Here is a 50,739-nt window from a genome sequence, read left to right on the forward strand (position 1 = left end):
TATTGTTTGCCCCTACCTTCTACATCAATGCTGAGGTTGTAGGAAAAATTATAGATTAACGGAATGAACTTCAGAATAGAAAAGTTACGAAATATAGTAAAGCATATCAAGGAATTTTGCTTGCCCCATCGTTTCATCTTTCTAGATTGATCTTCCAAAGTGGGGAACTGTTGATGCAAATTTTGGTACACTCGATGCCACCTCGTTATCCCTGCGCATAAAGAATGAACCTCAGACTCTTTGAATAGATATCTCTGATGCCTAAGTTAGATTTTTTGTGTGATGTATCTCAAAAAAATGAAAGAACAACACCCACTGCTTTAGGCATACCTTTCTTTTCCTATATATCGTGGGGGATGTGGCACGACTCCCTTTCTTCCTAGGCCTCTTAACTCTTGTGGCTTGATACGATCATGTCTCCTAAATGGCTACATCGAGACATTAAGGCCTCGTTGTTTTCGTAATTCCTCTCAACTGAACTTATTTCATCTTATCTTATCATTATAACTTGGAGAGGAAACCGACCATGAATATGATTATCGATAAGCTTTCTCTAGTCCATGCCGGCAAGTTTGCAGAAAATCAGTTTCCTTCAAGATCAAGGTGTCTCAATTTTGTGTATTTTCTAAAGAAAGAAGGAAGCTGATTCCCTTCAAGATGATTATGGTGTGATGATAATGTTGGAGGAAAAAAAACTGATATTCTATTCTAGGGGGAAGAGATGAGAGACTATTTCTGAAATTTCTTTAAGTGAATTACTTCTCAAGTGGCTTGCTTTGTGCCAATGCATACATGAGTATTTATAGGCTTATAGATTTACCTAGCATTTACTCTAATACATGAACTTCCCTAGTACACAAATACACAAGTACATGAATACCCCCAATACATGAATCTCCAAATACATTAATTACTTCTTTCAAGATGAACCTGGACTCTAGTTCATGAATCTACTAAAAAAATAACTTTATTTAAGTTTATTATTCAACAGATAACTCCTCTAGTGAACTCAAATACTGCATTGAGCTTGGAATATTGTCAGATATATTATTGTTTGATATGTCAAGTAAAGATAATGAGCGAAGTTCTTCCCACTGAGGAGGGAGTTAGTTCCATAGATAAATGATCGTTTCTCAAAACAAGTTTGTCCAATTCTGTAGTATTCCAGTACTACCGGCAAAAGATGAGAAGGAGAGATTATAAAGATACCTCAAACTTTCAAGGGAACCCAAAAACCTTGGAATATTAATTATTGTTTCCGCTAAAATTATTCAGACTTGGGTACTGCAGATAACTCAAAAGCTTTAAATTGAGCGATCGAGTAAAATTATTCACCCACCAAGTAGCATGCATGACTTCTGATCTTCCTTAATTCACTAACCAAAAATAGGCTTTTAAAGTCGAGCATGCAGCTTAATGAAGACACGCTTGTTGAGACAGCTTAATTGTTTCAAAATGGATGGTGCCTGCATGCATGTATCTTACTGTTTTTGAATGATCGATGCCATGTATATATATATATATATAGAGAGAGAGAGAGAGAGAGAGAGAGAGAGAGAGAGAGATCATAGTTATGAGGATTTGATTAATTTATCCTTTTATCCTTGTGATTTTAAGAATGGTTGATATTAAGTTTGCTTTAATTTTGCCAACAAATTGGACAGCAACTAGCAACAGTTCATGAGGATCAACAATCTAACTTAATCTCTTGACTGATACTGATTCACACATATTGTTAATTGAAGATGAACGGCATGCAGTGCTTCGAGATCATCTTATTAATTATCGTGGAGGGTTCTTATGATGCCTAATTCAGGCAAAAGATCATAATATATTGTTATAATTTTGTGTTTTTTCTTTGTTTACTTCTATGGTTGCACAAAAAATTTAATTTCAATCGGATGTGGTGCATAATTCACTTTTACACCTTCCTATAAACACATCACATGACCTTAACTTTTTAATGAATGATAAAATGCACACACCAACACAAAATTATACTTTCTAAAAACTAAAACAATTAAAATTTAAATTTGAAAAAAAAAAAAAAAAGGTGGCCTGGACGATGGCCAATAAATTTCCGATTGCCAAAATCTAGTGACTTGCAACGGTCGGCCGGTGGTTTTCTAGCCGCCACCCACATGCGGCGGCCTGATTGATGGTGATAGTTTTGAAAATAATTAGAGTTAAGGGATTTTAAGAATTATGCTTTATATTAGTTTCGGTCATGTGATGCATATTTTCTTAATAAAACTTGTGCATCTTCTATGTTGCATCTTGGAATTTGAGGGTGTAAAAGCCACTTTTACACCGCGTCCCAGAACAAAGATGCACTCTTCGACAAATGTGGGTCTTATTATTTAATATGTGGACGAGCATTAATTGTGGAAACCTTAGAATATATATATATATATATATATATATATGTTGGGTATAAAGAACCTGTGATGCCACTTATCATCTTTTGAATGGCACAATGCATGTGGTAAGGATAAAAGGTCTAATATAACACCAAAACCAAATATTTTAGAAAAGCTTTCAGCAAATAAAAGTTTAAGCATTCAGAGTACGAAGAAGAAGGGAAAAAAAAAAAAAAAAAAAACATACAAGCAAACTTAGGAGTTTTCCCTGTTGTGTATGACCACATGAGGGAACCACTCTGACCAATCTAATAATTTCCCATAGATTCATCTTCTCTCCAACTTGATCCTCCTTAGAAAGGGAACCAATTTGACCATAATGAAAACATAAATCTTGTCTTTCATATGATCAAAGCTTCTAAAGTAAGCTAGCCTCCATGAAGTTTTAACAATCAGAGTCCCACAAACTCCCCAAAATCCAACTATAAATCCAATTGCCAAACTAATGTAGAATGATATTGGTGAATCAAGTATTCCCTTTCGGTCCCTGTCATCTTCTCCATTTCCCTCACCTGGAGATCCTCTAGGATCAGTTTCAGAGCCTGGACACTTGTTCGGAAGAGGAGGGCCACAAAGTAGATAGTTACCTTCATATATAGATGGGTCATTCAGTGTTTGAAGCTGTTTTTCATATGGCACCTGTCCCGACAAGTTGTTGAATGACAAATTCAAGTGACTCAAAAAGTTCAAAGCAGACAAATTTTCTGGGAATGGACCAGAAAGCTCATTTCTTGAGAGATCAAGCGATTCTAAATCGTGCATATTCCCAATATTTTCAGGAATTTTTCCATTCAAATGGTTCACAGACAAATTCATGTTGATAAACTTGGATAGGCTTGTAATACTGTCAGGTATTTCTCCTGATAGATTATTGTTTGAAAGGTCTAAAGAATAAACAAGAAAGAGATTTAAATAATGTAGATATTCTTTACCTTTCATAACCACTAACATTTCCACCTCAGTCAAAAAAAATTCATCTCTAGTTTTAGTACTCAAGTTCCCCAGACATGGAGGGATTCCCCCTGACAGATAATTGTCTGCAAGGTCTAAAATCTGAAGACCTGAAAGTAAACATAATTGTGAAGGTATGCTCCCCTCAAAAGAGTTAGATCTCAGTCTCAACCTCACTAAAGATGATAAGCTCTCTCCTATCCATGCCGATAGGTTTCCAAACAATTTGTTTTCTCCAAGATCGAGGCTTCTCAAGCCTGTGCAATATCTAAAGAAGGAAGGAAGCTCCCCTTCAAGATGATTTTGGCTTAATGATAACCATCGTAGTGAACTCAAATATTGCATTGAGCTTGGAAACTTGCCGGATATGCTATTGTTTGAAATGTCCAATAGAGATAACGATGATAAATTCTTCCAATGAGGAGGGAGTTCCCCAGATAAATGATTGTTTTGTAAAAAAGAATTCCCAATTCTTTTAACATTCCAATAGAAGAGGGAATTCCACCAGTCAGAATTTGAAGAGAAGTCCAAATATGACAACTTGGGCAATAGTTCACCTATGTTTTTAGGGATCTGTACAAAAAAAAAAAAAGTATTCATGAGAAAAAGTGATATGTGCAAATATTGGAACAATTGAATTATAGTCAATGTAATCTGCCAAAGGTTGATCGAATTGGTAAGTGTGGTACCTGTCCGCATATTCCATTATTGGGAAAATATAATTCCCTAATATTTGAGCAGGAATTCCAAAAGTCGTTTGGAGTTGTGTCGGAAATGCCAACATTGTCAAGACTAAGAGTCATGAGCTCCGTTTGATTTTGAAGCCATGCTGGAAACTGTGGTCCAATCAACACATTATATAATCAGAGACGCTTAAGCTTAAAAGGAGGAAGCCAATCATGATTTACTTTTATGACAAATGTCCATTTGGTGGATTTTGGAACAGACAAAGCCATTACTTCTAATCGAGAGAGATTCTGAAAATGATCTTCAGTTAAGGCACCTTCCCAAAAATTGGAATCCAAGTACAAGAAAACCAGCATTGATAGCTTCCCAATTGTTTCTGAAATGCTTCCATTCATTTGATTTCCGAAAAGGTCAAGTCTCTGCAAGGATGACAATTTCCCAACAGAAGATGGAATTGAGCCTCTAAAAGAACAATAATCGAGGTCAATAGTCTTCAATTTCTCGAGCCCTCCCAGTGACTGTGGCAGGATACCCCCAAGCAATTTATTGCATCCCAAAGATAGTGATTCTAGGCTGGATGTAGAACATTAAGACAAACCATCCACAAGCCCAACTATCTCCCCACTTACGTTGTTGGAACTTTTAGATCAAACGTTTGCAATTGGCAAAGGTTGGCAAATGAGCTCGGTATCTCTCCTATAAAATTGTTATTAGATAAATCCAATATACGCAAGTTGGTCAGGTTTCCCAGACTAGATGGTAACTGACCTTCAAGTTGGAAATTATATGAAAGATGAAGCTCACGTAAAGAATGTAGATTAAAAATTGCAGTAGTACCAGAAAAGACACCGCAATGGGAGTTGTCGTCAAGATTGAGTACTGTAAGGTCACTCAGATTTGACAGCCAGTGAGGTATTGGGGAGTCAAAATTGTTGAAAGAGAGATCAAGGACAGAAAGCCCTGTGAAGTTAATAGAGTAAATGGTTTGAGGAAGACTAACAAGTCCACAGCCACCCAAGTGTAACTCCGATAAGGAAGGGAGCACATTAACCGCCTGTAGCCAATCTGATGCTTTATCGAGGCTTACCACACTCATGCTAAGGTACTTAAGGGAAGGAAAACCAGCAAGCCAATGTAGGCTTTCGACTTCCAGACTTGAAAGGGGGCCAAAGAATGAAAGTGAATTAAGGTCCAGATATTGGAGCCGTGATAGATTACCAAGATGGGGAGTAATAACTCCACCAAAAGATGAAAACGAGAGATTAAGATACCTCAAACTTTCAAGGGAACCCAAAAAAGTTGGAATATTGTTTCCATTAAAATTATTCAGGCTTAGGTCTAGGTAACTCAAAAGCTTTAAATCGAGTAAAGAAGGGCTTATCTTACCCCCCAAGCATGATTTCTGGAAAGCTTCGAGGTCAAAGACTGGATCAACTGGATTTTTGAGGTCAAGCTTGACGACATGTCTTGTTCTGTTGTCACAACCAACGCCTATCCATGTACAGCAATTTTCACCAACCCAAGAAGAGAGCCGACCTGATGGATCTGTAAGACTTTCTTTGAAGGCAAGAAGTGTTTTCCTCTCCTTCTCTAAGCATTTGACAGTCAGGCTTTCGGTGCATGAAGCGTGTTTAATAAAATTCCAAACAAGGAGATCCCAACAGAAAGAGGAAGAAGAAAAACAGAAAGAGATGAGCAATGGAGACGTGGGAACTAGCCATACTGCTCTTGAAATACTTGCATGAACAGCTAATGATATTCTTTTGGGAATTAAGGATACTTGTCCTGCCACACCAAATCAATATATAAAGTAGATGAAGCACGAAAGATTGGCGAAGAATGTAATATTGCCGTCACAACTACACTAGGTTGACTAGTCAATCCGATCATGTTTCTATGGGATGTTGATTGTGCGGTCTACCACTTCAATATTTACACCAATTAGATTTCAGTGTTACGTATATATTGGGGTAAAAAAAAAAAAGATTGGAACTGCTTTGATTGTTGTTTAAAAACAATATATAATTATTTTTTATTGACAACAAAAAATAAAAAGATATTTCAAAAATTAAGATGTTTATTGAAAACCTATTTTTCAATAATATAGAAAATTAATTATATGTGTTTAGAGTATATAATATCGTTGCTAGCTTGTATAGATATATTGTAGTGTTTATACTCAATTTATAAATGTGAGATCCACTTGTTAAATGATTAAAGAAAAAAGTTTCACGATCAAGAAGACCTCTGCCAATAATGTGGATTGTGATTATTTATCTAATTCAAAATGAAAGAAAGTCATGACGTATATTGATGGTCAAGTCATTAAATTTGAAAGGTCATGTACTGATTAATTAAGTATGCAATGGACGTGAAGAAAATATCCATTGACTTGAGAAATCAACACCAATAGCACTGAAGCATGTTTTCTATGACCCATCGATATCTAGAAAATTTCTTGAAAACTGTTGAAATTTATAAGGGTGTGTAAACAATTTGAATTCGTACATACGTGGTTAGACTTTAGCAGAGGAGTATGATATAATTTTATTCAAATTCGACTTGAGTTACTTGTTATACATCATTCATAAACTTATAAAAACATCACTCAAAAGTTTGAAATAAACAAAAATAGAAAAGAAAAAAAAAATGAAAAAAAAAAAGAACTTTACCTTTATACAATCTCCTCTCCGTAATAAGCCATTTTTGTGAAGGCTTCATGTCCTATCAATTGTCGAAATCTCTCTCAGCCACCACTGCAAATAAATGCTGTTTTTTATGATACTCATATAATTTCATTTTGCCATATTAATTATATTTCAACTTTTGACCGCGTGGCATATTATTCCGTTAAAACTTAACAGGACAGAAAAACTAAATTTCGAATTTTTAAAATGTATGAAAGTGACATTAATAAAAGTATATATCAAAAGCCAGTTTAGAGACTCCCTTGACCTGGTCACGTACAGAGGCAATCATCCATCATATACATAACTCATCCCCTAGGATATAACAGCAGCACCAATGCATCAAACACAATAGACCCAAATGTACACTTCGGGATTAGTCGGGATTTTGGTCCGGATACCCGGTGCCAAAGGAAAATTAATTGGCTACAGTACAGTAGTGTTCACACAAATTTGACAGATGTGAACCAAAAATACCCAATCATACGGAGAAGAAAGTATGTACAGATATATTTGCAATGTCTAATCCAACCAACAATAGGGTTGAGAATGAGAGGGTCAAGCAAAGGCGACACAGTCCATAATTGAGTACTCTGAACAATTTCACCCGGGGAAACCCTCATTTAGATGCAGCCACAACACCATCAGGTCCATCACCTGTAGAATTACAACCAATAGAATAAAAAGAAGTAAATGTTATTTGCTTGTGCGATTATGCCAAGGGAAAGCAAACACATAATTCTTGCTCATGTATAATACTAGAGAACATCCCCAAGATCTGCCATCCGCGGGGAGGGGAGGGGGGAGTTAATGTGATGTGTCTTCTACTTTTCTGGTTAAGAAAATCTCTCGTTTGTCAAATCTAAAAAGTAAGGGCCATTCACTGCAAGGTATCGGCTTAGAAAATATGAAAATGGGCCATTAATTAGCTAGGTTACATGTCAACTGACAGCTTCCATAAAGAAAAAAAAAAATGTCAGTTTGACATATCATAATTTTTTTTTTTTTATAAGTAAGAAGAATTTATTAAACCATGTAATTAGACAAGGCCCAAGTTTGACATATCATAAATGACCTCCAATAATTTAAAAATCTTGAGGCACGGATGCAAGAACTCCCAAGCATCAGAAACATTTTGCATACTTTAAGCTCCAGTAGAAAACTGATATATTTTTAGAAGAATCACGATCAATAGACCATTGGCAAATTGATTATAATTCAAAAGAAATATGAAAATAATCACCAATAATGAAAACTAACCTCCTTTCCTTTCCTCCGCTTCATCCCCAGTTTTCCAAACAATATCTTTCAGCCCAGTTGTGAGACTATTATAGAACTGCAACATTGGGATAATCGATTGTAAACTTGAGCTAATGAGGAAAAACAAATGATTTCATAAGATGGAAAAATAACAATATCTAAAGGTTCCAATTCTAAAGTTGGCCTGTCCTGTCCAAGCCACATGCGGGGAGGACGGAGTTTGGTTTTTGGCTGACATAAAAGCCCCAATGGCCTCAGAAATACAAACAGTAGTCCAGATCTGCAGCCACGTGCTAGGTCCCAACCAGGATTAAAAGTGGCCCGTATGTCCAGGCTTATTGCCACCCCAAGTAGTGGAGGCAATGAGTTGGGTCAAAAGGTCATCCTCCCTGCTTCAGACCACATGGGACAGCTATATAATTTTACAAAAATGAAAAGGGAAAAGGATGAATATGGGGTTTTGACAGTGACAGATTTAGGTTGCCTCGTCTCATGCCACATCACATCTATTTTTAGCTTTGCCCTTCAATTATTACATAATTACAAAAATTCCATGCACTTTATGTAACTGTAAACCCCAAGGTTCACTCTATTTGCCGTGCACAACCATCACATAAGTCACTAGACTCTCTCCCACACACACACATATGATCTATAATTACTGAAGAAATGTTGTGGGGATGGGGACTGATAAGTTGCCCATCCTTGGTATGGGAATGACATGGAGGGAGACTTTCAGTTGTGAATCACTTGTGATGCAGGTACGTGTAAATAGAGACCCAGAGCACTCCACTACCATCACTAACACCTCAGGCCTATGTTCCCTGAGTTTTGTCCTTCCAAAATCGCAAGCCATGAAAAGCAAGCAACAAGGACCTTGGTGTAGTCCATTGGCTGCACTACACATGCATTGACAGCTTGGTGGCAGAGAAATCACCACTACTAGGTGAGGAAGCCTAGGAACCATGGCCTAATGCCAATGGAGGCAGAATTTCAATAGATAAATATTTTTATAATAATAGATGCCACGAAGTGCAAATGACATTGTAGACCATACCTTGTGAAATTCTAGAGTATCTCCTCCAGACTTGCGAACCTCAACCATGTAGAGTGAAGGGGCCACCTCAAAAATCTGAAAAAGAGAATTGTAGACAGTTCTGGACAAATTACTTCAAGGGACAAATTACAGGAACAGAGAAAAAGGGGGAGGGGGGGGGGGGGGTGGATTTAAATAGATGTACCTCTGTTGCCACAGATAAATGACCTTTACGTCCAGTTTTTTCACCTTGAAGCTTCAACTGAGATAGGTAAAAAATGAGGGACAAATTGGGGGGTGGGGTGTCAGAAGTGAAAGATAATTGAATACTTGATTGATTAATACTAAAGTTGGACTTCTAGATTTCTCCAGTTGCCCTTCAAAATTTCCAACCATGAGAAAGTGAAGCAACGAGATTAAGGCTTCATTTGGATCCTTAACTCCTCTCAACCCATCTCAACTCATTATTACAACTTTTTCAAATTCCAACACAAAATATAATAAACAATTTAACTTTTTCAAATCCCAAAATAATAATAATAATATTAAAAAATAATATTCTAACAATATTTTATCTTCTCAACTCAACTCACTTCAACATCCAAACGCAACCTAAATGAATCTCATTTGGAACCAGAAGATTAATACCATACTTTGCAAGTGAATACAATTTATTGGGCCTTTTTTATGCAACCAATCATGCAATATAAATATTCGACATTGCGGAAATATTTACTGAATGATTAAATACAAATTTTCTCATCAACTAAATCTTTTAGAATAATTGGTAATTTAATGTAGTATCAGAACAACAATATGGGAGTTCTCTCACTCAACTCTTTAACCCTATTTCAATTTTTAAAAAAAATCCACATGTTGAGCCAACTTATTAAGAAGTTTGCCCAACATGAGGGGAAATGCTGAAATATTGATTGTGATTAATGTACCTCGTCCCATCAATTGCATGAGTAACTTAACCATGAAGTAATCAAGATTTTGACAAAAAGATTACAAAACCCAACCATTGACAGTCATCAAAAAGTTAACATAAGCAGACAATTGCAATAATTGCATGGAAAAGAGAGTATTGAACCTTGTAGTTATTTTTCTTTACACCAAAACCAAGAGGCATTGCAGCTTCCTCGATTTTTGAGATTATCTCTTTAGCAGGAGATTTGGATGTGAATCTGGTTTCCCTTTTAATAAGTCCCTGGTTACCATAGACTTGTCAGCAATTTCTTAAAATTGATGTCAAGGTGCAATCCAACAACAAATGATAAGCTAGTTAGCTATTTCAACTGTACGAAATTTTAAAGATAAAATTATGGAAAAATTACAGTTTAAACAACCACTCAGATTGTATTATGACCACTAAATTATCAAATTTTTCATTTACCTTCTATACTACCTCTATTTTTAAAACTTAAAATCCTTTAGTGACGATTTTGATAGTTTGGTGGTCATATTGCAAAATGAATATTAGTTTGGGGCTTGTGTGATTTTCTCTAAAATTATTCTTGATTATCTATATCAGCACTTATTTTGAAGTATCAACCAGCCTTTATTTTCACATATAGTTTGAAAATATCAAAACCTACACAGAATTTGAGCACAAAGTGTACAATTATCACAACCTCAAGCCTAGTAACATGTGGAGAAAAAAATCACATCCTTTTGAACTGCCTTAAGTTAGCATTTAGGTCAACAGATCATCATCCTTTCTCATGTGATATATATGAGGTGTTGCCTCGACAGTTGAAATATCAGGTTTCTCCAGTACAATTTTTTCCATGTCAGATATCACGAGCCAAAGTCAAGCATACCATTTGCTTTTCAAAGAGAGTGCTGAGGTTGAGGCCCTGAGATGTAGAGATGAGCTCAAATGCATTCATGGTGACAGGAGCCACAGGCTGCCCTTCTTCCCGCCTCTCCACAATAAGCTCTCCAGAATCCTGTCCATGGTAAACAGAAATTATAAAGTCATAATATAACCAAAAAACCAAAACAATAATAAGAACAATATAACTACAACATGAATCTTACCCCAATTTCGTTGAAAATACCATCCACATCGGCGAGACTAACATCAGCTTGCTCAAAACTAGGTGGCTTGTATCCTTTCTTAAACCACTCATTCTCAATGACCTCAGCAATTGTAATTCGCTGTTTCATTTGATTGGCTCAGATATTAAATACACAAGAAATACATTTTTTATTTACGTAATAAGCAATAAATACATTTTTATAAGTAATACAAAAGAAATACATGGTTGTAAACAATAATAATGAACAAGAGACAATGACGTACTGTTGAGGGATTAGGGTCCAGGACTCTTTTGATCAGTTTCTTTGCACTTGAGGAGAACCATGGAGGGCATGTGAAGTCGGCCTTGAATATCTGGATAGATCATAGAGCGAGCATAGAGCTTATAAACATCAATGGTCAGATTATGGAGCCTTACAAACGAAGAATATAAAGTTCACATTTTAAAAATAGCAAGCACTCATTTAAAAGATCAGATAAACTAGACCTGCCCAAGAGTCCAGCCCCAATAGGAACTTCTGTTGTCTACGTATATACCACAAATCTTACAACTGCATGGTTTGCAAGTGACATACACTTAAAACAAGAAACTAAATTATCATTTGTCTGGGACCTGTACTCTTTTCCTTGAGTATTGTATACATAGCATTATTGACAAGAAGATACACAACAATGCAATAAGATCTATGCATTCAAATCGCACTTGAACGGAGAATGCCCTATCAACACCATACAATGTAAATTGTGCATCATACAATCACCACAAGCAACCAGAAAGACACACATAGTAAAAGTTTTAAGCGGAAAAGACCACAGTGATGACACATTTGCAAAGATGTTCTATTTTTTGCGTAAATACAAAAAAAAAAAAGAAAAAAAGCGAAGGCCCCCAATTTTTCTTCTGCCCCCATTCTGTTGCCTTACAAGAAGCATGGCTTCCACGTACGTTCCACTTCATTGACCAACTATCGCTCAGTTTTGTTAAAATCATTTAGAGTGTAGAAAATTAACTACCTACGTCATCTTCATATGTAACAAGTTCACTGCCTTTCGCCACTTCATTGACCAGCTATCACTCAGTTTTGTTAAAATTGTTTACAGTGTAGAACATTATCTACCTACTTCATCTGCATCTGTAACAACAAGTTCACTGCCTTCACGTGTACATTAGGAAGTATGAGTTAACAGAGAACCAGAGAGCAATTAACCTTTTTATATAATGCCATGAGGTTGGATTCTTCAAAAGGTAAATATCCAGCCATTAAGACAAAAAGAATCACACCACATGACCACAGATCTGCCTTTGCTCCATCATATCCTTTATTGTTGATCACCTGGAAAAGTAGGGAGTGAATGAAAAAATAGGTTCATAAGATTAAGAAATAGTAGTTTGCACTTAGAAACAAGACCTAATATACCTCTGGAGCAACATAATTTGGCGTACCACATGTTGTATGAAGTAACCCATCTTCCTAAAGAGAGGGATAAGATTATCAGTCATAAACCTTCACAAATTGATTATGCCAAAGATGCCTCATACTTCGCCACAGTATCAAAAATCCAAAAGACTGTTAGGCACAGACAAATCAAACTGAAAGATGAGGCTTCTAGGGCCAGTAGCCACTAACACCTCTCATATTAAGTTCTGGATAACTTTTATTATGATATTCTTTTTGTGCAAGGCAAATTTTTTTATCGGTAAAAGTAAGGTTTTAATGAAACACAACGAAAGGCATTTCCCAAGTACACATGAAGTATACACAAGACAACACCTAATCACACTTTTTTGTGTAAGGCATTAAGTCTTCATACTCACTCGAACTTGTTGTGGTAGAGCACTCAATCCAAAATCTGAAACTTTGAGAACACCATTAGCATCAAGCAGTAAGTTCTCTGGCTGTGAAAAGACAAACGAAAATATCATCAGTTTTTTTCATTTTGAGATAGTTGAAAAAAATACATACAGATCAGTTCATCACCTCCAACTGAATTATTAACTTTGAAAACACGGGGGCTAACATTCCGAAAACATTAGCAGGCAAGGGGATAGCAGAAACAACAGTACGGAATCACACCTTTAGGTCTCTATGAAAGACACCTCTGCTATGACAGTAATCCACAGCATTAATAAGTTGCTGAAAATACTTTCTAGCTTCATCTTCCTTCAACCTCCCCTTACTTGCCTAGCTCAAGAGATACAATGCAAAAACCAGTTATTATATAGAGTCGTTAACATATCATGAACAAGTAATTTAGGCACTTTATTACAGATTGCGTATGTTAATCATCAGCAGCAGACAATCACTATCTTACAATTTTGTCGAACAGCTCCCCACCAGTCACAAATTCCAAAACAATGTATATCTTCATCTTGCTAGCCATCACCTACACCAGTAATACAGCCCAAAATCAATTTGGATGCAGAAGATAGTCAAGAAACATTATAATTAAGTACTGAACATGTGGAAAATCCAGAACATAGAAATTTATCGCTGTAAAAGGTTAATATCAACGACTAAAAATAAAGCATGAAGAATATACTGAATGACTAGTCATGCCATATTATTGCGATAAGGTAAAAATTAAATGAAAGGAAGTGGCTCTGCTCTCTAACCTCATACATACGGATAACATTTGGGTGTCTAATCAATTTCATTGTTGAAATTTCACGTTTAATCTGCAAAGGATAAACCAGTCAGAAAATAGTTAATGTAAGACATATTGATATTCAAACTGAAAGAAATAACTTTAAAACTTCAGCAATATTTTTGCATGGCCACATTCATACATATATCACATACTCCCAGTACGGGGTGTGAACTGTGAAGTGAAAAACTCATCTGGCAATCAAAATGTTGCTTCTTTTCTTTTTTTCCTTATATCTCCTCTTTTTTGCAATTAATATAGTAAGAAAATATTAGATTCAACCCACCCCCCCAAAAAAAAAAAAAAAAAAACCTAAACTAGAGTTGATTGCCACGTCTTCACTATAATACGCAAAATTTCCCAAATTTATGACTCCATTCATCTTACAAAAGATTATCTTTTAGCATCCACACACTTGATTCAAAATCAAGTCATATAAAACTTAATTATCTAAACTTAATAGAATTCGATTCAATCAATTTGCAATTTTATTCAGCTGTTCCGGATAAAACTGAAATAAACTGAGTTCCACGTCTCTTCAATTCTTTTTTTTTAACAAGATGTTATTTTCAAAGAGTTTACAATTTTTCCCAACTAAAATGCTAGGCAAGCCTACTTCTTTCCCTCGTAACAGGAACAAATAATAATAATAATAATAATAAATTCGATACGATGTTACGATCCCACATCGACTAAGTATGAGATTGGTTGATGGTTTATAAGCACCTAGGCACCCTTCCATTGTAAGCTAGTTTTCAAGGGTGAGTTCTACCTAGTGAGTTTTACCTAGTGGTTCATAACATACGACTTCCTGTACATTGTATTTGGTCACAGAATGACAAAATGATTTTGTCACCTCGCCAAAGTTGACTTTTGCTTTGTTTTCATCTAAAAGTAACAAAAATTTCTTCGCCAAGTTCCTAGTTATTTTCAAGGAAACCAAACAGTCAATCACCAAATATTACCCCTCCAAATTGAGAAACCAAGATTTAAAACAAAAACGAAAAGCTTAATTATTCAAAACATATAAATTTAACAAAATCCGTACAAATGCGAGGAATTAATCCAACCTAAAAAGAAATCATCTATCATTAGTAAAATCCTAACGAAAATGGGGAGTTAGACCTGGCCGATCATCTTGTGCTTGAGAACCTTTTCTTTATCGAGAATCTTGATGGCCACATTCTCGCCGGAAACGACATTCCGAGCGAACTTAACCTTGGCGAAATTGCCTTCACCCAACGTCCGACCCAGTTCGTACTTCCCCACGCGCGTCCTGTTGCTATTGCTCGACCGAGACGCCATATTCTCCCTCTGGGACCTCCCCCACAGCGCAATTCCTCCACTCCAGAATCGGACTCCTTCACAAACTTGTTTCTCTCTTTTTGTTTGTCTCTCTCCAAGATCCTTCCACTCTCAATATCTCTCCCTCTCTAGAGTCAGATTTCCGCTCTCTCTAGAGCTCAAGGATCAAGACCTCTTCTTCTTGCAGGGTTGCCATACCTGAGACTTCGAAACCCTCATTTTTCCTTTTTTGTTAAATAAAAACTAAAACGGAAACAAAAAGGCACTAAAATTCTCTAAATATCCTTATCGAAATCAAACCCGGGCTTCCAGCTTTTGTTGGAGATACGGGCCGTTAGAACAGATATAAACCTCATGAATCATTTTCAAACCGACCAATGAGGATACAGCAATTAAAAGGCTGTAAGAATCATAGCAAATTACGGGATCGTAAACAGATTAATAATGAGAAAGCGAAATCAATGAGAGGCAGAGATCTGGAGGGAGTCGTAAACTTCCTTCTCTGCTATTTTCGGAAAAAGGAATTGAGCGGTTGGCTGCTCTTGGTAGCTGAAGCTGGAGTTATCAGGCCGGTGTGAGCGAGTGATTGATTGGAATCGGGTATGTATAACATCGTATTGTGTCTATGGGTCTGGTGCATGCGCGTGCGTACGCGAGGAAGGCGGAAGGAACTAGGGCTGAGCCATGATGCGGTCGCTTGCTTCATGCGTCATGCAGTCGCGTCTTGGCAGGTGCAGTCGTGTCGTAGAGCGATTGGTTGTTTCAGTTGAGAGCTCAACGTCTCAGCCGTCCAGGTGGGTCGCATTCGTGATGCGTCAGTGTTACCAGTCAGAGTATAATAAGGATAGGTAGTTCGCCACTCTGCGCGTTGTGTTTGAATGCGATTCGTAATTCACAATGTTTTGTGAGAACGAGAACTGGATTGGAAAGTCTTCTTTGTATTAGAAACTATAACTTATCTCGTTCCATCAAATTTAATTATTATAATTTTTTCAAAATTTTTTAAATAAAATATAATAAATAATTTAATTTTTTAAAATTTTAAAATAAAAATAATATTAAAAAAATATTATAACAATATTATATTTAAGTCTCATTTGAATTCAAAAAATATTTCATTTTATATTATCTAATTATTACAATTTTTTCAAATTTTTATATAAAATATAATAAACAATTCAACTTTTTCAAATCTCAAATCAATAATAATATTTAAAAATAATATTTTAATAATATTTTTTTTAACTTTTATCTTTAATATAAAATCATATCATCTCATCTTTAAATCCAATACAACCCTTACCTTTTATCTCATCTAAACTTATAATCCAAACCGAGTGACTACCTACCGAGAATCTCAACAATTCATGTAAAAATTCTTTTTTTATTTCTATGTTTTTTAAACACCTTAAATATTTTTAAAAAATTAAAAAAAAAAATCACAAAGTTATTAAAAATCACTTCCTTAACCTTAAAAAAAACAAAAACAAAAAAAAATACAATCGGTACTCACTCGGTGGATATTCTCGGTTTGATTAGGATTGTTCTTTTTATACCTACACGTGCACGCTATTATATAGTTAAGAAATGAGAAGCGGTAGGTAGGTTTATAAAAAAAAAAAAATTCTATAAATAAAACTTATAATCTTATTACTTGAAAAAAATGATAGAATTACAATTATTTCTTATAATTTTATACAATCATATATTAAATAAGGGATATTTTTATAAAATTTATAAAAATAATATCACTTTATATAAATACCATCAATTTAACATATAGTTATATAAAAATTTTAAATATCTACTTTATAATAAGATAAAGTTTTACACTATAAAACATGTTAAAAGTCGTATTAGTTTATAAAATTTTTCTATAAATCAAGTATTTCTCTAAAAGAAATAATCAGAATAATGTCAAATACAAATTTAAACAGTATAAGCACTCTACAATTTTTTTGAAAAGAACGATACCTATTATAAAAATATATAATTTTTTATATGAATTTCTTTTTTTCTATTTTGTTGTCGAAAGGCATACACGGGAGTTGTACGCTTCAATTTCGCACAAATAATTTTCCATAATTAACTAAATAGGAAAATGTATTTTCATTTAGGTGGGATATTTTTAATTAGTTTTTCATTTAAAAGGTTAAAAAGAAAAAGAAAAACTTGCTTTCACCAAGATTTGATTCAAGAATCCGAGAGAACTATTGTACTTGAGAAAATTCTGGAGAATGGAACAAAGTCACAAACACATGTTGGACATGAAACTTCCGGATAATCATGATGTATAATATTCAGAAGATTAGGTCATTATGGACATACATTGTATGACATATAAAACTCTCCTAGTCTTTCAATAATTCAGAAGATTAGTGTGTGCGCTATATATTATTTGGAACAACAACAATACTGTAGATCCGTAGATCTGTCAATGAATAAATAAACATTCAATTATTCATCAAACAACACTGTAGATCTGCTTTATTATTCAAACGTCTTCATCAATTACGCAAAGGAATGAACAAGTGGTACGAAATGGTCTTGTTTGCATTGGATACTTTTTCTTTTTTTTTTTTTTTTTTTTTTTTTTTTTAAGAATTCTATGCATCTACTATTTACTTTCGAGTTAGTCTATATACAGTTCTCAAATAGGGATAGATTATGCAAGCCCATAGTTATGTTTAAAAAAAAAATTAAAAATTACAATAATATCTTTTTTAAAATTATACTTTTTTTCCTTTTACTCACATTTATTAATAGGATTGCACACACATTCTTTCACTCAGGACTGTAAATAAAATTTATTTAATTAATATAATTTTTCTAAACTTCTAAATAAAATATAATAAACAATTCAACTTTTTTAAATCTTAAAAAAGAAATAATATTAAAAATTTATATTTTACTAACATTTTATTTAATTTTTTAATTTTTATCTCATATCATTTCATCTCAACTCAATTTACTATCTAAATCAAGACTTAAACATCTTACTCAATGGTTCTTGAAGTTTGATCTTCCTTGGCGAGGTCAAACAAGCAATCGTGATTGATCAATCCTTGAAAACGACCTTTTAACTTACAAAGAGTTTCGTATTAACAGTATTCAAAGCATTTGCTAAAGCCAACTTTTCTCTGCCTTTATCCCCCTTACTTTTTGGAAAGTTTCAAGTCGAAGATAAGCTGTAGCCTGAAAACCTGGCAAGAGACAATTCTCGGGTAGAAGGGCATGTTTGCATAATGGAAATATTTTAGAATTTTATAAATAGTAATTAGATTATTTGAGTGAAAATGTTTGAATGAATTTCAGAAAATAAGATAAAAAAAAAAAAAACTGAATAAAAATATTATAAAATTAAAAATTTATTTAAATATAATTTTTAATGTAATTTATATTTTATTTTAAAGTTTGTAAAAATTATATTAATTTTTGTGTTTGAATAATAATTATGTAATAATTAGATAAAAAAATCAAAAGTTTGAAATTGAAAACCATTTTGTGTTTGAATAATATTTACAAATGATTATAAATGAAATTATAAAAAATTATGATAATTATGATAATTCTCATAGTGTCCAAACATGAAAAAATGAGTTAACTTGGCTATAACTTGAAGAAGCATACTAAACACATGAAAAACAAGAAAGTAATTTTTACGCTATCAGGAAGAAAATTCAATAGTCATAGGCCTTATTTGTGTATATATGTATTATCAGATATTTTTAAATATTTTATAATCAAATATCACTCAAATATAAAATACTTTTCAATTCTAAATATTCAATTTTTTTCATTTAATCATTATTATTTTCTCAAATTTCAAAACAAAACACAAAAAATAATACAATTTTTTTTTAAATTTCAAAATAAAAATTATATTAAAAATTATATTCCAATAATATTTTAATTTAACTTCTTTTTTTTTCCTCTTATTTCTTAAAACTCAGTACAACTCAGATCAAACAATTTCATTACTATTCACAAATTATGTCACTATTATTCACACATATTCTTATATATTCTAAGTGTCCAAACAAACTATTAATTCTTAAAACTACATATTTTGAATGATAAGAAATCGACTCAACAAAGAGAGAGAACATGTTTAATTTTTTAGAGGGAATCGGAGAAGTTCAGAACCTCTAGCTTTAAGAAACTTATATATAGGTTAGAGTTGTTACGTCTAGCATTTGCTTAATTAAACCAATTATTAATACATGAACTTCGTCAGTTACAGAAACGAAAACATGAAGTACATGAACTCCATCTTGAGATCACACTTCTCAATTATACCAGACAAGTAACAACACGTGTGTGAAGGGGGGTGTGTGAGGAGGTGTTGAGAATTAAAAAAAATAGAAATTAAATTATGTATTTGCGATCATATTGTTCGGTCGCATCTCATCTTATCTCAAAACTTTTTATCTTATTTAATCATAATAGTTTTATCAAATTCTCACACAAAATAAAATAAACAATTCAACGTTTTTAAATCTCAAAACAAAAATAATATTAAAAAAATATATTCTGACAATATTTTATTCAATTTTCAATTTTTATCTCAACTCATTTTATCTCATCTCATCTGTGAAAATAAACAAAGCCTAATTAGTGGTACTTGGTGGTGGTGGTGGCGGTATTTGAAATAAGATATGTCCAACTCAAAGGGCTCCCACTAAAAAACAATAAAATGAGAGAATGAGAATAGACAATTAGGGGACAAAAAAAAAAGATGTCAAAGGAAAAATAAAGAATGGATGAAAAATGAGAGAAAAAATGAGAAATAAGAGACAGCAAATAGACATGCTAATGAAAAGTGATATAAAGCTGTCATTATTCATCACTCCTAAGATTAAGGATAAAAAGGAATCTGACTGGACAAGAAATGAGACTTCTTTAGATTCCTCAACCTTGCGATAAGGGCTCTAGAGAGAATATCTCCTCCAATAAATAGATATTCAACTTTCATTATACAATGAGAAATGAGGAATCATAAGATATTGTAAAATATTCATATTATAGTAGATTCGTCTTCCCAAACGACTTGTGGAAGTAGGCTAGTATCGAATCACGTAAATTTGTGTGTCTCCCTCTCCTATATTTTTTCTGCATTTATTTTTCATTCATCGTCATGTATGTACGCACTGACACAATATCGAACCATTGCCAAAAGCTCTAGACCACACCGATCGAGACCTAAAATGCTGTCGTGGGCCGGAACGCTTCTTTCTCCTATACTAACATGTGCGAATTTTTGGCATTGGGTGAGAGGATGTCCCCCTAGCTTGAAAAAATTTCCTTAAATTAAGAAGATATGAGAAGATAAATAAAATATTTTTATTTGTAGTCGTCATTAATATTCTCTACAAACTTTGTGAGGATTTAAATCATAATTTTAGTTTTTTGTTTGCTAAACTTTATGTATAAACTTTTTAATTAAGGTTTTGTTTGGAAACACAATTCATCATTACAACTTTTTCAAATCTCAATACAAAATATAATAAACAATTCAACTTTTTCAAATTTTAAAATAATAATAATAATAATAAATAATATTCTAATAATATTTTATCAACTCAACTCAACTCACTTCAATATCCAAATGCACCCTAAGTCATTATATAAACTTTTTTGTTATTATGATTTTTGTGAAATGCCTATTTTCTTTAGGTTTTGAATTTATTTTTCATTTCGTGCTCTTTAATTATTATTATCTTTATTAATTATCATTTTGTTAGCCGTGTTCCTAAAAAAATATAATTAAACTATTTTTTCCAACCTAAAATACTTGATCCCTCTAAAATTATAATTTTGACCTCGTCCCTGCTCTTCGTGCCGCCAAGAAAGATAAATTCAAATTTACAAAAAATTGTAACTTGATATTTAAGATTAATATAGAAAGTCATGAGAAATATTTTCATATTTCAAAAGTCGCATTTATAAACCAGGTTGCGTGTGAGACTTGTATACTAAAAAACTATTCATTACTCAGAACTTTATGCCCTCTTTAATGTGATGTCTGGATTATGTGCAATTGTGCGAGGCACATTGGGCTTTATGCCCTCTTGAGAGGGCATTCTATTTGCTTATTACTACTAATAATTGAAAAAGTTTATAGACAACTCGCCTGGGGCACCCTTGCGGCATCGCATTTGACGTGGCAAAAAATTTGATCGATGTCGTTCGTTACAGCTCGAAGATAGAAGGGGCTCTGGTGGCCTCCATCCCTATTTTGCCTGCATCGCTTTCATTTTCCCCTTCCTCTACCTCTCATTTTGTTTCCCCTCTTTCTCCCTCAAAATTTAATTTTCCCCTCCCTCTCCCTCCCTCCGTCCATCTCCATATCCAGGAAGCAGAGTGCTTTCCCTCACAAGTTGGGCTCTCGTCGAGATTCTTGGAGGGGTACTTGGCGGTGACAATACCGACCTCGAACACCAAGTCATCGATGCTGGATCGGATCCCAGTGATGGATCACCACTTGAAAAGTGCTCGGACCCGGATACCATCGATGTCGGCGATTGTACCAGCCACGATCTTGCCAATTATTTTCTTCGAATAGGTGGCTAGATAGTTGTTCAGCAGAAAAGTCTCTAGTGGTAGTAATTTCCCAAAGAGAAAAAAGAAGTCTATCCTAGAATAACCCACACCAATGTTATAGCATGCAAGCTCATTCATAGACGCTCCCAAAATGACCCAAAATAAAAAGTATACATCTAGTCTGAGCTCGCACGACTACCAAACCATCTAGAGCCAAGAACCACAAGAGCCATAAAGATGGAAATTAATGGGCCTGATTTGCTGAGGTTTCAGAGGTCTCCCTGTTCTCATTCTCATGTGGTACCTAGATATGATCACCAACACCATGCTCCTTTGTAGTCTCTGTCATTTCCACCGTCTTGTCGTTACCAAAACTGCTACAACTATCCTTGAAAGAATGGAGTAACTGAGAATAAAGGAATGTACGGTGGGAGGGAAAAGGGCGGACTTGCAGAGGTTAGAGTTCTGTAGAGTTCTTGTATTTGTAGTCTTAGAAACTTGCTGTTTGTTTGGTTGTATCAAGGAAAAAAAGGGTATAAATGCAGAAGAGCTGCTGCGATGGGGCTAAGAATGCATGCAAAGTGTTTGATAAATTGTTGAAGAGAAAATCATTAGTTGGTTTGGCCATGGGAGACTCACCGAGAACACTTTCTCCTTCAACCTCACAGTCTGCATTAATAGCCTGGGATACTTTCTCTTCTTCATGTCGTCTTTCGTCTGTTTTTTTTAATCATCCACGTCAGCTGATTACACTGCGGTTTCCCACCGCGATTGTACGTAGCAGTTTTGTTTGAGCACTTTGCTACCCTTTGTTCCCATGGTCGGGGCAAGCATGGGAGCACAAAGAGCACCACGAGACGGGACAAGCACTATGCTTGTGGCATCCATACTCAAGAGTTGAGCTCTCGAACGATTTGATCAATTCCATTTCCATCGGTGCTTGAAACCTGAGAGAGGTTGGGGCAGGGTGAGCACTTTAGCTTTTGGTGATTGTTCTTAGAAGCCAAAACTCTATGATTAATTCCATGAATGCTCGAATCCTCGCTGGGACATGTCAAGTTAAACCTACGATGGGGCTCGTTCTCTTGGTCAAGTTAAACAAATCGATCAGATCACATCGGAGCTCCCGATCATGAAAAGCCTACTCTTAGTCTCCAAAAGTATCAGACCCCAATATAATTGATTGGATTACATTGGATTTGGGCGCCCAAACACGTAAATCATAAAGGGACGGTTTGGATCATGTTGAAGCTCGATGCCCGAGCATGTAAAGCATAGAGAGACAAATTGGCCCAGTGCTCTAATCTCGAGGTAAACAAACAAAGACTACTTGACATCCAAGAGCTGGTAATAACTCAAAATGGAGCAATAATGTTTAGTTCTTGAGAAAATAAACAAAGAGTGTTCGAGGGAGCAACACGGATGCATTTTGCCTCTCCATGGTGCTCGTTCAGGATCGAACACTTTTTCATTTATTTGTTCAATTGTGTCCTACTAGATTGTGATTTTCACTTTTACATGAATTATTAGTGCATGGTAAACAAATCAACAAAAGCAACTCAAAACAATGAGAGATGATGGGTGAAGGACAAACTTGACAAAAACTTGAGGGATAAATTTTGTACGTTGCTCAAAAAATAAATACACAAATAGAGTTTCATCCCAATTTCAAAACAAAAGCGAGGGTAAAATATGAATTAAAATTCAAAATACATACGTACTTTTAGGTGCGTTTGGTTACCAAACTCACCTTAACTCATCTCAACTCATCATTACAATTTTTTCAAATCCCAATACAAAATATAATAAACAATTCAATTTTTTCAAATTTTAAAATAATAATAATATTAAAAAATAATATTCTAACAATATTTTATCATCACAACTCAACTCAACTCAACTCACTTCAACATCCAAACACACCTAAGTCTTTAATAGACTTGTTGTACGATATATTACATCTAAGAAAATATTAAAATATGTTAGCTTACCCATCAATAATATGTTAATGATATTGATAAAGGAAAACTCTAAATGCAAGCATCGTGTGTAGGGCCCCGTGGACGACCACCTACGTGGAGTCGAAACGCACCGTTTGGTATAAATAAAACTGTGCATTTTGAACTAAATAATCGGATTAACCCCTCCTCTTCTATCTAAACGGTGTGTACGTTTTGTCTTTCTTTCTTCTTCTCTCAGATTGTTTTTGGTTCCCCTACTCCCGTTCTACTTCTCATTCTCCTTCCCATTACAAAACGAAACCTTGCATTTCAAGTGTTGGAAACTCCCTCCTCAGGTTTTTCTTGGTGTGGTGGATTATGCAACTTCCACGGCGCAATGCTCTGGAGACTAATCAACCAGAGGTTATAGAGGAAAAATGTGAAGTGAAGGAAATCGTGTAACTTGAGTTTGGGAACAGATATTTTGATCTGAATGAGAAAGAAGCACTTCTCAAGGAAATTGAGTGGTTAAAATCTATAGTTGCCAAAAGACTTCAAATTAGAAATGAAATAGAAATCGAACAAATATCTAAATATGAGCTGTTGCAGAAGAACAAAAATATCAAAAATCACAAAAGGTGCGGGTTGAGTCTTTCACCTCTACCCCATGGTTCCCCACCCCTTCATTTGACGAATTTCACAACTCACACACTTCCAAAGTCCGAAAGTCAAGAGAAAAGAACCAATCTTACCTCGTTCGACGCCGAAATGTGAGACAGACGGTGTGGGTTGCTGCAACTTCAATGATGACGGAGACATACTGATTTGAGACACAGGTAATCGAGAGAGACGACCAACCAACGAAACCACTCTGAGAGAGACAAAAGAGCAGGAGAGATCTGAGAAACAAAACTACTGGGTGTTTTCCTTTCTTCTTCGGACGTCCATCCTCCTTTTTTTTTTTTTTTTTAAATGTAATAATCGAGGCTGACATGGCAAATCGTGCTCATACATGCCCCATTTCTGCCTGTATGTAGCATACTGATCGATAAAACAATTTTGAAAATAAAATAGATTTTTTCTTCTCATTGCCTTCAGGCCAGGCCTAATTTGAACCCAGAGAAAATGCTGCGTTGCAGGTCGCATCTTCCCTCTGCTTCTCTATTCATGTAATGACCCGGCCCGCGATCGGGCTCGGGCCCAAACAATATACCCAGCGCCTAGATATTTTTTTGTCAAAAAAAGGTTTTTATTTAAACCCTCTCTCTTCCTTTCCCCTCCCTGACGTCTCCTACTTACTCCCGACGCATCCTGCGCAACCCCTGACAGCTCTCTCTGTCTCTCCCCCCTCCTTTCTCCCCTTCGACTCTCCCTCTGCCTATCTGTTATTCTCTGCTCCACTGCGCCGCGCCACGACCGCCGTAGCCCTTCCATCGCCGATTAGTTCCTCTGCCTCCGTCTCGCTCTCGTTCTTGCGCTCTCCTCTCTCTCTCTCTCTCTCTCTCTCTCTCCAGATCGTCCCCAGGGTCCTGCGCCGCACGGACTCCCGTCGCACTCCTCCTGGCCGTCCCTCCCTTTGCCACCGGTACGCCTCTCAGTTTTTCTCTCTTCTCTCTGCACGAAGCCGCAACCCGTAGCGGCACCACGCCACCACTGTCCTCCTCTTCACGACCACCATTTCCTGCCACTAGGTCTCTACCCTGCAGTCGCCACCTTTCACGCCCCGCACTCTGTCCAGCCAGAGCACGTTTCCGCATTTAACACGTCGTTACTCAGGGCCAGTAAGTCTCCTTCCACTTCGCCGTTTGTCTCTCTGTTTACTCTCTCCGTCCGTATTTCTCTCTCCCAAACTCGTGTCTCTCTGTCTCGAACGCTCTGTTTGTCCCCTCTGCGGGTACCGCCGTCGTGACCAGTGAAGGCCGCTGCATCACACGTACAGCTGCGCCGCACCACTACATTTTTGTTGCACTTCCCCGTCACCAAATCCAGCCAGCCACCGCCGCAAGATCGGTAAGACGCTCTCTTTCTTTAACCATGCACATGTTAAAACAGTGGCTAACTTGTATTATGGAGTGACTAGACAGTTTTAGGAATCAATTTGATTGTGTTGCGGATTTGGTTAATGGTGTTGGTTGATTGGTAGTAAGTTGAAGTATTGGAGTTCGGTTTTAAGTGTTTCCTGACAGAGAGGGAAATGAATTTGTTGGGCTGCTGTTATGGTTGCGCTGAAAATGGAAATAGAGAATTTCGGCGTGAATGTCTCGGGTAGTCGGAAAGTTTGGGTTGATGCTTGTAGTACTGAGTAAATTGTAATCGGTTAAAGGAGTGGATTTGTGAGTTTTTAGAGAATATGTAGCAGTGTTGAGTTTTTAGAGACTATGTAGTAGTGTTGAGTTTACTTTCTTTGGAAGGAAAATCTTTTACCTATAAAAAAAAGTTACTTTCTTTGTATCTAAGTTTTATATTTTGTGAATTTCAGGTTAAAAGGGTTCTGCTTTTCTTTTGTATACTTCCTGTGTACATGAACTTCGTCTGTTACATTTGTTGAATAAAATTTCGTTTTACTTATAAAAAAAAAAGGTTAAAGAGGTTCTGCTGGATACGGGCGTGACAATTCAACAAAAACTTTCTAAAACCCTAGTGACAGGTTTGAAGAGGTTGAAGAGGTTTAGAATGGAGGAGCAAAAGCTGAGAAGTGTGCCTGTGCTGCCATGGATGCGTAGCCCTGTTGATTTTAGTCTCTTCGAGGAGTGCCCACTCGATCTCCTTCCTTTCCTCGATTCCAGGTACCTCTTTTTTATTCCATTTTCTTTTGCTACCCAATATTTATGTTATTTTTATTTGGCAAAAATGTATTTATTGTAAATTATAAATTCTCCTTTTTAAATTTTTGGTTCCCTTTTTTAGAGCAATAATTTCAAAGTTGCGTGATGATTGTTTATGTTTCTTATTCGAGACTACTAGGTTTGATGCAAATTGTTGTATGTGCTTGAATTTATTATTATGGCGTTGTTGTGGTGTGAGCCTCCAAAATATTGTAATGTTATATAAGGGCTCACTGTTAGTTGATTTCTATAATTTTTTTTGATTGGCACCGGGTGTCCAGGAACAGCGTCCTGACTAATCCCGGGGGTGCACAAGCTCTCAACAAGGAGTTTCCCGCAAGTATACCTTGGGTAATTCAAGGAAAAAATCCCTCAGTCTAATGGCCCCTAGAGATCGTTTGCACTCAAGGTGATTTGAACCTTAGACCTGGGGGGAGCATACACTCAAGCCCAATGCCTTTACCACTTGAGCCAACCCCTAGGGGTTTGATTTCTATAATTGGGGTCGTGAAAAATTTCTTTTATGGTGAAGGTGGACAAACCTAATCTTATAAGAAGATTAAATCAAGAAAAAATGGAATTGATGTGTAACTAAATTGCTACCAGCCTACCATTATTAACTTTGTGATGACTAACATACGCATTCCATTTCTTTAGGACTTCTATTTGTGGCCAGATGTTCTTGGTGAAATATAAGAACAAGAGGTTAATCTTATGGTCAAGGTAGTCGATTTCTTAACAAATCAGATACTGTCACTTGGTCAAGGGCAGAAATTTAATTATTGAAAACGAAATTGAATTTTAAAAAAGAGGATAGAAGTAATTAGTGGCTTAATTTTGACATTATGTGTTATAGTGATTTAAAGGTGGGAGTTTTGAAGCAAAGAGGTTATTGAGGAATGGAAAAGCGAAGGGGGAAGTTCTTTTAGTTTCTTTATTCTCTTTCCCTACTTCATGTGATTTCTCTTGAACTGTGCTCCTTCCACAGACAGTGCAACAAAAAGAATAATTTCAATGAGTGATAATTGGAGAAGCAAAAATACATTTATCATGTGAGTAAGCACTTGGTCTTTCCTTGTCTCACCCAAACTAAAACCTGTAGACATACTCATTAGTCCCTACCGAGGAGTATCGGCTAAATTCCACATTTCCAATTTTTCATCGTTAATTTGTTCGTTATTCCCTTTCTTTTGTTTCCTATCTTTTTGGTATTTAGTCTGTTGTTAATTTCTATCAAGTCAGGTTGAAGGTGCCTCTCCATAATATGGGCATATCTTCCCTCTTCCCAGTGCAAGTTGCAGTTTGGCAAGAGACAATTGGGCCAGGTGATTTTGAACGAGACCTCTGCATAAATTCTCCAACTGGAAGTGGGAAAACTTTAGCTTATGCTTTGCCAATAGTGCAAAAGCTATCGACTCGGGCTGTTAAATGTCTACGTGCTTTGGTGGTGTTGCCTACCCGTGACTTAGCAATTCAGGTTTAGTGCTTTCCTATGTTTGCATAATTTTTAAAATCCTTAATTCATCAGATTCTACGAATTACATATTGGATCATTTGGGTGTTTCAAAACTCAACCCATTTTGCTTACTTTGACCTACTGTTCAATCGATTCCTTCAAGCAGGCCTCTCCTTTTTCTCTTTGATTCAGGTTAAAGAGGTTTTTGCTGCAATTGCACCAGCAGTGGGCTTGTCTGTTGGTTTGGCAGTTGGTCAATCTTCTATAGCGGATGAGATTTCTGAGATTATCAAGAAGCCTAAGCTTGAGGCAGGCATCTGTTATGACCCCGAAGATTTTTCGCTTGAGCTACAAAGTTCCGTGGATATATTGGTGGCAACCCCTGGAAGGCTAATGGACCATATTAACTCCACTAAGGGCTTTACCCTTGAGCATCTGTGTTATCTTGTAAGTAGCATATTGTGCCACTTGCAATTTTACTGTTGTACTGCTAATCTATTTAATGTTTATATTATATTTCTGTTGACTGAAATTCTTTATGAGATTGTCATATTTACACAGTGGCCTCAGATTTTTATTTATTTATTTTTATTTTTATTTCTTTTATATGAGCTACCATATTTGCACACAGAAGTGTTGTTTTTTTTTTTTTCCCTTGAGAGAACCAAGAAGTATTCACGTGGTTGAAAAATTGGAGATATTCAGAACTGATGATTAGCTTTAGCTTATAATGGTAATAAATTGTTTTGAATTCTGTCTGGATAAAATGTTTTGATTTCTGAATGAAGTTTAATTCACCTGAAATTGTGATATGTGAAGTTATATTGTACTTGTGCCCATTATTCCAATTATTAAAGAGTACTGGTCATCTTGGTGGTTAGTGGATTACCAACACAATCTTATCAATCTAATTGGGCATAATTGGTGGTAGATGGCTCATCAGTTGGAAAATAAAAACTCTTTAATCAATTTATTTGTGGTTATTGGGGCTTCCAATAGGTTATACGTCTATTTTCAGTAATTTATTGTTTTCTAAAGCAAATGTTGAGGAGGTAAATTGTTTCAGGTGGTTGATGAAACTGACCGATTACTAAGGGAAGCATACCAATCCTGGCTACCTACCGTACTTCGATTGACTCGATCTAGTGATGAAAGTTTCTACCCTTGTGCTTCGAATTATCTTCCTCCTACATTCAATTCCTTAAAAACCATAAGGAGATTGTGAGTTCTCCGTGGATTTACCTCCCTTTTCTATATATTCAAGCAAACTACATTTTTGTCTTAGTGGAATGTGACATGCATGGTTTCAAGTGTTACACGATTAGGAAGGCCAACACGTGGCAACTTTGTTAGGAATACTATATCTTATTTATTACTGATACGGCATCAACTTTTTCTTTTTGTTTTTTGTTTTTTAAAAATTGTGGCCGCCCAATCGGATACTCTACTCAACCAAAGGTTTGATACCAACAAACAGGCTAAGAAGAAAAAACTCCATATCCTTTGGTTGGCATTTTTTGCCAAGGCTCATTGCCATAAACTTTTACTAAAGTTTTGTGTGCCTGGTCAACCAACTTCGTTGCCCCTAATACCTAGTGTTTTATTTGAAACTAATTATTACATGAGGCAATCATCTCTACTGGGAATCTTTTTACCAATTACTACACCTAATGACTACTCTATACTTCAACTCTTGATCCCTATACTGATTCTTTTATGGGGACTCTTTCTGTTACATGATTACAATAAAATTCATTCCATTAATGAACAAAATTTGTTGAGCTATTATAATACTTATTGGGCATTACTTTAATCCCTTTACATGTAAAAATACAATGAAGTATTCATTTTAAAGATTTATTTTGTCTCAACATTGCCCTTGGCAACATGTTTCAAAGATGAAAATGATGTGATATGATGTATTGAGCCTTACCTTTGAATGTTAATGCATTATTTGTTGCAGTGGTGTTGAGAGGGGGTTTAAGGGTAAACCTTCCCCCGGCTCGTGAAGATGGTGCTATCTGCTACATTGACCCAAGATCCAAGCAAGCTTGCTCAGCTAGATCTGCATCACCCTTTATTTTTGACAACTGGGAAAAGGCGTTATCAGTTCCCAGAAAAATTAGAATCCTACAAATTGGTATGGCATCATAACTGTACTGATAGTGTTTGATTTTGTAACCATGATTCTTGGTCCGTTTCAAGCTCTAAATGAACATAATTAACAATCTCACACTTTTATTTAAATGTGGTTTTTAAATTGGAAATATTGTGCTTCCTGTGTGAAAGCAAAACTGATGTTTTATTTTCGATAGTTAATGGCTTACTTCGATGTCAATCTTGACCATAAGGTAAGTTTTAGCATCGGTTTTGTTCTTGAAAATCTGTTTTGCTTATCTTCAACGGAAGTCTTACTTCTAATCTGGAAACAATCAGATGATAAAATCTCAGTTTTGGCATCAATTCCTTATATATTTATCTTTGGAAGGGAGCAGTCTTGGATACATTTTCTAAACACAGACAAAATTGCTTGCAAGTAGCAGTTTTTTTGTACAAATTTGATGCTGTGATTTTAAGGAGGAAATTTTAGCAATGCCTTTTGTGCTGCGTTTAAGTTTCCAATTTTGAAAGAAATCAAAGTCTGTCTCAGTTTTGTGCTGCATTTAAGAATGTCCTTCATATAATCTCTTGTGGTGCTTATTAGAAAATTTGATCAATAGAGCACCCTTCCTAAGACATGATCACATGCATCATGAAAATTGAAATCTCATAAGCCAAACAATTTGTTTGATTTCAACTACAATAAACATGGTATATACATTACAAAACTCATGCAAAGTTTGTAGAAATAAGAATTTCAGCAAAATAGTAGGTAGCTCATTGCTGTTAAAGCTGTGGTTATTTCTCCCTCTTCATACTTTGCACTCAAGACAATGGGGGCTGTGTTACAGATTAAATGTTTCCATACCCTTTTTGCCAGCAACAATATACATCAACTACCTTCCAAAGCATAAACCATTTAATCCTAATACTGTGAAGAGAAAAAACCAAAAGTATTTTGTAACTGCAAGTAGCAATTGATCAATAGGCTCGTGACTACACACCATGCCAATTCACAGCAATGAGGTTCCTTTAATGAAGTTATCTAGAGTAGTAAACTCTAGTTAGGTACTTCATGTATACTCCCTTTGTACTTGGGCTTTGCCTATTATAATGAATAAAATTTCTTGATTACCGATAAAAAAAATGAAGTTATCTAGAGTATTTAAAAACAAAGTTATCCAGTGTTAGAAACTTAGGATTCTGTGTACTTGGGCAAGGCCTATTTACTTGATTCAATAACATCTTATTATACTTATTTTTCCAAAAAAGAATTGTTTTCACTTCCACCATCCAGATGGAAAAAACCACCTTTCTAGGAACTTGACTACCCTGATACTTCACAAGGGAATTTCATGCCACTAGGCATGCAATTGTAAGAGTGAAAATATAGGTATTAATTTCTGACTGTCTCTAATAAATGTTAAATGAGCACCCTGCTGCCCAAGTACTTAAGGGAATTGCATGGCACCAGGACCTCTTAATGCCCGATAATAAGAGTGAAAATTATAGACCACTAGGCATTAGCTTCCAATGCAACATATCAAAGTCTCCATTCTTCAGCATGTATGAATAAAGCAATCTTGTGAGTAGAAGATGACGGTGAGCAGGACATAGTCTTTCTATCTTGTTGCAGGCAAGTACTAACTTTAATGGCATGCTTAAAATATAGGTATTAATTTCTTATTGTCTCTAATCAATGTTTAATGAGCACCCCGCTGCCCAAGTACTTGAGGGAATTGCATGGCACCAGGACCTCTTAATGCCCAATAGTAAGAGTGAAATTGTTGACCTGTAGGCATCAGCTTCTAATGTAACATAGCTAAGCCTTCGATCTTCAGCATATTAGAATACAGTATTAGAATACGGGAACCTTGTGAGTAGAAGATGATGAGCAGGATAGAAAGATATAGATATTAATTAGTGGTACATACCAATTTCATGGCACCTTCAAAATATAGGTTTTAATTTCCGCTAAATGCTTCTAGTTGATGTTTAATGGGTGCCCCATCCCCCCCTAATTTTTAATACTCCTGTTTACAGGTTTGTGAATCAAAACTCAAACCGATGTATTTGGTTGCCCTTCTGCAAAATATAGGAGAAGAGAAGTCCATTGTTTTCACATCATCTGTAGAATCAACTCATCGTCTATGCACCTTACTAAATTTTTTTGGCGATCTACAAATTAAGATCAAGGAGTATTCGGGCCTTCAACGTCAATCAGTAAGAAGGTAAATCTGGTTTTATTTTATTATTTAATGACTTTCTTGGTAAACTTCTTAGCCATATCTTCCTGGGTAAAAAGACAAAAACTGTGTATGATAGCTGCTAATAAACATAAAAACATGTGGCACAAAAGAAGGGCATGCATTTATTATTGATTGCAAATTGTCCGGAAAACTGGAACTTGACATTTACTAATTCTCTTACTTGCTTTGATTTAGTTGGATCATTACCTTATTAGTTTTCATTGTCTTCTACATATTTTGGTCGCCACAGCCAATAGCCTATAACTGAAGGACAACTGACTAGGTGAAGAACATCCATTAGTATTTTATTTGAGCCTCTTGATGTAATCTCACCTTTGTGTTCTTGTTTCCTAGTTGATGACTCTAATTTGATGTATTGCAGTTTGTGAGTTTTGTGTAAACTATAATGAAATTGAGATTGTACTGCAGCAAGACATTGAAGGCATTCCGGGAAGGGGAGATACAAGTACTTGTTTCCTCTGATGCAATGACACGTGGAATGGATGTTGAAGGCGTTAGAAATGTCATTAATTATGACATTCCGGCATACATAAAGACATATGTTCATCGGGCTGGTCGAACTGCAAGAGCAGGCCAGAGTGGGCGTTGCTTCACATTGCTGCGTGAGGATGAGGTATTTTGTTCTCTTGATTGCCTTCCAGACTGGGGCATGTTTTATGGTAACAAGGCGAAAGGTTCAGAATCTGTCACCAAGAACTTATACATAACAGACATACATACACATTATTTTGGTGTTCCTAACTCTTTTGAAGTCCAAGGCTATAAGTCATCTTGGCCAGTGTCAACACTAGTTTTCTTGAAGTCTCTTGTTCATATCTCTCATCACAAGGGACTGGTGAATAATGTTTACCTTGGCTGTTAGATTGGCTTATAGATTGAACCCTTAGCTCAATCTCATGCTGGCTTGATCTCAATCTACTTGTTTTGAACCAAGCCCAGCTTATTAAACTTGATAAATTTATACTGACCTGGCACATTGAATGTCAGTTTATCCAAAAATGGGTAGACTTTGTGTTACAACCTGATTCAAGGTGTAAGCTCTGTGCAGGCCAACTAAATTGTGGCTCATCTCCATCAGCCCATGTACCCTACTAAGATTCTATGCCGAGAGGGTGCTAGTGGGTCATTTGGGTCAACAGCCTCAATGCTGGGTCCTTGATGATTTGATTTTATTATTCAAGACATCTTTTTGGCTTATCATGCATATTATTGGGATAATTTTAGGCTTAATTAGTGTTTAGGTTGGTGTACTAAAGCAGCTAGTGGAGCTTATGGGGTTAGTTTGTGGAAATTTATTAGAAAAGGATGGGATTCCTTCTCCAATAATTTCAGATTGAAGGTGGGAGATGGAAAGAGGATTCTCTTTTGACATGATCTGTAGTGTGGGGATACTGTTCTCAAGCTGGAATTTCCTACCCTTTTCAGAATTGCTAGGGATCATAATGCAACTATTTATGATTCTTACTGCAGTAGTAACGACAAGGTTGAATGGAATATCATTTTTACAAGGGATGTTAATGACTGGGAAGTGGATGAAGTTAAGACTCTGCTGGTTAAACTCTATAGTTCAAAGTTGGTGCTTGAAAGAGAGGGTAGCATGGTGTGGATTCCTGCTGGAAATGCTAAGTTTTCAGTCTCTACTTATTACAGAATTTTGTCAAGCCTTAGTAGTTGTGTTTTTCCTTGGAAAAGTATTTGGAAAGTGAAAGTTCCCTCTTAAGGTTTTTTTTTTTTTTTTTTTTTTTTTTTTTTTTTTTTTTTTCTGTTGGGCAGCATCTTTGGGTAAATCTGTTGGTAGGGTGGTGGATCTGTTGGTAGGGTGGAAGGGTTTGAAGGGCTGTAAGAAGGCGGCGAGAGTTTGGAAGATGATTCCTCCTTGTCTTATGTGGTGCATTTGGCTTGAAAGAAATTGGTGATTTTTCGGATAAAGAGCGCTCATTGGGAGAGCTTAGGGATTTGTTCTTGAGTACTTTGAGTTCTTGGGTTAAAGCTTTTGTAATGGAAGATAATTTTCTGCATTTGTTTTAGTTTTCTGGTGTTAGTTTCTTTCTTTTCGTTTTTGGAAGTTGTAGGTGTTTCCTTCCTGTGTACTTGGGCATATGCCTATTTCTTTGAATAAAATTATTACTTAAAAAAAAAAAAAAATTAGTGTTCGGGTGTGGACCATTTTTTTAAATTTTTTTATTGGGATAATATTCTTCAATTTTAGCACAGACAAAAAGGAACGAAAGAAAGACAAATGGAAAGATGAAAGAAAAGAGATGAATTTAAAAAAAAAAAAAGGCATAAATGTCATTCTTGTAAATCTTTGTTTTCCTAGAAAGAAGAGAAGTGGAGGATAAAAAAAAAAAAGGGGGGGGGGGGGTGTGGCTGGGTTGGTTTAAGATGGAAACAAAAGTACAATGGCGTTTATGTTGCATCAGATGGGCCTTGAGAGTTTCGGGTGTGTTTGATGCCATTCTGTTCCCTAATAGATTGCACTGTACGACACGTGTAGCATTGATATAGGCTTTGAGATGATGCTGTTCTCTTTTGTATACATCCTGTGTATTTGGGCCATGCCTATTTGTTTCAATAAAATATCATTTCACTTATAAAAAAAAAAAAGTAATTATAGCTGCTGCATATCTAAATATCCTGATGAAAATTGGATATCAGCCTGTAACAGTTAGAAGATGGATTTTGTGTTTGTGCAGCATGTGATCCATCTATAGTTTTGCAAATTGCATACTCATTTATTCCCTTGTTTCAGGTTAGGCGTTTGAAGAAGATGTTACAAAAAGCTGACAATAAATATTGTCCTGCTTACTCTATCCCTTCCAGTTCAATTGAGTCGCTTCACGGAATTTACACATCTGGTAATTCTTTACCTTCTCTTTGCCTAGTGCTAAACTTGAAGCAGATCAATAGATCACCGACACTTGGAGTCACTCATATGTGCTATTAATTTCAGTGGGGATATCTTCAAGATTGGACAAGACAATTAATTAAATATTGATTGGTGATGTTAATAATTCTATTTACTCTATGGTTTGCTTCAAGGATTTCTTTTTGTTCTGAAAGATTTATAGACGCCTAGGGATTAATTAGACCACATCCAATATTATGTTTCTTTACCCCTGGCATCTGTGTGAGCTCATTTCCAATGAAAGAGATATTTCTGGTGAGATCCTGTTGAAGGGTTGGTTGCATCTTTAATAATAAAAGTGCTTTAACTTCATCGAACTAGAATGGCATAAATGCTTGCTAGTAATAAACTTCTGCATTTATGCTAATAATAAACTTCACCGTTCTTTTTAATGTGCCAGCACTGGAGAAACTAAAGGAGACGGTTGAATTAGAAACATCCAGGAAGCGCAAGATTGGTTTCAACTCTTCTAGAGAACGCAAAGGAAACAAAACAAACCATTGAAAGGAATAATAGCTTGTGATCCTCCAACCATGAAGCTCTGCCACAGCAGATTCCCTTTTTGGTGTTGAATGGGAAGAGAATTTCACTCTGCTGAAAGAGTACTCGAGGTTTTGTGAGATCCATGAACGAGAAGTGTTTTTCAAGCATTGAAATTTCAATGGTGTACTAGAAAATATGTGGTATACACAATTTGGTAGCATGACTCTTTTTTTACTACATTTTGTAATATATAGGTCCTAATTAATAGTTGGCTCTGGTGGGAAGATATCTACCCATTGGCTCCCAATCATTTCGTTGTTCCTTTGGAAAAGCAATTAATCCGATGTAGTTTGCATGGTAGCCCTTCAAAATTTCAGATTGCAGGCTGCCTATACTCCGATGTATACATGTGGTTTTTGATAGATAATGTCTCCGTTGATTCATATTTGTTTTAGGTCAAGATTGGCATTTGAAACCATGCCTTGTATCTTCTAATCTTTTGGAGTATATCTTTTCTTAGTAGAGTCAGATCTGCTTCGCAGGTTAATCTCTCGTTTTTTGTGACCTCAGGTTAGGTTTGGATTGAGAAATACTATCAACCCATCTTATTCCATTCCATTATCATTGTAACTTTTACAAATTTTCACATAAAATAAAATAAATAATTTAATTTTTTCAAATTTTAAAATAATAATGATATAAAAAAATAATATTTTATTTGAATTTGAATTTTCATCTCAATTTGTTTCATTTTAACTCACTATCCAAACTTAACGTCCAAGAAGTGGGGTTAACATCTTCATTGGCTTGACCAAAGTTCAAGGATAGCTAAAACTTGGATAATTACTAAAAGGATTTTTCATTGGAATGAGCATTGTTAAAATAATTTGGATTTCAGCTAGTCAGTAACTTTAACAAATATTAAAACAATAGTTTCTCATGTGCAGATTTATGTAGGTGTTGGAAGTGCAGACATGGTAATTTCTTGCAGGTGTTTATGTAGGTGTAAATTTCTTATTGACATGAACATGAGTATGTTGCTAGATATTTAGTTAGTAATTAAGAAATTTATATAGAATTTTAGATGAGTTTAATTAAATATTTTTGGCTATTAGCATTAAATAACCTTTGAAAATATTATTTTTTTAATATTAATTTAATTAGAATATAATTATTATTAACATTTAATTGGTAGAACTATAAAATGTGATAAAAAATTATTAAATTAATAATATTTTATTGTTATATAGAGTAAATAGATAATCCAATATGAGGATTGAATTTAAATAGAATAGGTAAATATAAATTCATGTGATATTAGTTAAATTTTGAAGATACATTTGGCCAAACCAATGAAAATGCTTTTAGGTTGCAGCTTTAACGTTCATGTTCATGGATTCTTGAACCCTCTAGATGACTAAGTTCATGCAACCTTTACTATATCGTAGCGGAGCAACACATGCAATATTTAGTTATACAGGTAAGTTATTTTGCTATAACTCTTTTTGCAACCCTGTTCCAAATGGAGGGTAGTTATGTAAAATTTGAATTAAATAAATTTGAATTTTAATGAAATAATTATATGAATATTGTTCTTATTACTTATAATATGTTAGTAACATGCACAGCATTTTGAGGTTACTAGGAATTAATTTCTACAAGTTCTAAGGTTCAAGTAGCAAATGTTAAACCATAAACATGAACGTTGGATTTAGTTTACTGATAGAGAGAAGATCTATGTACAGCGCAGATTACAAGTTACAACATAACACCCATTCCATTCCCTCCATCCATTTCCATACACAACATAGGCCCTCCACGGTCTCAACAAGTCTTGGTCTTCAAACTAATTCTCCAGGACTTCTTTAGTTAAAAGAAAAGGGGAAGAAAATAGGTGAAAAAAAAGGCTCCAGCTCCTGTAGGCTGCATATAACGCCTACGAAGCTTTCGATTTTATTTATTCTCAGCCTTCTTGTTCTCAGTGTTCGAAGAGTGAAAAAGATCTCTGAACCCCTATGAGAAAGGACTTGCAATCAGCAGCAGCAACATGACCAACTGCTGAAGAACAAGCAGTGGTGGAAATTGATGAAAAGGAAGAAGAATAACAAGTTGGAGATGCAGCACGAGAAGTGTTAGCGCAAGCATCTCTTTCTTCTTCATTTATTGTATCCAACATCTTGGATGCTCTTTGCCTGATGACACTAATATACTGCGGGGGTGCAACCTCTGAGACAAACCTTGCAATGCGCGAATTCGCCATTGTTTTTCTAATTACTAGATCTCTGGTGATGCAATAAAGAGCAAAGGATGGAAATGGAGGGTGGTGTTTGAATCCAAAAGGAAAGGAAAGAAAAGAAAGAAAGGGCATGTAAAAAGGATCGAGTAGGCTTTGTTGTTGTGCATGAGGATGAACACAAGGTATGCGATGGGATTTATAAAGCCATGCCAAGGCTTTAGAGAAGACATCAATCCAAAAAAAGTTTCAAAATCATATTTGAACAGTTAGTGCCGCCTCTTGCTTTTGGTATTAATGGCGAAAAGCATGATGCTTCCAAGACATGAATTCCAGTGGATAACCTTTGAGTGGAACCAAAAGTGGCCATGTGTCAAAGTATGGATGGAAAATGTGTTATCTCTAAGAATATGAGTCCTGTTGGGATCGATAGTCCCCAAATTTGCACTTTTCTTCGCTAAACCGGTGCATCCTGTTGTGGTGCCACGTTTCATCAATACTATGGCTTGATTTTGACTCGAATATGATCGTAACAATCTAATTCGCTCTTCCGAGAAGACTGGTCTATTTGGTCGGTTGAAATTTAGTTTTAATTGGGACATCGATGGAATCCCATAAATATATATATATATATATATATATATTATTTTAGTAGCTTACACTGCTCGTTTTGCCTGGATTCATTAATGTGGTACTTTTGATATATGGGTTTAATTTGCGATGACCGATCCATCGAGTAGAAGGATATGAATGAGGCTAGGAGGCTAGGGATAAGAGAGAAAAAGTGGCCACTTTTTACTTCACCTAGGATTGTACAGAAACCGACGGGACCAGTCGTAGGAGTTCGGAACCGGCAGAGAACCAGTCGGCCAGTGCTGTAAATTTAATGAAATCGATGTCGGTCGATTCAGTCCTGGTCTAAATCAAATTCAAACTGTCGAACCAGTCGATAATATATATATATCTTATGTAAAACGACGTCGTTTCACTCATACGTCGTTTTTTTTCAGTGAGTGAAATACGTCGTTTGGCTTTAGGGTTTAACACCCTCGCGTCCCTCGCCCATCTCCTTCTTCTTCTCCCCCGATTGAATTTCTTGCAGACTCTTTCTCATCTCTCTCACGCACAGCTGTTGCTGCTGCGAGTCTCTCCTCTCTCATGTCGTGCAACCTCTTCCTCCAATAGCCGACGGCATCCATCTCGCCATCTCTCTCACAGAGCGTAGCTCTCCTCCATTAACCTCTCCTCCCTCCCTTTCCCTCTCCTCCATCACTCATCTCGCCACTCATGGAAAAATCTGGGACTTCAAATGGTTCATTGTGTTGGGTTTTGTTTGTGGATTTCTTGGTGTATGGTGAATCGGTGATCGTCTAGCAAGCTTGTCCATTTTTGGTGTCTGGTGATGAAAAAACCGATTCCCCAAATCGCCAAATTGATCTGTACTGATTGTCGGATTCTGGCTGTTTCTCTTTCTCCTTGTCGGCCAGTTTCAGTCGATACTAGCATATTTTCTCTCTGTTGGTGCGGTTTTGGTTTTGGGCTAAAACCGCACCTACACGTTCTATTTTCAGCCCTAACTTCATCTACTGGGTCAAGTAGCTGCATGCATGCTGCTTTATACTAAACCCGATTATTATGTTAACAAAATTAGTTCAAATATTTGAACCTTTGGCGCTGATTGGTTTGGATTAAGGAAAGTTTAAGAAATACTATAATTAGGTACTCATGTCTAATAGTGATGATGATATCTAAGAAGAGAGAATGATAATTAAACAGCTAGCTAGCTAGAGATCATAATTCTTTAATTTTATCTAATTAATAACTGCATACATGGGTGTTTGTTTGCTTGCTAACAGTCAATATCTTATATAATGCTGCATGCATGCAACTTGTTATTTGCATTTGCTTGTAATGTAGTATCGATAAATTGAAATCACGGACACAGAGATTAGCGTACAAAAAAGTACGATTTGCAATTTACGGGACTGGTTGGGTATATGTCTCTACGTACAGTGCGCACGTGTTTTCTTCATTTCCTTACAACTCATGGAGGCATAGGACTGTTCAAAAGGCTAGTAAAACCCGGCTTTAGCATATGCATAAATATATATATATATATATATATATATAAAATAGGACTGATTTTTAGTAGCTATTTTAGTACTTTCTTTGCATTTTATTTCTTGTTTTGTATTGATATTGAGAAGGGAATTTACTTTCCAACTTGGGCTGCGTGGGGATTGGTCCCCTTCAGGCTTCAGGGCCCAAACCGGTCATAGTTCAATGCATAGCCAATGAAGAAAAGAGGACTGGGCTGAGCCTGAGAAGGCCCGTCAAATACGGTGATTGGTCACGTCACTTGCTCAGCCTACTGCTCACACCGCCAGACAACAAGCACACCGCATTAAATGACCTAGAAAGCCAACACACAACAACAGAGCCGGATGTCCACTCACCTCTGTGGCCAGGGTAGTGCGCGCGCCTCCCATCCCTTACTTGACATAGGGGACATACTGGAGGAGCACGCATAATACGGTAGGGCGATGACTGACATGATAGGAGGAAAACTTGACAGCAGTGCGGTGTCCAGTACCCCTTGCACGATCTACTGGTAGTGGGCAAGGACCACTACGACCGGGTATATAAACACGTCCCAGACTCAGGTAGAGCTCTCTGAACGTTTTTCTCCTAGCTTTCTCTCCTAACAAAAAGAGTATTTTGACTTAGGCATCAGAGGTGTCCCTCACCACCCAGAGCCCTCATCTCCCTAGGTCTTGCAGGTCATCACGAGGAACAGCAGGATTGACCAGGCTATGAAACAAGACATCAACAGTGATGTTGTCTGTGAGTTCTTTGAATTAGCGTGTCATTTGTTTTGCAGAGGGCAAATGACGAGTTTATGGGAGACGTTGGGCCAAGCCAAAATGAGCACGTCGAGTCGCAAAGTGTGGCGGAGATAGACGCATCGGGAGAGGAAAAGAGGCAGATACACCATGAGTTGAGGGGGCTCATGGACCAATGGCCAAGAGGATGGGTGCGTCATTGTTTGTGGACCAACTGCTCACTAGTACTGACTTGCCATACAGTGCAAAAGTCATGGCGGCATTGCTTCGGCCCAAGTTCAAAGTGGCTCAGATGGAGATGTATGACAGGTCTAAGGACCCTTTTGAGCATTTAGAAATGTTTAAAGTCCACATGACTTTGCATGGGTTCTCGGGCAAGATCGCGTGCTAGTCTTTTCCCTTGACGTTGAAAGGCGCGACAAGGGTGTGATTCGGGTTGTTACCCTTGGGATCCATTGAAGGGTTTGGAGAACTGGCTCGCCTCTTCTTGACATAATTTATGGCTAGCAGGAAATGAGGCTATCGGCAGCATACCTCTTGACTGTTAAGCAGGATGATGACAAGAGTTTGAAGTTGTACTTATCCCCGTTCAATAGAGAATGGATGACGACGGATGACCAGAAAGGTTTCAGTCGCCCTACTAAAAGGTATCTGGCCAGGAAACCCATTCATGCAAGAGTTGGCGCGGAAAATCCCCACCACGCTGTGAGAGTTCATGGATTGTGCAAATAGCTTTATCAATGCGGAATACATGCTACGGGCCCTAACAGCTCCGAGAAAAATTGAGTTGGAATAGGCCAACAAAAAGGTAGGCGGGTCAACAAAAGTAAAGACCCAGGAGAAGATCAAGAAGGACTCGCGGGATGCCAGGCAAGGAGGCAATGGGTTGGTTCGGGTGCATGGCGGGAAATGCATGCACGCCAGCTTGGCCGTGCAGGAAGAACATGCACCCGTCCCAAGGGAAACCTCTCAGTCGAGCCAAGAGGACAAACGATACTGCGCGTACCACAAGACCAACCAACATCAGATTGAAGACTGTTACACCTTGAAACGAAGGGTGGAGGAACTGGAACAATTACTGGCCCAACACCCCACTGGGGACCGATGTCTAGTGCACGAGGCAGCGACGAAGTGAAAGCCCCAAAAAGAGAATAATCGAGAGAGAAGAGCCTCGAAACCTACCATGTTAGGCACCATCCTGAGCACGAATTTTGTTGGAAAAATCTGTACCATACTAGGAGGATATGCGAGCGGTGGCCTGACCTCATTGGGACGAAAAGCCCATGCCCGTCGGGCCTGGTACGAGGAAGTGTTCACGACGTGAGGGACCTTGGCTAGTCAGAGATGATGCACGAGAGGGGCATTTATTATGTTCGGTGAAGAGGATGATGAAGGGGTCATCCACCCCCATGATGGCGCTCTGGTTATAACCATGCAGGTTGCAAACTTTGTGACTCAGAGGATCCTGGTTGATAACGGCAGCTCCGTTGATATCTTGTTTTGGGATGTGTTCATCAAGATGGGAATAAACCCTGACCATTTACGCTTGGCCCCGATGCCGCTCAAGGGGTTCTTTAGGGAAGTAGTCCAGCTAGTGGGTGTGATCACCTTGTTAGTTTTGGCGGGGAAGGCACCTAGTACCTCTGCGTCAATGATGAACTTCTTGGTGGTGAAGGCCTTGTTGTCATACAATGCGATACTTGGATGACCTACGTTGAACAATCTGAGGGCGATCACCTCGACTTATCACCTGAAGATGATATTCCCCACCCAGGCTGGTGTCGGAGAAATAAAAGGTGAACAAGTGCTTGCTCTGGAGTGCAATGCCCAGGAATTGTGAGGCGGCGGGCAGGAGCTACGGACGCTTGGGAAAACAGCGGCTCTCGCAGCCCCCCCAACCGCCTAGACTAGAAGACCGGGATGAAGAAATCTGAGATGAGCAGACCCTCTGACAAGCAGAACCAAATGAACCCCTGGAGTTAGTTCCCGTGGATCCTGCGAGACCAGAGTATACAATGCGAATTGAGACTATGATGAAACCTGAGATGAGATAGTGTATGAAGCAACTCCTGGTTGTGCACAAAGATGTGTTCGCCTGAAGCCACTAGGAGATGCCCGGGATCAACAATACTGTCAATGAGCTGTGTGTGGACCCTGAGGCTAAGAAGATCCAATAGTAGGCAAGAACTTTAATGTTGAGAAGTATGTTGCCATAGCCTAGGAAATTGATCGACTCTTGGCAGCGGGGTTTATTCGGGAGGCACACTACTCCAAGTGGTTTTCTAATGTTGTGTTGGTAAAAAAACCAAACGACAAATGGAGAATGTGCGTCGACTTCACTGACTTGAACAAGGTCTGTCCAAAAGATAGCTTCCCGCTAACTTGTATTGATTTGATTGTCCATTCCACTGTAGGCCATTGGCTGCTCAACTTCATGGACGCCTACTCAGGGTACAACTAAATTCGGATGAGTTTGGACGATGAAGAAAAATGACATTTCACCGACCGAGAATCCAAGGGAAACTTACTAGCTGTTGGTTAACCAAATGTTCAAAAGTCAAATAGGCCTCAATATGGAGGTATACATGGACGACTTTCTAGTCAAGAGCAAAGAACCCGTGCAACACTTACCTGATCTGTGAGAAGTTTTCGTAGTTCTCCGGCAGTACAAGATGAAGCTTAACCCATTGAAGTGCGCTTTTGGAGTAGAGTTGGAAAAGTTCCTGGGCTTCATGTTCTTGGTGCGAGGAATTGAAGCCAGCCTAGAAAAGTTTCTAGCAATAGCGAACATGCCCCCTTCTCAGAACATCAAAGAGGTGCAAAAGGTTGGCCGAGAAAGTGGCCGCCCTGAATCGATTCATCACACGATCGACTGACAGATGCCTACCATTCTTCAAATTCTTGAGGAAGGTACAAGACTAGGTTGTTGAATGCAGCCAGGCGTTCGATAAGCTGAAAGAATATCTGACTCATTCGCCACTACTTAGCTAGGCGAAACCAGGAGAAGATTTGCTAGTGTATTTGTCGGTATCGCCGCACATTGTGTCGTTGGTCCTGGTTCGGGAGAGAGAGCTCATTTAGCAGCTTGTTTACTACACAAGTCACGCATTCAGAGGAGTAAAGGCAAGATACCCATGAATGGACATGATGGCTTTCACCTTAGTAATCACTGCCAGGTGGCTGAGACCCTACTTCCAGGCTCACCTCGTGAATGTGTTCACAGACACTCCCCTCAAGAAAGCCTTGCAGAGGCCAGACACCTCAGGCCACCTGCTAAAATGGCTCGTCAAACCGAGCAAATTCGACATTGAATATTTCCTTCGTACGGCGATAATAGGACAGATATTGGTAGACTTTGTAGTCGAGTTCACTGGCTTCCCAGAGGAAGTGCCGATAGCTCCTAGAGTAAAATCCTGGCAGGTCTACTTCGATGTCTTGTCTTGCCGGACTGGAGGGGCAGTAGCGGTACACATTGTCACAGAAGCCAGTGGAGAACACAACTACGCAATCAAGCCCGAGTTCAAAACAACCAACAATGAAATCGAATATGAAGCACCACTAGCTGGGTTGTCAATGCCCAACTGTTGGGAGCAATAGAGGTAGAGGTCAGAGTAGACTCCTAAGTAGTTGTCAACCAAGTAATGGGTGAGTTCGCCAGGAAGGGCGAGAAACTAAAGAAGTACATGCAGCTAGTCGGAGGGGAACGCGACTTCTTCCAATACTTTCACATCCAACAAGTCTTGAGATAAGAAAACTAGAGGGTTGACCAACTGGCATAGGCGGCATTGGAACAAAAGGTCTCGTGCTTACCAGAAGGAATGGTAACTCGGACGGTGGACTTCTTGGCCATAAGGATCGAAGTCTCGGCCATTGGCCCTGAAACACGAGAATGGGCATTAGACATAGCAAAGTACCTCAACACCAATGAGCTGCCAAGTGATAAGGGGGAAGCTTAGAAGGTCAGGAACAGAGCAACACGCTTCACAGTGATAGATGAAATCCTGTACAAAAGGGGCTTATTCGAACCGCTCCTGAGATGTGTCTTGCAGGATGAGGCCTTGTATATTTTGGCCGAGATACACAAAGGAGTATGTGGTAACCACTCTAGAGGCAAAGCACTAGTTGCAAAGGTAATGAGGGCGGGGTACTACTAGCCCAATGTCCTTAGAGATGCCGAAGAGTTCGTAAGGAGATGCTCAAAGTGCAAGGTCTACACACCAGTCTTGCGTTGCCCATTGGATCTAGTCGGACCACTTCCCCCCGAAAAAGGAGGGGCAAGAATTGTGGTCATTACGGTGGATTACTTTACCAAATGGGTAGAGGCAGAAGCTTTGGCGACTATCACGGCTACAACCATCACAAGGTTCCTATGGAAGTCCGTGATCTGTCGATTTGGCATCCCCCATAACATCATATTAGACCACGACCAGCAGTTTGACTCCTCCCATTACCGGGAATGGTGTGCGGAACTCGAGATCAAGTTCAAGTACTTTCCTTGGGCCATTCGCAATCCATGGACAAGTCAAAACAATCAACAAAACCCTAATGGAAATCTTGAAGAAAAAGCTGATGAACCAGAAGGGAAGGTGGGCCAAGGAGATGCCAGGAGTCTTGTGGGCATACCGAACGACCATTAGAACCTCAACGAGAGAAACGTCATTCGCCTTGACTTACGACAGTGAGGCAATGATACCGATAGAGGTAGGGATGCTGTCCTACCGAGTGCAACACTTCAACCCAAACAACAAAGTCAAAAGGCTAGAGAGCAGTTAGACTTGCTAGAAGAGAGAAGACAGGAAGCTGAGATGCAACCGATAAGCAACAAAAGGAAAGCATAGCGGTACTTCAACAGACAGGTCATGTCCAGATCCTTCAAGAAATGTGACTTGGTGTTGAAGCAAATTGGGGTCATGACGCAAGAAGAAGCGAAGCTAGGACTGCGATAGGAAGGATCATTCGTAGTAATAGCCAGCAATAGACCAGGGTTGTACTACCTGAAGGATGACAAAAGCAAGGAGCTTCCACCCATGGAATACCGAGCACTTGAAGAAATATTTCTCCTGAGATTGTAATCCGCTAATATGTTTATAAAAGCCTAATTATGACAATGAATATGAGTTTCTCTCAAATTATTTCTCTTGATCAAGTGAAACAACCAAGCCAAGTCCCTTGACTCACCCGAAGTCAGGCCGAGCAAGAGTCCCAGGACTTACACAAATGGCTAGTCAAACACAAATCCCTTGACTTGCCAACCTTCAAGCAACCAAGTTAAGCCCTTGATTCGCTATGAAGATAGGTCGGGTGCAAGTCCTAGGACTTGTCCACAGGGCCCGTTGGACACAAATCCCTTGACTTACCAACCTTAGTCTAGCCAAGCCAAGTCCCTTGACTCGCTGCTAAGTTAGGTCGAGTGCAAGTCCCAGAACTTTTTCACAGGGCCCTTTGGACACAAGTCCCTTGACTTCCAAACTTTCGTGTAGCCAAGTCGAGTCCCTTGACTCACCAGGAAGTCAGGCAGGGCATAAGTCTCAGGACTTGTCCATGGGGCCCGTTGGACACAAGTCCCTTGACTTGTCGAGTCCCTGGACTAGCTGCGAAGCCAGGTTGTGCACAAGTCTCAGGACTTGCCCACACGACTCGTCTAACACAAGTCCCTTGACTTGCCGACCTTTGTACAGCCAAGCTGAGTCTTTGTACTCACTACGAAGTTAGGCTAGGCACAGGTCCCAAGACTTGTTTGCACGACCTGTCGGATACAAGTCATTTGACTTGTCGACCTTTGTGCAACCGAGGCAAATCCTTCGACTTGCCATGAAGTCAGGAGGGGCACAAGTCCCAAGAATTATCCATACAGCCAGTCGGACACAAGTCCCTTGACTTGCCGATTTTCGTGAAACTAAACCGAGTCCTTTGACTAGCCACAAAGTCAAGCCAAGCACAAGTCCCTGTATTTGACCGGATGACCAGAAGGGTCCAAATCAGGAGAAAAATCACATTACTTCTCAGCCCACACGTCCATAAACGAAACCAACAACCAGATCCAGAGCAAGAATTGAGGAAACCTGGAAAGCAGATAATGTTCATATTATTATATACAAAAATAATTACCAATGTTCGTAAATTGAAAGAATGAGAAAATTACAAGAAGGAAAAAAATTAAAAGAGGTTCATAACGCTGAGGACACGAAGGGGGATGAGGAAAGGCGGAGGGTACCAAGTCTTTTCCCAAAGTCCTGGCAAAGCAGAATGCCTGCGGGTTGGGCTCGAGGGAAGCCAAGTCAAGAGCCCTCAGATTGACTCTCGGGTTCTGCACAAGGTGGTCTTTCAACCTCTCAAGGCCCTCCTTATAGCCATAGCCCGGGTTAAGTCCCAGACATCTCTAACCTTATTTAACTGGGAAGATGTGTCTTCCCATAGGGCCTTTTGGGCTTGGATTTGAAGCTCACAGGACTAGACTGCGACACCCGCCTTGGCCAGCTCGAACTCTAAGGCCTTAATCTAGGCAACACGCTTCTTCAAGGCCTCCTTTTTATTCTACACCACCTTGGTCAACTCCATATACTTGCCATTCAACCATTTGTGTTGCTTGATGTCCGTATTGTGTTGCTCAACCAATTGTGCCTTCTCCCCGTGAAGAGCATCAAGGGATCCCTTAACTTCCACTAGCTCTTCTTCACGTTGATCCAACCGATTTTGAAACCAGTCCCTCTGCTCCTCTAAGAGTTTGGCGTCCAAACGGGAATGTCCAGCCTCATCTCGTGACTTGGCCAAATCATCTCCGAGAAAGGCCACCTCCTGGCGAGTTTTATCCAACTTACACTTTCGCTGTTTGCACTGGCCTCTAACTTAGTGACATTCTCCACCACGACGTCTCTCTCACGGGAAGCCTTCTTCGCCTCCCGCTTCGCCTTGTAGACCTTTAGGCCAGCAAAGAGGACAAGAGACCTGAGTGCCTGAACCTCTTCCTTGAGCTCCCCTCCTCTCCTACACGATCAGGCCGACCAATTGCTTAGTTCCTTTGGAAAACATGCAAGGTTAAAGACAAAAGCAAGGGAAAACCAACCAAGAACGTCAGATTGAGTCTCGGGCGAGTACCTACAAAACAGTCTACTCAACTTTTTGGCCTTGCGTTCAATGGTCTTAGCCCGCGCAGCGTCAAAACCTGGACCCATTCTCTCGGGATGGCTCCCTTCGATAGACCTAGACGGGCCAACTCTGGCCAACTATCAAGAAGGGTCAAAGGCTGCGGGGTGGACGCATGAGAAGGGCCCGCTCCACTTGAACCTCCCGCAGCCGCCTGCCCTTTACCCGAAACAGGCCTAGGCTTCGATGTCTCCTCGGATGCCCTCATGAGAACATCCCCAGCGACTTCCCTTTCAAGGTCCCCGACCTGTTGTCTCTACTAAGGGATGTTATGACACCCCGAGCTTGGTCCCCTAGCCTTTAGGTTGCACGAGAGATCCCTGCGAGCTAGGAGACTTTTGCATCATCTCTTGCTCGGGCAAGACGGTCCCCCTCCACTTGATTGGTCTCTCCATCCCCCTGGTCAAGAGATGCCTCGAGTGTGGGCTCCTCAAGGCAAAGAACAAAGCGACCTTGGGCTTAGAGGTCTGGCTGAAAGATGGCGAAGGTATGGAAACTCAGTCGTCGTTAAGATCAACAATAAGAGGGCGTCTCGTGCTATCTTCATTACGGCTAGGATTCACGCTCGCACGATAGAAGCATTGGCCAGGGACTCGGTAGGAATAAACTGAGATGCCTCAACAACATCCTCGAAGGGTATCATCATCGCAGGAACCCCTCTAGGGGCGGGCTTAAGAAAGGCCTTGAAGAAAGCCATCCGGAAATTGGCATCCTCTTCATCCAACTCTGCCCCGGGGACAACTGGCGGGGTAGGAGCCTGGGCGGTTACCTGAACAACCACGACTTGAGCAATCGGAAGAGTAGAGATAGCGGGAGCCACCTTTTGTCTAGGAAGCGAGCACACATTGGCCTTACTACTCGACGCCTTAGAGCGTGAGACTGAGATCTCGTGCTGGGAAGACGGCTCCTCGGGCCTTGAAGATGCCCCAGCGACATCACGGTTGACTTGAGGTCTTCTCCTCCCACCACCAGCCGTAGAGGAACTAAAAAAGCATCAACCCTGGACGTAGGATCGATATGGGGTAAAAAGGTGGCAACAAATGTTAACGTCGACCAGTACAGAGTCTGACATTGAATCCTCAGGATGAGCCTTGACCCAGGACAGGATGACCTCCAACCTGGCCTCCTCCCTTTGGATAGAAAAATGGAGATGGACTTGTCATCCTGCATGGATCCCCAAACAACTTGAACCGAAAACTCCTAGTGGATAGCCTTCCCCTCAGGATATTCCTAGCCCGAGCCCAACACAAAAAAAAAAAAAAAAAAAAAAAAAAAAAAAAAAACTTGGTCCAATCCTTGATGTGAGAAAAGTGCTTCTCTAGGCCGTCGATTCGCTTCTGGCCATGAGGCTTGAAATTGCAAAGATGACCATCAAGGCACAACACCCTTAAACAAAAAGGAATTTCCTCGCAGTCAGATCGGGATACTTTTCAATCTCGGGGTTCAGCACCAGGCAAAAAACCACACAGCTCGTGACCAAGCTGAGCGGGTGCCAACCCAAGGTAGCTAAGGACATTAAGAATGGGGTGGTAGAGTGGTAGCCTAAGCTCGCTTGTGAACATTAGAGGGAAGAGGGCCAACTTCGTCACCAGTCTAGCATCGTCGACGGCTACGGTCCGATGGCTTGGAACCTCCAAAACAATCGAGTCGGGAATGCCAAACGTTCCCTGTAGTGCACAAAGGTCAGCGGGAGAGGCTATCGACTCCCTGCCTTGACTATTGAAGAGTGGTGACTTCTTTCTAGTGGCGGATTTTGCCATGCCTTTAGAACCACCGGAGGTCCCTTCTGGGTGCACAAAGTGGTCCTTCTGGGAATCGGGGCGAGGAGTGTTCTTGGAAGCCATCTGAAACGAGCATAGGGTGAAAACTGAAAGTAGTCGGCAAAGAAGAAGAACAGAACTCAAAGAAGGCAAGAGAAAAAAAGAAAGTGATGGGGGCTTGAGAAGAAAGCAAAGGCAAGTAGAAAATGAGGGTGAAAAATGAGATTTAAATAGAAAGCGTACGCCAGTTGGACTACTCGACGCACGAAGTGACGGGTGTCACTGGAAACGAAGCACCAGGAGCAAATCCTGAAACCCACACGATGTGTAATGATGGCAAAAATAAACCGTCGCATGCCTTCCCCCAATCACAGAAAGGAGAGGATTGCGCACGTGGAAGGCACGAACCAAATCGAGATCGCATAGCTGGCCAAACCACCTCTTCACGCATGGCCATGTGAGCACAACCCATTGTAATGATTGAGCAAATCATGAAGAATTGTTTTTGAATTTTCACTGCATGTGCGCCGCGGGAATTCATAGGGTACTGAGAAGGGGATTTACTTTCTACTTGGGTTGTGTGGAAATTGGTCCCCCTTATGGCCTAAACCGGTCAGTAGATAGTGCAATACAGAGGCAACAAAGGAAAGAGGACTGTGCTGTGCCCGAGAAGGCTCGTCAGATAGGGTGACTGGTCACATCAACTACTCAAACCACTGTCCACACTGCTAGACAACAAGCACGCCGCATTAAATGACCTGGGAAGCCAGCACACAATGACAGAGATGGACGTCCACTCACCTCTGTTGCCAGGGTAGTGCGCCCGCCTCTCACCCCTTACATGTCGCAGGGGATAGACTGGAGGAGCACGCATAATACGATAAGACGAAGGTTGACATGACAGGAGAAAAACTTGCCACTAGTATGGTGTCCCGTACCCCTTGCACGATCTACTGGTAGTGGGCGGGGGACCACCACGACAAGGTATATAAACGCGTCTTAGGTTCAGATAGAGCTCTTTGAACATTTTTCTCCTAACTTTCTCTCCTTACAAAAAGAGTATTCCGACTTAGGCATTGGAGGTGTCCCTCATCACCTTGAACTCTCATCTACTTGGGTCTTGCAGGTCATCGCAAGGAACAACAGGATTGCCTAGGCTACAAAACAGGATATCAACAGGTCTATTTAACGTTGTTGGA

The 50,739-nt window shown here is 38.5% G+C and overlaps 4 protein-coding genes and 1 long non-coding RNA gene across 5 annotated transcripts; 1 reads left to right on the forward strand and 4 right to left on the reverse strand.

Annotated features, from left to right (window-relative positions):
* Positions 1-2,501: 2,501 nt before the first annotated feature.
* LOC121265600 (receptor-like protein EIX2) lies at positions 2,502-4,885 on the reverse strand. Its single transcript, XM_041169280.1, has 2 exons — positions 4,061-4,885; positions 2,502-3,944 (listed from the first exon to the last, which is right to left on the reverse strand). Exons 1-2 carry the CDS (start codon positions 4,172-4,174, stop codon positions 2,688-2,690), a joined length of 1,371 nt encoding a protein of 456 aa, XP_041025214.1. The 5' UTR covers positions 4,175-4,885; the 3' UTR covers positions 2,502-2,687.
* LOC121265674 (receptor-like protein EIX1) lies at positions 4,235-6,779 on the reverse strand. The gene is made up of 3 exons (XM_041169361.1): positions 6,731-6,779; positions 4,688-5,843; positions 4,235-4,520 (listed from the first exon to the last, which is right to left on the reverse strand). The coding sequence occupies exons 1-3, from the start codon at positions 6,777-6,779 to the stop codon at positions 4,235-4,237; spliced, it is 1,491 nt and encodes a 496-aa protein (XP_041025295.1).
* Positions 6,780-7,146: 367 nt separating this feature from the next.
* LOC121265599 (CBL-interacting serine/threonine-protein kinase 23) lies at positions 7,147-15,725 on the reverse strand. The gene is made up of 15 exons (XM_041169279.1): positions 14,857-15,725; positions 13,700-13,762; positions 13,399-13,470; positions 13,161-13,268; positions 12,902-12,982; positions 12,504-12,557; positions 12,294-12,419; positions 11,350-11,439; positions 11,085-11,204; positions 10,865-10,993; positions 10,135-10,251; positions 9,247-9,303; positions 9,063-9,137; positions 8,006-8,081; positions 7,147-7,402 (listed from the first exon to the last, which is right to left on the reverse strand). Exons 1-15 carry the CDS (start codon positions 15,034-15,036, stop codon positions 7,365-7,367), a joined length of 1,386 nt encoding a protein of 461 aa, XP_041025213.1. The 5' UTR covers positions 15,037-15,725; the 3' UTR covers positions 7,147-7,364.
* A 9,757-nt stretch (positions 15,726-25,482) lies between these two features.
* Positions 25,483-26,244, reverse strand: LOC121265942. The gene is made up of 2 exons (XR_005940711.1): positions 26,123-26,244; positions 25,483-25,539 (listed from the first exon to the last, which is right to left on the reverse strand). It is a non-coding gene; the product is annotated as an uncharacterized LOC121265942 (long non-coding RNA).
* LOC121265941 (DEAD-box ATP-dependent RNA helicase 1) lies at positions 26,175-36,015 on the forward strand. Its single transcript, XM_041169599.1, is given in 10 exon segments — positions 26,175-26,305; positions 27,587-27,821; positions 27,993-28,247; positions 28,867-29,021; positions 29,764-29,792; positions 29,795-29,940; positions 31,944-32,131; positions 32,579-32,783; positions 34,923-35,028; positions 35,479-36,015. Coding segments are annotated over 10 exon segments (1,536 nt in total). The 5' UTR covers positions 26,175-26,192; the 3' UTR covers positions 35,583-36,015.
* The last annotated feature ends 14,724 nt before the right edge of the window (positions 36,016-50,739 follow it).

The sequence above is a fragment of the Juglans microcarpa x Juglans regia genome, chromosome 5D (assembly GCF_004785595.1).
Source record: "Juglans microcarpa x Juglans regia isolate MS1-56 chromosome 5D, Jm3101_v1.0, whole genome shotgun sequence".
In the NCBI taxonomy this organism is placed as follows: Eukaryota; Viridiplantae; Streptophyta; class Magnoliopsida; order Fagales; family Juglandaceae; genus Juglans; species Juglans microcarpa x Juglans regia.

Bases quoted from the DNA above. Each gene is read 5' to 3' on its own strand.
- LOC121265600 (XM_041169280.1), bottom strand. From the start codon at position 4,174: ATGACTCTTAGTCTTGACAATGTTGGCATTTCCGACACAACTCCAAAC. The intron at 3,945-4,060 runs GTACCACACTTA...TTTTTTGTACAG, and splicing joins ATAATGGAATATGCGGACAG to ATCCCTAAAAACATAGGTGA.
- LOC121265674 (XM_041169361.1), bottom strand. From the start codon at position 6,779: ATGAAGCCTTCACAAAAATGGCTTATTACGGAGAGGAGATTGTATAAA. The intron at 5,844-6,730 runs GTAAAGTTCTTT...TTGGTGTGGCAG, and splicing joins GGAGAGGAGATTGTATAAAG to GACAAGTATCCTTAATTCCC. The intron at 4,521-4,687 runs GTAAGTGGGGAG...TTGTTCTTTTAG, and splicing joins GATCTAAAAGTTCCAACAAC to AGGCTCAATTCCATCTTCTG.
- LOC121265599 (XM_041169279.1), bottom strand. From the start codon at position 15,036: ATGGCGTCTCGGTCGAGCAATAGCAACAGGACGCGCGTGGGGAAGTAC. The intron at 12,558-12,901 runs GTGAGTATGAAG...CCCTCTCTTTAG, and splicing joins CTCTACCACAACAAGTTCGA to GAAGATGGGTTACTTCATAC. The intron at 7,403-8,005 runs GTTAGTTTTCAT...GTAATTCTACAG, and splicing joins AGCGGAGGAAAGGAAAGGAG to GTGATGGACCTGATGGTGTT.